This window comes from Thunnus thynnus, chromosome 9 (assembly GCF_963924715.1).
Source record: "Thunnus thynnus chromosome 9, fThuThy2.1, whole genome shotgun sequence".
Taxonomy (NCBI): domain Eukaryota; kingdom Metazoa; phylum Chordata; class Actinopteri; order Scombriformes; family Scombridae; genus Thunnus; species Thunnus thynnus.
The window spans coordinates 24,469,356-24,531,781 of NC_089525.1; the positions used below are offsets into that span (position 1 = coordinate 24,469,356).

At 38.4% G+C, this 62,426-nt stretch overlaps 7 protein-coding genes across 7 annotated transcripts; 3 read left to right on the forward strand and 4 right to left on the reverse strand.

Moving 5' to 3' along the window:
• Positions 1 to 8,175: 8,175 nt before the first annotated feature.
• Positions 8,176 to 16,587, forward strand: LOC137189761 (uncharacterized). Its single transcript, XM_067599819.1, has 6 exons — positions 8,176 to 8,394; positions 8,553 to 8,891; positions 9,012 to 9,359; positions 10,083 to 10,214; positions 15,799 to 15,863; positions 16,456 to 16,587. The coding sequence occupies exons 1-6, from the start codon at positions 8,352 to 8,354 to the stop codon at positions 16,531 to 16,533; spliced, it is 1,005 nt and encodes a 334-aa protein (XP_067455920.1). The 5' UTR covers positions 8,176 to 8,351; the 3' UTR covers positions 16,534 to 16,587.
• Positions 16,393 to 19,203, reverse strand: LOC137189760 (signal-regulatory protein beta-2-like). Its single transcript, XM_067599818.1, has 6 exons — positions 19,150 to 19,203; positions 18,676 to 19,005; positions 18,101 to 18,457; positions 17,773 to 17,904; positions 17,592 to 17,650; positions 16,393 to 17,485 (listed from the first exon to the last, which is right to left on the reverse strand). Exons 1-6 carry the CDS (start codon positions 19,190 to 19,192, stop codon positions 17,351 to 17,353), a joined length of 1,056 nt encoding a protein of 351 aa, XP_067455919.1. The 5' UTR covers positions 19,193 to 19,203; the 3' UTR covers positions 16,393 to 17,350.
• A 5,726-nt stretch (positions 19,204 to 24,929) lies between these two features.
• Positions 24,930 to 26,025, reverse strand: LOC137188695 (signal-regulatory protein beta-2-like; the record flags this gene model as incomplete). Its single annotated transcript, XM_067598320.1, is given in 3 exon segments — positions 24,930 to 25,279; positions 25,499 to 25,831; positions 25,972 to 26,025. Coding segments are annotated over 3 exon segments (726 nt in total), but the record flags the coding sequence as incomplete, so codon positions are not given.
• A 5,916-nt stretch (positions 26,026 to 31,941) lies between these two features.
• LOC137188696 (uncharacterized) lies at positions 31,942 to 36,092 on the forward strand. Its single transcript, XM_067598321.1, has 4 exons — positions 31,942 to 32,146; positions 32,309 to 32,647; positions 32,765 to 33,106; positions 36,070 to 36,092. Exons 1-4 carry the CDS (start codon positions 32,104 to 32,106, stop codon positions 36,090 to 36,092), a joined length of 747 nt encoding a protein of 248 aa, XP_067454422.1. The 5' UTR covers positions 31,942 to 32,103.
• Positions 36,093 to 40,546: 4,454 nt separating this feature from the next.
• On the reverse strand, positions 40,547 to 43,860 carry LOC137189763 (signal-regulatory protein beta-2-like). The gene is made up of 6 exons (XM_067599820.1): positions 43,792 to 43,860; positions 43,319 to 43,651; positions 42,743 to 43,099; positions 42,415 to 42,546; positions 42,240 to 42,298; positions 40,547 to 42,133 (listed from the first exon to the last, which is right to left on the reverse strand). Exons 1-6 carry the CDS (start codon positions 43,832 to 43,834, stop codon positions 41,999 to 42,001), a joined length of 1,059 nt encoding a protein of 352 aa, XP_067455921.1. The 5' UTR covers positions 43,835 to 43,860; the 3' UTR covers positions 40,547 to 41,998.
• A 6,634-nt stretch (positions 43,861 to 50,494) lies between these two features.
• Positions 50,495 to 58,523, forward strand: LOC137189764 (uncharacterized). The gene is made up of 6 exons (XM_067599821.1): positions 50,495 to 50,851; positions 51,011 to 51,352; positions 51,470 to 51,811; positions 53,300 to 53,416; positions 57,696 to 57,760; positions 58,356 to 58,523. The coding sequence occupies exons 1-6, from the start codon at positions 50,809 to 50,811 to the stop codon at positions 58,503 to 58,505; spliced, it is 1,059 nt and encodes a 352-aa protein (XP_067455922.1). The 5' UTR covers positions 50,495 to 50,808; the 3' UTR covers positions 58,506 to 58,523.
• A 52-nt stretch (positions 58,524 to 58,575) lies between these two features.
• LOC137189765 (uncharacterized) lies at positions 58,576 to 60,710 on the reverse strand. The gene is made up of 5 exons (XM_067599822.1): positions 60,533 to 60,710; positions 59,957 to 60,313; positions 59,650 to 59,781; positions 59,463 to 59,521; positions 58,576 to 59,356 (listed from the first exon to the last, which is right to left on the reverse strand). The coding sequence occupies exons 1-5, from the start codon at positions 60,567 to 60,569 to the stop codon at positions 59,222 to 59,224; spliced, it is 720 nt and encodes a 239-aa protein (XP_067455923.1). The 5' UTR covers positions 60,570 to 60,710; the 3' UTR covers positions 58,576 to 59,221.
• Between the last annotated feature and the right edge of the window lie 1,716 nt (positions 60,711 to 62,426).

Here is a 62,426-nt window from a genome sequence, read left to right on the forward strand (position 1 = left end):
TAGTTGCTAAGAGAAGTTGGATCTGGGTGAGACCAGTGTTGGGCATCAACCCTGGGGTCAGACAAAGTCAGGCCTACATGTAAACTCTGAAGTCTGACCACTAGGCCACCTTTGTACTTTAACCTCTGAAACAAAAGAGCTGTGCCAATATGCTGCTCTCACAGACTATATCTCCCAGCCTGCTTTTGCAGTTTGCACCTTGGTGTGAAATCTGGGAAACCCCAAACTCTCATCTCCCATTGGCAGAGACTCACTAACACCACTGTGAGTCATAGTAATGCAACCGTGACCTCACTGCAGCTTTAATAAGTGACTAAACAAATTTGACATTGCCTTTCCATTGTAACCGGAAGCTTTGCTTTTTTACTTAAGGATGTAACCCCATGCACCTGTAATTTTCCTCGCCGAGTTTGAAGAGCCTCCTCTCACTGGACGAGCTGGGACTTTGCCCCGTGTTCACCCGAACGCAATCACTGTATCCGGGAGACAGACCACTGCTGCAACTCAGCGCTCTCGATTTGCCTGCAAAAGGGAGAAAGGATTTCTTCACAGAGATGAAGGACTGCCTCATCTTTAACTGAGTCGACTCTGCTGTTTTGTCCGCAATGCTCGCCGAGGATCAGCTGTGGTCAAACTCGCCATCAGAGTGGGAGGACGGCCCCGTCAGCATCCAAGCAGAGGAACCAAGTCGGACTGGGCTTTCTAAAGCGACCAAGAGGTGTCTGGGCAGAGACAGTGTTAAATTGTGTATTCTTAGCTTTTAGCTTTTTAAGCTTTATTGCTTGTGCTATTATTGCGTGAATTGACGGACTGCCGAGTCTGTTTGCCTGCTATACTCTGAAGAGTAGTTAAAGTTTGCTGCCTGAGTAGTCTTGTGTAGTCTTCACCACACTAGACTGCCTTGTTTGTGCCACCTGGGTCTGCTGTTGTGCTACCATAAAAAGTAAGTTGCTTTGTCAGTTAACAAACCAGACAACGTTCGTACAGACTACCGTTCATACGTGTGCTTTCTGTGGATAAGGCAAAGCGCTGCTCTCCCCTCACCGTCGCGGAACTCCACTGATAGTCAGCTTTCCCCCTTTCTTTTTTCTCTTGCTACTAACCCACACACACGCGCAAACACATACACAATACACGCACCTCTCTTACACATCTGATGGTCAGATAACATGGGACACAGCGCCGCTCTGCCCCTTGTCACCTACCATCAGACACGTGTGTTTGATACATTGAATTGAGTGCAGAGATGCTGACCCCCGGGCGGCACCATCTTTCTATTGTCTAACCAAAACACTGCGGTCACATCCGTTATTTGGTCCTTGTGTGACGTGACTTCCTCCTATAGTCACGTCCACCATCTAAACTCTTGCATGACGTTATCACACCAGATCACGTCCACCATCTTGCCAGCTACACACACACACACACACACACACACACACACACACACACACACACACCTGTGTTTTACCATGTACAGCTGTTGTTTTATGTATGTTTGCTTAGGTAGAATTAGATTTTAGGATAGTGATTTATTGATCAAAGCATCGGCTAAAGGTTGTTAACTTTGCTATTGTTTAATAAACACTGTTATACATTTCAAGAGAAGTCTTCTGTGATTATTGTGCTCATTTATGAGCTAATTGAGAGAGTCAGAGCTCGAACTCAAACCTTCTTTGTTCACCTATAAATGTTGATATCCCTCAGATATTGACATTCTAGATTAACTCATTTATGAAACTACCTCACTGTCTGTTATTGGTTCCGGTATCCAGGTGGTGCCCTGTTATTATTAATTAATATTAATATTTTTATTAATTTTAATAATTAATAATTATCTGTGATAATTATTAATAATTATCTGTGATAATTATTAATTATTGCTAAAAAACAGCTATGCTCCTCCCAGCTCCAACACCAGTGACCATCATTCTTTTGAAAGGGACCACTGTGAGGGTGCTGATGCAAGTGATCTGGCAAAAAAGGTTGTTGCTCCAGACTCAGCTTTCTGGCGGGTACATGTCAGAGTCACATCATCACCAACAGTGTTTGTCATAAAGATCTGATTGTCTGCACATCCTAAATAAATAAAAAAAAAAACACAAAGCAATAATAAACAACATAGATTCATGTATACCTTTTTCTAAATTGCTGCAAGAAGATGACAATATAATTGAAATATATCCAGAGTGAAGATGCCTTTTTATACTTACGCCCAACTCTGAGCATGAGCAGGATATAAAATACAAACAGCATTTTCTTGTTAATTCACGTAAGACAGCAGTTAATTTAAACAGGATCAGAAGATGATCCGCCTTCATGTAATCATATGAAATGGGAGGGAACAATTTCAGAACAATCTGATTGGTTGCTCGTTATGTTGGCATTTCAGTGTACTACCACAGTGGAAATAATATCAAACATCTTTCCAACCTAAACACATGAAACAACACCAACAGCAAGCTTTTGTTTCATGTTTCATGGTGTGTTTCTATTACTGACACTGAGAGTAAACACAAGAGATGATTTCATTCAATCTTGACGTGAACTACAATAACCTGAAACACTCTTGTTCATAACATTTTGTCTAGATTTCTACGATATTTGGATGGACTTTTCAGCTGATAGTTATGGTCAAGTTGTTTAGGACACCCACAAAAATCACCATAAATTGGATTTAATTTTATCCTGATGGGGTCATGCATCAAGAAACATTTGGATGATTTGCCAGATTTTCATTTGTGGGAAGAAGTGACACTTTTAGAGCATTGTTGTCATTACTACCATATTTATTGGCCAGTAACCTGATATCCAGAATCCCTAAAAAACATAGCAGGTGCTTTTTTTTGTGATTGATGGGGTAATATATTGTCCATTTCCAGAATGATTTATCTCAGTGTTTTTTCTATACTAACCCTATAAACTCGAAATCAAACCAAAAGATGTTCAGAGACATCTTTCCAAACAAAACCTTGATGTTGAGTAAGTCTGCAAACCCAAGATTATGTTTAATGGTGGAGATTTCAAGTGTTCAATGTCTTTTATTTTATTTTTTACTGCAACTTAAAGTCCCCCTCCACTCAAAAATGCTTTTTGCTTCTTGTTCCTTCAGTTGGATGGTCGGCCTTCACTGTGCAGAATGATGTGCAGAGTCTGACACTAGAAGGCTGTCTTCACGTTTATCTACTGAAGAGGGAAAGTTTCTCTGTGCCTGTTTAAGAGGTGGGCCTATGTGCATGATTTGTGACATCACAAAGATGGAGGGGCCATCTTGAATATTGTAGGAGGCAGCCAATCCAGATGTTCCACATCATCAATGATGACCCACCCACTGCGCCTGTCAGTCACATCAGCAGGAAGAGCTGACGACTCCAGTCAGGGGGCTGGTGAAAGGAGAGCAGAGCACAACGCTGTCACAGAAACTAATTCAGCTGCATGCAGTTTAGAATTCTGACTCAACTAACCTGCATGTTTTGATCTGAGGAAGGGGACTTGTGTGAAAAGGGGAGAAAAATCACAAATAAAATAACATCAAGATTTGAACCCAAGACCTTGTTGAGAGGCAGCATGTTAATCATTGAGAGACTTTCCCAAAAGGGTGTTTTTTGTAGTAAAAGGAAGTTTTGCACATGCAGTAAAAGAGTAAAAATTCCACCTTGCTACCACATGAACAGTGGTGGACACATTCATAATAACAAAACAGAACCAGCTGACACTATAATGCAGTCAAGTGCAACACCACAGGCTCTGGTATCAAAAAAAAGACAAACGTGGAGGTTTCTAACGCTCTACTTCCTTCACCTACTTGTATGTAGGTGTACTTGTATAGAGAATGAAACTAGATAGACTGATAATGTAAAGGGTCAAAACTGCAGCAACACTTGTCTGCATTTCTGTTTGTGGTTAAGTCTGACGGTCTGACAAAAAATTGTTCTTACTACTACAAGTGTTGAACGGCATATCAAAATGACTATACTGTACACAATGCTGTGTAATAAAATAAATAAATAAATAAAATAATCCAGCAGAGATTTGAACCCAAGACCTTGTTGTTGTGAGCCAGCATGTTAATCACTGAGAGACAAAAGGGTGTTTTTTGTAATAAAAGGAAGTTTTTCACATGCAGTAAAACAGTAAAAATACCACCTTACTACCCCATGAACAGTGGTGGACACATTCACAATAACAGAACCAGTTGACATGATAATGCAGTCAAGTGCAACACCACAGGCTCTGGTATCAAAAGAATACAACAGTGGAGGTTTCTGACACTCTACTTCCTTCACCTACTTATATGTAGGTGAAGGTATATCAAGAATAACATTAGATAAATTGCTAATGTAAAGGGTCAAAACTGCAGCAAAACTTGCCTGAAGATGCTTTCTGTTTGTGGTTAAGTCTGACAGTCTGAGTACTACAAGTGTTGAACAACAAGTGTTGAATGAACAAAATTATCGTACTGTACAGATAAACCAGTGGTTCCCTGACACAGTGGTGTGTCCAGCAAGGTGGATACAGGAACAGTAACAACTGCAGTAAATACTTTCATGTACTTTGTGTCCTGCTTTGTACTTTCTGCTTTTTCTTTTTGTGCACAGTACTGCTTGCAACCACAAAACAAACAGACACAGATAAACACGTATTCACAGTCAACACTGGCCAACAAATGATGCATGGAAAGTTAGGCGTTATTGTGGTTGGGTTTTCAATGTAAGGTGTTATTTTCATTGGTAGTTGCTGTGAGAGAGGGAGTGCTCATTCACTGGTCCCACCCCAGTCGATTTCAACCATGATCTGAAAGTTAAGTTTGCCTGATTATTATTTGACCTCCTTGTTAAAGTCTCTTCATGTGTCTATGGTTGTACCTTTAAAAACAATTTGTATTTACAGACATTATTTGTCCTTAAAATGAGCATTTCAAACAATAATTTCAATTTGTTCAATAAAAATGAGACTGCCGAAACCTCTTGCAGCTTGTCTGTCCTGCTTTAACCTCACCACCTACAGTATATCCTGTTGCAGCTCACAGTCAGGTCTGTTCTGAGTAAACAGCCTCAGTTGTTGGTCAAAGGGCGGAGAAATGGCCCACCACAGCTTTTGTCATTCAGTGTAGCTGTAACATGTGGCTTTGCTCGCCTGTTCTCAAGACAGACGTGCAGAATGTATTTACAAAGTGCTATGAGACAAGAAAGATGGAGGTGTTTATTCCTTTGAGTAGCTGTCTCCTTACATTTTTATGCTGCATATTTTTAGTAAACATTTTCTTTAACAAAGAAACATCAACTTACCCGTGAGTCCTCCACATCTCTTGACTTTCTGTGTAGGTTTGGCCACGTTTCCTCAGGCTTACCCCTGCAACTGCCCCTCAGACCAGCAGGCTACCACTGATGCTGTAGTTAATATTATTTCAAATGTCTTGTTTCCTCCTCTTAAACCTGATTTGAACATCCAAATTCTACCGAATACAGGTTTGGAATTAAACTAGTAATGTCCTCATTAGGCTATTCATCTGCTTTAGTGGAGATTACACAAACTGCAGGTTCAGGATGACATTAGCTTAACTTAATGCAAACACTGAAGCACTCTGTGTGATGCACCAAAAACGCTCAGCAGTATAGTAAACATCATGGGACAACGCAGGTCCTGGAAGTGCTTGTAACAATAAATTTGTAATAACAGTCATATCAATATCACTTATCAGGCAGCAGTTCACTAATGTTTTTCACCTTTCTGGTTTACTTCACTACCTGCGGAGATCTTGTGATTCCCGTTCCCACTGGAGCAGAGGGAAACCCTGAAAACCCTCTGCATGTAAATGGGAATATTAGTGGAATATTCATTCTCATTAGCTATGTAAACAGCTTATTAGGAAAATTGCCAAAAACTGTGTACCCAAAATTATTGGGGTTTTGTCTTTACTCTGTGGACAGGATCATAGGCGCCTGGTTATGTTTTAAAATGGGGAAGCAAACTTGGAAAGATAACTAATTGTTTGGGGGGGGGGGTTGGGAGAGTTATTCTCAGTAGCACCATTAGCTGATGTAGTTGTAGTTATAGTTGGCTCTATAAATGGGCATGTAAACACAGTGGCTCAGAGCGAGCAACACAACACAACTCCAGCCAATCAGCATGCTCATGCACCGGACAGGGGGAAGTCAGAGCAGTTGTCTGTGTGAGGACATGATAGTCTCCCGTCTTCAGCAATTCAATATAGAAAGCATTTTCTCATGGAACAAATATGCTTCCATTTTATTAAATGTATCGATCCACGCTGAATGGAGACTCATGGAGGCTCATGGAGACCCCCCGCGTTTTTTTACGCTCTGAGTCTGTCTCTGTTGCATTTAATGAAGTATAATCTGAGCAGGCAGCTGCTTAAATTACACAAATGTCGTGCTATATATATGTTTTCAACTTATTAACTGTATCAATTTATCAATAAATACAAACTCTGTCAATTTCCTCCTGTGGAGTCGACATGCAAACTATTTTGGTTCAGTAAACTTCTGTTGTCAGTCAGCCTGGTGAATGCAATTTGTCCTCTCGGCTCCCTGGGAGCTGTAGCTGACAAACGGCTGCTTCTGTGGACAGAGATGCTAAACGCAGGTTAAGTGAGAAGTGGGGAGGCCGCAGAGAGGTGGAGAGTGTGGATGGACTGCTGTGTTCCTCTCACATGGACTGTGAGAGGAGCAGAAGTGAGTATACAGGGGATGCATCGCCTTGTATTCCATCATATTTCTCTTTCGGTTGTTGCCATGGTAATGCGCGTCCATGAATTTTGAGGGTGGAGCTTCTGAAGGAGCGCAAAGGGAGGGGTGTTTTTGTTTGGGTGTTTAGTTCAAATGTCAACAGTCTTTTTCCAGAATGACTGACTATACCTTTACCTCTTTTTCGCTAATCTTTTTTTAAAATGAGTCGGGAAGCCAACAGAAAAGTGTAACTTAACTTTTAACATTATATAACTTATATAACGTCTTTGGCCATGAGGACCATGGCAGCGTTTACAGCTCTGATCAGTCTGATCTCATCACACCTCTGACTCCGGAACACTGGCATGCTATGTAAAAGCACACATAGGCTTTAAGACGGCTTTTTGTGGATCAGTGTAAAAAAATCAAATGCAGCTCAAAGGCGGATCCTCTTTATGGCTACAATGCGGGTTCTCCATATAAAAGAGGCTTCTCTCTTCAGGTTGGACTGAACCAACTCAAAGGGTGGTCCAAAATTGTGTGTTTTTTTATTACTTGTTTTTGTCAATTGCTGAAAATAGTAAAATGATCATTGATATAGGCTGCTTAAATATAATCACCTGATTGCGGGGACTGTGTGATGATACGTTTATTTTTAAAAAGACAAAAAGTGGGGTAGCAAAACCATAACTTTGCTCCCCCTAATTGAATAATGGGGATGCATTTTCTCCACTTGCTCCACTGTTGAGGTGCCTATGGACATGATGATATTGTTACATTCAGCCATCGGGCCCAGTTGTTGTGGGTCAGTAAATATCTCCAATGTGTAAGCTAACTTCCCATTAAAAGCCCTGCACACCCATGGTACACCCACACAGGGTCAACCTGAGCAGATGCGTAATCAGCCAAAATAACTGAAAGCACCTGTGTGCGTGTCAATAATTTCAAGCAGTATTACAGTATTGTGTTTGCTATTTCTAGCTCCATTACAGGCACCCCTACAAACTTGTGCCAACAGTTTCACACTATTCTACACTCTGTGGTGGTAATGTGGCTAGAAACACGGCATTGCTACAGGAAGCGGAAGACTGTTAGCTAGGAAACATAGCTGTAAATAATGCAGGTTTGAAAGTATGAAGTAAATGTTTTTTCAAATGTTTTGTGAGCAAAGAGTTACAGTATGTCTCAAGGAAGCAAAAAATGTGTTCTGGTAAGAAACAAGGAAAATATAACTCTTTGTTTAAAAGAAAATTACAGTCATCTTCGTGCCTGTGCTGTGTACGTGTGTTGGTAGGTGGCGATATCCAAACATAAAGGTAAAAAAATTGCGTCTTAGCTCCATCTTTAAATACACTCACACAGTTGTACACACAGTACACAAAACACAGAAACAGGAATTACAGACACAAAGAAATTGAACTTAATTATACTTCAAGTGGTCAGAATATAGAGAATGCTTTGAAAACAATACAAACACAACAATTATGTGCATGTACATCTTGTGTCAATGGAAAATAGATCACTGGTTTGTCTAAGGGGAAGTTCATGTTCTGCATTTCAGCCAATCACTATGATTTCCACTACGTAAACCTTGATCACCTTGTGACCAAACGTTCCATCTGGTGAGAAGACATCAGTTGTGAAGACGAGTGCTGTACCACAATGATCCGACATCTGGCTGCTTTGATTCTTCTTACTGCAGTGTGTAAGTACAATTCTCATTAGATGTGGGAAACCATTTAGTCTGAGCAGTCTGTGATAGTAATGTATATGAGACAAGGCCTTGTAAATAAATTTGAAATGAAAAAAAATTTTCATTGTTTTTGTGCTGTTGTCTAATAAGTCTTTTTTGTTTTTCTTCAGCTGTGATTCAGACTGCAGAGGTTCCTCAGCTGATCTCTTTGACTTTGGTTGAACCTGGTGACAATGTTACTTTTCATTGTACAGTCTCTGACAACAACAAATTTACCTGGTATAAGCAGTCTCTTGGACATATGGGCCAAACAGTTGCTTCTGGACTCGCTGGCAAAATAACAGTCAGTGAACAATTCAAAGAGTCTCGTTTCACTGTCGCAAAAGAGGATGCTCAGTATTCTCTCATCATCAGAAATGTAACTAAAGAGGATGAAGCAACATATTTCTGTCAGAAAACAACGTTGTTTTCTCCGACTTTCGTCAATGGCACATTCTTGGCTGTGAATGGTAAAAATAATTTGTGCTTTATTTCAACAATCATTTACATTTTTAAGTCATTCAAATAATTTAGATTGTGAATTCAACTTTGTTACTTTTTTTTTAATGTTGTTTTACTGAATCACACAGACAACAATCAGCAGAAATCAGTCTATGTGAAACAAAGTCCGGAGACAGCATCAGTCCAGCTGGGAGACGTACTGACTCTCCAATGTTCACTGCTCTCCAAGAACACGACAGAAAACACAGATCAGTGTCCAGGTGTACGCAGTGTGTACTGGTTCAGAGCTGGATCAGGAGGATTTCATCCAGGCATTGTTTACACTCACAGGAACAGGAGTGATGAACGTGTGGAAAGAAGATGTGTCTACCGTCTGTCCAAAACTATACAGAACTCCTCTGATACTGGGATTTACTACTGTGCTGTGGTCACATGTGGAGAAATCCTGTTTGGTGAAGGAACTAAAGTGGACACAAGTATGTATTTACAGTTGTATTTAAATCATAAATAGATTTTGCATAAATGTATTTAGCCTGGTTAAAATATATTAGATTTCAGCTTTTTAAAAATGTATTATTAGTTTGTTGCTTTCTCCAAAGTTTTAAGCCACCAAGTGCAAAAAGGCTGGGTGAAGGTGAATAAAGATCAGTTGGTATGATGATTATTAAATACTCTCTCAGCCAGTCACATTCATGGTCTCAGCTCAGAAAAAGCTGTGCCAATCACAGTTAAGGATGATAATGACTGATGAACAATGGGAAAGCTTTTCTTTAGGAAATGTCTGCACCAAACCATGAACACACATCACCACAAATCTGCAGTCAAAGATAGATGGTATAGAATTTTTCATCAGTTAGTTAGGCTACTATAACAATGTTAAAATAAAAAAAATAGAAAAACTTAATTTGGTGAAGCCGTTTATATGATTGCATTGGACTGACACTATTTCAGCCATAATTATCATTTACAAATCAAATTTTGTTTATTAGCATTTGTCAAATCCAAAAGAAGAGGATACTTTTGACTAAATATTATACATACTCTATGTATAGAAAGTAAAAGTAAAAAGAGTAAAATACTTAACATCATTCCAACACTAAGTTAACAGTTATTTAGATTGTTGACAAAATGTAATTAATGCCAGCAAATGATGACTCCTGACAGTCCATTAATAAATAATGTTTAATGTCTCTTTGGAGATTATGTGGTTCCAGGATCAGAGTTGGATCCAGTTGTCATTCTACTTGGAGCGCTGTTGGCCTGCTGTGTGACTGTGATTGCCGTCCTCATTTTCTACATTAATGGGAGGAGAGTTTTTGAACATTGCAATGGTAGGTTCACCATATCTTACTTTTTGTTTCAGTTGAATCAAATAAAATCAAATCAACTTTATTTATATAGCACTTAACACACAACACAGTTGATCCAAAGTGCTTCCTAGTACACAGAGAGGAAGACAAAACAAAACAAAATTAATGCTGCAAGCAGCGCTGGTCAGGACCTCGCACTCTGGCCTGTTGGGATCAGATCATTTTGCTTTTTAAAAATGAGAGATATTTCTTACAAGTGTGGTGTGCTTTTATTTTGAAAGTTTGATTGACAGGATGAGAATATTCTGCAGGGTGAGACATGTCTGTCTTGACTGTGTCATCAAAATTATGCAAGTTTTGGGCCCATTCACTTGAATTTCAATTAGTAAATTAAAAACTCTTGATGAGTTTGTGTGTAAAACAAATTATTTTCCTAATTTTCATCAAGTCTATTTTTAGAAAAGGAGACTTTCAACCCACATGACCTGGTCAAAGTTTGATTGAAATGTGTACTGTCAGGTGTGTAGAGACAATAAGTAACTGCAGCTGGACACAGAAAAATACTCATATATTTGAATGGAGAGTGTGAGCGAACCCACACCTTTTTGAACATTTACTGCCTCCACATAGTTTTAGATACAAACTCATCTTTCTTCAAAACTTTAAATGAGTCACAAGACTTTGACCCACAAATCTTGAATTTACATGTTTTCTATCTTTTATTGTTTTTGAGTGTGAGGTTGTTTTTTTTTGAGTCTTTTCTTGCTCCTCCTGTGATTTTATAATGAGTGTGTATTGTGGAGTGTTTCACAGCACTGAGGGAGTGACATCACCAGGAGCAGTTGGAGAGGAGGATTTTAAAGTACACTTTTTGTGAAATCTCCTCATAAATCCCATGACTTTGTCCAAATCTTACATTAACAATCATATTTTTAGAGGAAATTTCATTGCGAATCAATTGATACAGGTTTTGAAAGTGGTCAGACTTATAGTTTAGACATCAGAAGCCTCTGTTTGACGCAAAGTTCATGCCCATAGATTGCCTCCCCATTGTTTTACATTGTAATGTGTGATGTGGCACTGCAACTTTCAGGGCTTATAAAATCCAAACCGTTCGAGTTATTGCAAAGTTTTTAACAACTTTTTTTCAGCATAGTGTCATAAGTCACCTATTAAAGTTTGAAGCCGATACCATTAATGCCTGCGGAGGAGATAGCGTTTGTTCAGGGGCCAAAATTGGGGCAAATTCTTATTTTGAAAGGCTAATTGCGGACTTCCTGTTGGACTTAGGTCAGGGGTGTCAGGTGTATGATTTGTAGGTCTTGATGAGACGAATAATTGAGTTTTGGTTTGATCCCTCTACGACATTCCTACGGGCCATGGCGGCCATTTTAGTTGCATAGGTGGAGCTAGATAGCACATTTTGGCACTTAAGGGGTTAATTTTTTCATTTTATCAAATTTTTCACCAGACCCGATGTGCGTGCCAATGTGGTGTGTTTTTGAGCATGTTTAGGGGGTCAAATTTAGGTGTGATGTCCCATAATAATAAAGAAAGACAGAAAGAAAGAAAGAAAGAAACACATGAAAAACAATAGGGTCCTTGCCCTTACCTCGCTCTGTTTTACAGTAGTCCTCTGCCTTTTGGGCTCGGTCCCTAATAACAGAGAAAAGAGAGAAAGAAGAGACTTACAGAGACTTCAGGAAGAATATCTGACTTGGATTAAGTTAGTCGCGGTTAAAGGCGAATGAATATAAGTATGATTTAACATGACACTTAGTGGGGGAGAATCAGATGGTGAGAGGAAGAGAATTCCATAATTTTGGGGCAGTAATAAACTAAGCCCTGTCCCCATAACACTTTGCCCTGGATCTTGGGACAGACAGAAGTCTTTGGTCAGATGATTTCATTCTCTGACAGTGTGCTATGGGTATAGGAGTTCTGTAAGAGAGGGCAAATACATTTAACACCTTGTAAACAAACAACAGAATTTTAAAATCAATTCTTTAGCTAACAACCTGATTAATTTGTCAAAATTCAATCCTAAATCAAAAATGACTGAAATTTTTTGCATTTGATTTAACAGATGGAACCAATGGGCCAAGAGGAGGAGAAATAATGTTGGTTGAATTCTGTGGTCCAAATAAAATAACTTTTTTATTCTCATTGAGGTGGAGAAAGTTTGCAGCCATCAAGGATTTGATGTCTTGAAGACAGTTATTGAGGTCGTTTAGTTTGTTGTAGTTATTGGGCTCTAGGTGGAGGTAGATCTGTGTGTCATCCACATAACAGTGAAAAGAAATGTGCTTTTGAATAATATAACCTAGTGGAAGCAAATAGATGGACAACAGGATTGAACCAAGAATGGAGACTTGAGGGACACCACAGGACAAGGGGGCAGAAGAAGAAGATAAGTTGCTAATAGAGACACTGAAGGATCTGTTGGGCAAATATGAAGAAAACCAGTTTAATGCGGGGCCATAGATCCCCGCCCACTGGCTTAACCTGTGAATGAGAATGGAATGATCTACAGTGTCAAAGGCTGCAGTTAGGTCTAAGAGCAAAAGGACAGAGCAGTTACTTGAGTCACCAGCAAGAAGGAGGTCATTGGTTATTCTCAGTAGTGCAGATTCTGTACTGTGCAGGGGTGTGAAGCCAGATTGGAATCTTTCAAAGATGCTGTTTTTGAGCCAAGTGGGACAACAGTTGATTAAAATCTACAGTGTCAAGGATTTTAGAAAGGTAGGGGAGTTTGCAGATTGGCCTGTAATTATTGAGGACTGTAGGGTCTAGATTCTATTTTATTAAAAGTGGCTTGACACTGGCTGGTTTCCAGGAATCTATTGATAATTGAAAGAATGCTGGGGCCAATGGTGCCAATAACGTCTTTGAAGAGTTTAGTTGGAATAATGTCAAGAGAGCAGGTGGAGGTTTTCATAGAAGAGGTGATATGATGAAGTTCTGGTAGAGTGATGGAGTTAAGGGAATTTAGAACTGCGGTGTTCTCAGAGGAGATGGACAGGCTATTTATAAATGGAATGATACTAGCTCTGATGCTAAGTATTTTGTCTTTAAAGAACTGTAGGAATCCTCACATTTAGAGACAGATGCCTCTAAATATGAGGTGGGAGTGGAGGAGGTGACAGACTTTAATACACTAAAAAGTACCCTGAGATTATATTTTTGTCAATGAGATTAGAAAAATGTTGAGCCCTAGCATTTTTGACAGCCAGCTGGTATTTCTCCAACAGATCCTTCAGAGTTTGAAATGAGATCTGCATTTTATCCCGCTTCCACCTTCGCTCTTCCTTTCTGCATGCTCTCCTTATTTCTCCAATATTATTGTTATTGAGCCATGGTAAGGTTGGAGGCTTTCGTGTTTTAGTTCTGACTGGTGCAACAGAGTCAGTGGTGGCTGAAACAGTACTGTTAAAAAGTGAGACAAATTCTTCTGTGCTCACATGAGATGGTGCAGTCTCAATACTGGTGGTGATGGGAACCTCTCTATAGGCGTCTGCAAACCTAGTGGCAGTGGAAGAATTTAGCATGCGGGAACGAAGAAGTGCAGGGTGGACATGAGAAGCATGTGGCAAATTGAGATAATAACTAATAGCCCTGTGATCAGAATGGTTAAAATCTTCTCTCACAGTGTTGTAGATACAGAGACTTGAGGAGAGAACTATGTCTTGGATGTGTCCTTTAACATGGATTGTTTACAGATCACTGGAGACCAAAGGATTCAAATAAATTTATAAAATCACGGGTCATGGCTTCAGAGGGACAGCAAATGTGAATGTTGAAATCTTCGAGAATGAGAATATTGTCATATTTCGGAGCAATGTGGGAGAGGAGATCAGAGAATTCACTGATAAAGTTAATACTGGGCTTAGGGGGTCTGTATAGTAGTAGGCAGAAGACTGGTGAGACGCCATCTATCACAAAAGCCAAAGGTTCAAAAGATGAAACGGGCCCTATGGAGATAATGGAGCACTTGAGGGCATTTTTGTGAATTACGGCAACCCCACCACTTCGTGCATGTGACCTGGATTGATGAAAATGAGAGTAGCCTGGAGGAGTGGCTTCAATGAGAGGGGAGGGGTCATCAGGGGTAAGCCATGTCTCAGTGATGAAAAAACAGTTTTGGGACATAATGACATCTTGACAGATAAATGATTTGTTAGACAGCGATCTCACATTCAGCAGACCAAATTTGGAGGGAGGGAGGGAGGGAGTGTGTGGCGAGGATGGAACTATAGTGTGTGTAATAGTAATAAGATTGTCATAATTTACTGAATGGGATATGGTGTCTGAGTGTTAGGTGGATTGGGATGTGATTAACAGGTAGTTCAGCTGAATGTGAGTTTGACGGTCCATGCCCCATGAGTGGTAGGTGTAGATTTGGCCAGTTGAAATTTCACTCGTAACACGGACAGTAGATTTACGGTGGCAGTAAACATTATTTTGATTATTTTGGCCGTGAACATTATTTTGATCGTGTGTGGATTACCTCATGGTGGCATGGACTGTCTCAGATCGTCTGACAGGCATTCTGAAGGTTAACCAATGCATAGTCAATTTTCCCAAAGAACAATCTTTCCCCGTGTAGGTTGGATGGAGTCCGTTGGGTCTGTGCAGTTGGCTGTGGCATGTCCACGTTCATTCGTGCTGCACTGGATTCTTGTTTCAGCTAGGTGTGCAGTGACAGCAAATGGGAAAACTAACCATAGCCCTGCCCAAGGGATGGGATCGGACCAGATATGAGGATGCGTTTCCCAGTGTCTTGAAGGGCAGAGATGAGCAGTTGGATGTCAGCATGGAGGATTTCTGACTGTTGTTGGCTGACGTCATTTGATCCCACATGAATAACCAGGTTGGAGCAGTCTGGATGACATTCAAGGACAGAAGGCAGTTTATCACAAATGTCTCAAACATGGGCTCCAGGAAAGCAGAACACGTGGGCACCTTTGGCTCTGATGTTCCTTACCATGGAGCTTCCGATAATCAGTGTTGAGGGGCGAGGCGGAGAAGGATATTGTGGCTGTGGTGGTGGCAGATCAGACCGGGAATGTACCTCGGTGCTCCAATTATTTTGCCTAGAGAGGCGAGAATGGGAAAAGTGGGATAGCCTAGCTAATCTTCACTTGGATGTTAGACCTTCACTGTGCAGAATGATGTATATTTAGCGTTTGACATTCAAACACTGGTTTCACATTAATCTGCTGAAGTGGGAGAGTTTCTCTGTGCTCACTTTGAGTTTGAGTTGAGTTTAAAGGACATGGCTGGCCATTTTGTATATTTGTCTCATTGTCAACAAATCCCAGGTGCAGAGACCAAACCAACAGTGAATTAATCCCACTTACAAGTATTGTCTATAGTTTCCAATGAGCAAAGCACTTCACCAGTGACTGTTCAGTGCTCAGGGGCCAGCAAGGGACTGAAGCTGGGCACATCACAAGTGTGTAACTTTAAAACCACGACGTTATCAATGTGATCATAGTCTTGTTTAATTCATTTCTGTCTTTTAATGAGACACAAACACACTGATATGACATCAGGAAACATATTCCCACTGTGAACACACTCAAGTTTTTGCTTTTATTAACAGGAGCAGCAAGAGCTTCTCATGATCTTGGACATGAAAAATCAACTGTGGAACAATCAAACGACCTGGTAATTATGCTTCTGGTAAATATGTGGTGTATTTCCCTGCTTTCACTGGCTAGGTGTAGAGATCTTGATGTCGGAGTGGATATGTATATTTTGCCTACTCTTTCCCTTTTCCTTAAGTAAAGCAAAGTGAGTTCACTGTTAAGTAACAATGTTTGTTCCTATGAGATAAACATGGATAAAGTCAAGAGTTATAAATACAAAATAGATCACTAAGAAATATGATAGAAATATTTTAAAATAGGTGTGTTAAGCTCTCTAAGACAATATAAATAATCAGATATGTCACTATGGAAATATTATAGGAACATTATAAAGTGCAAGAAATAATAAAATAAATGAACAAGTGCACCGAATGATGAAGTCGGTACTTGTTGATGTTGTTTCCACCTGCATACTGCTCACATTTTCAATGCAGTTTTGTTCAATAATATAACACATCTGCGGAATGAATGATCAATAACACATTTTACATTTAGGCTAATGGCACTGATTAAATAAGCCACCTAAGAAAGTAACTTTATTGTTTAGTTAATTATGTTCCAGTCAAATCTCTAAATTATTTAATTACACACAAATATTATATTTCTTGCAGGATGGTGAAGCAAAGGCAGTGAATTATGCAGCGCTGGATTTCTCCACAATGAAAGTGAGAAGAGGGAATGAAATGTAAAGAGAGAACACAAAGTGTGTTTACTCTGATGTTAGATTAGATTACCACACCCAGCAACACCTCTCTCTATAGGCAGAGCAGGACCTTTACACTGCTCCCCAACTCTCTGCAGAGGTCTGTAGCTTAGCTCGCTTTAGAGTTACAGTATATTATGTGCACAGACAGCGATAGGAGGACGTTTAGCATCAGTCAGAATGTGTGTTTTCTGAAAAGTGTTGCACCCAGCAGATTTCCAGACAGACTGCTCTCAAAAGTTGAGAAAGATTTAGTTCTTGAGATAAACAAATAATCTCAACTGCTTTTCATTTCAAAATATAAATTTCATGATGCATATTTGTTTATTTAAAACTAAAGTAAAACATGTACACAAACATCAGTTTCATGGCATTGATAGATAAGCGTCATATGAGATGTTCAAGCCTTAAAAATGCAGATCAGATAAAAAAGGCAAATAGGAAACTTTCCTCATGGCTAATTCATTTCAAACCAACTCTTTCAAGATGAATCTTTTAAAAAGCCAGCTTGGGTGTCATCACAAGCTTGAGACAATAAACAAAATATAAAAGATATGGTATGCTAAAGACTATTCTAAATGTTTAACTATTAGATGTTATTTTTGCAGCACGATGATTAATTTTCTTTTCTGAAATAATGATAAAAACAGAATGATACACAAAACATCTTTTATCCAAAATTGAAAAATCATCATGTTACAGAGTTCAGAGGTGAAAGGCATGTGCTAGAACAGCTTAAACACTATTTTCACAGATAATGTGACAACGAAAAACTTAATATTAGAAACAATCTGGTGTGTGAATTAATCTGATCCCTGAACCCTGACAGTAGTGTAGACACAATTTTCTTCTGCTGCTTTTGCATTCCTTCTCCCTGCTTTGCCAGCTTTCTTCTTGGTGAAGGTTGGTGCAGAATAAACCAATGAGGTCTCACATCTCTGAGGAAATAAATCCCAAAATATTGTGAGATGGTAAGTCAATGTAAGGACGTGCAAACAGATAAAAAATGCTTTTCAAGTTACATATTATCTTTAAATTCCTTACCTGCTGACTTTGTTGACCACCACTGGCTGTTTCAGCATTTGTTTGCAAAGCAACAGCAACTGTATTATAAAATAATAATAATAATAACATGACTTATTCACAGCACTGTTATGAATCTAAAGATGTTATAGCTGTTACTAAATACTTTTTGATAGATTAATGTTTGAGTAATTTCTCTTACCGTTCCAACAATCACAAGATTTTCTCTTGATGCAATATATGAGGAAGATTGTTACAACCAGACTTATAGCCAAAGCAGCACACAGCAGGTAGATAATTGTGTTGGCCTTCTGTAAATTCCACCTGCTGACAACTAAAGCGTCATGAAAATAATAAAATAAAATAAATAATTTGATGTTACAAAGTAGCAATAACTAATTTATAGTATGTGAAAAGATGAAATGAAGAGGAATAAATGTTTTTTGATAGTTGATCTAAATGGATTGTACTTGACTCCTAATAAAACACATAGATAGGATAATTTCACCATTATATAGAAATTAATTTACCTTCAATGTCCAGTTTAGTTCCATTTCCAAATAATATCTCCCCACATGTGGCCACAGCACAGTAGTAAGTCCCAGCATCAGAGGAGCTGACGTTCTTAGAGAAGCTGTAGAAACATTTCTGTGGAGAGCGAGTCTCAGGACTCTTTTCACATTCATCACCACTGTTTCCATGAGCGTAAATAAAACTGGGATGAGATTCATCTGATCCAGCTCTGAACCAGTACACTCTGTGTTCTTCTGGACACTTTTTATTCTCAGAGTCAGAGAGCACTGAACACTGGAGAGTCACAGAGTCTCCTGGATGGACTGGATCAGATGGAAAGTCTTGAGTGATGGCAGTGATATCAGGTTCTGGTCCTGGGGAAGTGAAAATACAAATTATGAACATGTTTTACTCACTTTAATGAAAACAATTACACACATTCATTCATATACGAAGAACACTTTCTTATAAACTATGGAAACATTAAAATGTAAATATGTAAACTGCTGTTATAAATGGTGTTGAATGTAAGCAGATAAACTGATGATTACATTAGGGAATATTAAATCTTTGCTTGCTGACTTTTATTTACCTTCAATCCTCAGAAATGTTCCTTTCAATAATGTCATGTTAAGTTTGTCTACTTTTATACAGTAATAAAGTCCAGCATCGCTTAGCTTAGCTTTATTTATATGCAGGACAAATGTCCCAGGCTCTTGTTTTGTTGTAATGTGAGTAATCTTATTAACACGATTGTAATCAAAGGCAAATGTGCCTCCCAAGAATTCAGGTACGTTTCCAGAAACAAGCCTGATCCAGAACAAGGTTGCTTCGTACTCAGCTTTCTGGCGAGTACATGTCAGAGTCACATTATCTCCATCACCAACAGTCTTTGTCACAAAAATCTGATTGTCTACGCATCCTAAAAAAAAACAAAAAACAAAAAAAACACTGAGGAGCAAGAAACAACAGATATGGCTTCATATATGCTTTCTGCTAAATTGCTGCAAGAAGATGACAATATAATAGAAATATATCTGGAGTAAAGCTGACTTTATATACTTACGCCCAACTCTGAGCATGAGCAGGATATAAAATCCAAACAGCATTTTCTTGTTAATTCAGGTAAGACAGCAGTTAATTTAAACAGTATCAGAGGATGATCCGCCTTCATGTAATCATATGAAATGGGAGGGAACAATTTCAGAACAGTCTGATTGGCTGCTTGTTATGTTGACGTTTCCATGTAGTACCACAGTGGAAATAATATCAGACATCTTTCCAACCTAAACACATGAAACAACAGCAACAGCAAGCCTTTGTTTCATGTTTCATGGTGTGTTTCTATTACTGACACTGAGAGTAAACACAAGAGATGATTTCATTCAATCTTGATGTGAACTACAATAATCTCAAACACTTGTTCATAACATTTTATCTAGATTTCTACAATATTTGGATGGACTTTTCAGCTGATAGCTATGGTCAAGTTGTTTAGGACAGACACAAAAATCACCATAAATTGGATTTAATTTTATCTTGTTGGGGTCATGTATCAATAAAGGATGATTTGTCAGATTTTCATCAGTGAGAAGAAGTGACGTTTTTAGAGCATTGTTGTCATTACTACCATATTTATTGGCCAGTAGCCTGGTTTCAAGAATCCCTAAAAAATATAGCAGGTGCTTTTTTTGTGATTGATGGGGTGATATATTGTCCATTTTCAGCATGATTTATCTCAGTCTTTTGTCTATACTAACCCTATAAACTCAAAATCAAACCAAAAGATGTTCAGAGATATCTTTCCAAACAAAACTTTGATGTTGAGAAATTCTGCAAAACCAAGTTTATGTTTAATGGTTGAGATTTCAATTGCTCAAGATTTATATTACAGCAACTTACAATACTTACAATTTGTTTTTTGCTTCTTGTTCCTTCAGTTGGATGTTTGGCCTTCACTGTGCAAACAGAGTTTTACACTGGAAGGCTGTTTTCACATTCATCCACTAAAGAGGAAAAGTTTGTCTGTGCTTGTTGAAAATCTGAGTTTAAGGGGTTGGCCTACAAGCATGATTTGTGACATCACAAGTCTTTTGTAAGCTAATGTAGTCCAGTTTATACAAGTGTGATGTGGACACTTGAAGCCTCCAGTGCACATGCACAGAGAATCGACTTTCTGTGAAGTAGGACACATCTTGTTTCCAGCAGTTAAAATTTTGAAATGAACAATATTTACATATTCATAGATTTTTCAATGAGGGAGAAGGAGGAGATGTTATTTTAAGCATTTTAATGAGGTAATTGGACTTTTTTTGTGGTAAAACAAATTAAATACACATTATTATTACATGCAGAGCATTCTTTATATATCTTACAACATGCCCGGAGGGAATCTTTAAGCAAAACTACTTGTTTAATGTTAGGGAAAGATGATGATAACAACAAATAAACCACAGTATGATGACAGACATACTATGACAAATGTCTGGCAGATGACAGACACAATGCTTCATGAACAGCACACTACTTCCTGCACTGGAACTGAACATTAGCACTGGATGTTAATTTCAGTACCTACTGCAGAAACGTCTACATAATACTTAGTACTTATTGCCATGTTCAAGATGTGCATTTAAGAATGGTAGGATTCATATAAAAATGACAATATTGCCTTTCAATAAGCATTAAACATAAAATAATGATGTCTTTATGTCTTTTAGTTATCAAATAGTTTTGTGCTGCAGCATGGCACTACCACTTCAAGAGATGCAGTTAGATTGGATTTGATCAAAACATATGAAAATTGCTCTTTCTGTACATCACTGCAGTCTTTTAGTGAAAGTCAGATGACTCAATAAACAGAAGACAACATTTGCAATAACCTTTTCAGCTAAATGTTAATGTTAAATGAAGTACTGATGCCACTAGCATATCAATATAAACATCACACATAATATATCTGTAAATATAGAGGCCTATGTCTCCTGATCTGACATAAAATTCTGCAACAATGTCTGTAGCATTCAGTTAAATATGATTTATTGATCTCTTTGATTTGTGTACAATTTAAAAAATGCATATAGCCATTTACCTCACTGACGGAAAAAAGATAGAGGGGCTGTCTTGAATGTTGTGGGAGGCAGCCAATCCAGATGTTCCACATCATCAATGATGACCCGCCCACTTTGTCTGTCACTCACATCAGCAGGAAGAGCTGATGATTCTAGTCAGGGGGCTGGTGAAAGGAGAGCAGAGCACAACTCTATCGCAGTGCTATCACAGAAACTAATTCAGCTACAGATCGTTCTGACTCAACTAACCTGCATGTTTTGATGTGAGGAAGGGGACTCGTGTGAAAAGGGGAGAAAATCATAAATAACCCTGCTGAGATTTGAACCCAAGACCTTGTTGTTGTGAGGCAGCATGTTCATCACTGAGCGATTATCCAAAAACTGCAGTAAGATTGTAAAATGCCACCTTGCTACCCCATGAACAGTGGTGGACACATTCACAATAACAAGGACAAAACCACCTGAAACTATAATGCAGTCAAGTGCAACACCACAAGCTCTGGTATCAAAAAAATACAAAAGTGGAGGTTTCTAACACTCTACTTCCTTCACCTACTTTTGTATTTATGTATTCATTGGGGCCATATACAGTGTTAAACATAAATGTTACAATTTGATGTACTATACCAGAGTTAGCTTATAGCTAATTTTCATCTGCAGTCCTGTAGGCAGGTCACAATTAAAACATATAACAGCACAATAACAAACAGTACAAAGCAAAGAACACACAGGACACATAATACAAAATACAAATCTACACACAATAGGACATCACATACACCCAAAATGTCGACTAGAAATTAATAATGTAAGCTTGTCAAATTAAAGGAAGATTGTTTGTATTTACGAGAAGACCATGAGATGAAATTCAGAGTCAGTGATAACAGAGCTGAGTAGTTTTTAGCAGATTTTTGAATTTGGTTTTAAACGTACTGATGGAACTGCAGCTCCTCATATCATCAGGTCAGACGTTCCACTGAGTTGTGACTTTCACAGAGAAAGCTGATTGCCCAAGTCACACGGTGAAGGAGGGGCCAAACCATTTAAAATTTTCATAAAATAGGCACAAATTTGAGAATAATTTAAAATTATTTTTCCAGTACCCTACAATGATGGAAATGCATTGGCTTTTTGTACAGAGTTTTTAAAGTTTGTTTGTATGAGGACTCAAGAGGTCTTATGGCTTTTTCTCCAGCCTGCCCCCAACATGTGATGCAATAAGACATATGGGAAAGAATCATAGCATGCATAAATATCTTGGCTGTGTCCAAAGAGAGACAGTTTCTAATATGTCTAAAATTTGCTAAATGGTACTTTATGGTTTTAATTATTTTTTTAAACATGTTTCTTAAAGTTCAAATTTGGATCCAGTGTCACACCAAGATATATAAAATCGGTGACTATGTCAATCCTTTCACGTTTGATGAGAATATCAGTGTTAGGAGGTTGAACCATGGTTTTAGAGAAAAACATATCTTCTGTCTTGTTTACATTTAGACTCAGACATGATTGATCAAGCCAATGTGTGATCCTTTCCAATGCCATTGTTAGTTTAGCAGCAGCTAACTCAACTGTTTTTGCATGCATGTACACAACAGTGTCATCTGCATACAGTTGCAGTTCTACATCATGACACTATTGAGAGAGATCATTCATTTATAGGCTAAATAATAGGGGACCTAACACTGACCCTTGTGGAACACCTATTGTGCACTTCATGTTACTGGACAGTGTGTCACAAACTTTAACACATTGTATCCTATTAGATAATGATGAGGACCTCCGTGCCAGTGCTCTAGATGAGAAGTTAAATTTAGAGAGTTTCGACATTAAAACATCATGATCGACTGTATTGAACGCTTTACTCAGATCTAAAAACACAGCACCAACTACTCCTCCTTTATCAAGTCTTGATTTAATTTACTCTATTAAGTGCAAGGTAGCAGTTTCAGTGGAATGATTTGCTCTAAAGCCAAATTGCATACGATGTAGACCAAAATTGCTTGTATTAAGAAATTTTGTCTGTTGTTCAATAACAACTTTCTCAGCAACCTTTGATAGTACTGGCAGTATACTTATTGGTCTGTAGTTACTGGCTTCAAGGTGGTCTCCAGATTTAAAAATAGGCGTGACAATGGCACATTTCTAGTCATCAGGAAGGGAGCTGTATTTAAAAGACAAGCTAATTAAATGAGCAGTGGGTGGAGTTAAAATATCACTGTGTACTTTAACAAACGTGGTGTCAAATTGGAAAGCATCTCTACATTTGGAGCTTTTTAAGGAGCTGATGATTTTGTTTACCTGTAACTCATCAGTCTCTACTGGCTTGAAAACCTCAGGACTCAAGAAATAATACAAAAACATATTATTTTTTGCAGGATGGTCAAGCAAAGGCAGTGAAATATGCAGTGCTGGATTTCTCCACAAGGAAATTGAAAAGAGGGAATAAAATGGGGAGAGAGTACACACAGGAGTGTGACTCAAATTTCATGATGCATATTTGTTTAATTAAAGCTAAAGTAAAACATGCACACAAACATCATTTCAGGGCACTGATAATAGATGAGCATCATATGAAATGTTCAAGCCATAAAAATGTAGATCAGATAAAAGAGGCAAATAGGAAACTCTCCTCATGGCTAATTAAATTCAAACCAACTCTTTTAAGATGAATCTTTTAAAGCCAGTTTGGGTGTCATCACAAACTTGAAACATTAAACAACATTTAAAACATATGATATGCTAAAGGCTATTCTAAATGTTTAACTATTAAATGTTGTTATTTTTGCATCATGATGATTAATTTTCTTTTCTGAAATGATAAGATTCAAAGATATTAAACAATGATACAAACAGAATGATACACAAAATATCTTTCATCCAAAATAATTAAAAAAAATCATTATGTTACAGAGTTCAGAGGTGAAAGGCATGTGCTAGAGCACCTTAAACACTATTTTCACAGACAATGTGACAGAGAAAAACTTAATATTACAATCAATTAGCAAATCTGAATTAATCTAACCCCTAAGCCCTGACAGTATCATAGACGCAATCTTTTTCCACTGCTTTTGTATTCCTTCTCCCTGCTTTGCCAGCGTTCTCCTTGGTGAAGGTTGGTGCAGAATAAACCAATGAGGTCTTACATCTCTGAGGAAATAAATCCCAAAATATTGTGAGATGGCAAGTCAATGTAAGGATGTGAAAACAGATAAAACATGTTTTTCAAGTTACATATTATCTTTAAATTCCTTACCTGCTGACCTTGTTGACCACCACTGGCTGTTTCAGCATTTGTTTGCAGAGCAACGGCAGCTGTATTGTAAAATAATAATAATAATAACATGACCTATTCACAGCACTGATGTGAATCTAAAGATGTTGTAGCTGTTACTAAATACTGTTTGATAGATTAATGTTTGAGTAATTTCTCTTACCATTGCAACAATCACAAGATTTTCTCTTGATGCAATATATGAGGAAGATTGTTACAACCAGACTTATAGCCAAAGCAGCACACAGCAGGTAGATAATTGTGTTGGCCTTCTGTAAATTCCACCTGCTGACAACTAAAGCGTCATGAAAATAGATGAATAAATAAAGAAACAATTTAAGATTAAGAAATAGCAATAAATAATTTATGGTATGTGATAAGATGAAATGAAGAAGAACAAATGTTTTTTGATAGTTGATCTAAACGGATTGTACTTGACTCCTAATAAAACACATAGATAGGGTAATTTCACCATTATATAGAAATGAATTTACCTTCAATGTCCAGTTTAGTTCCATTTCAAAATAATATCTCCCCGCATGTGGCCACAGCACAGTAGTAAGTCCCAGCATCAGAGGAGCTGACGTTCTTAGAGAAGCTGTAGAAACATTTCTGTGGAGAGCGAGTCTCAGGACTCTTTTCACATTCATCACCACTGTTTCCATGAGCGTAAATAAAACTGGGATGAGATTCATCTGATCCAGCTCTGAACCAGTACACTCTGTGTTCTTCTGGACACTTTTTATTCTCAGAGTCAGAGAGCACTGAACACTGGAGAGTCACAGAGTCTCCTGGATGGACTGGATCAGATGGAAAGTCTTGAGTGATGGCAGTGATATCAGGTTCTGGTCCTGGGGAAGTGAAAATACAAATTATGAACATGTTTTACTCACTTTAATGAAAACAGTTACACACATTCATTCTTATACGAAGAACACTTTCTTATAAACTATGGAAACATTAAAATGTAAATATGTAAACTGCTGTTATAAATGGTGTTGAATGTAAGCAGATAAACTGATGATTACATTTAAGGAACGTGAAATCTTTGCTTGCTGACTTTTATTTACCTTCAATCCTCAGAAATGTTCCTTTCAATAATGTCATGTTAAGTAGGTCTACTTTTATACAGTAATAAAGTCCAGTATCGCTTAGCTTAGCTTTATTTATATGCAGGACAAATGTCCCAGGCTCTTGTTTTGTTGTAATGCGAGTAGTCTTATCAACACCATCGTAATCAAAGGCAAATGTTCCTCCCAAGAATTCAGGTACGTTTCCAGAAACAAGCCTGATCCAGAACAAGGTTGTTGCTCCAGACTCAGCTTTCTGGCGGATACATGTCAGAGTCACATCATCTCCAACATCAACAGTCTTTGTCACAAAGATCTGATCATCTGCACATCCTGAAAAAAAGATAAAAAATAAACACAGAGCAATAATAAACAACAGATATGGCTTCATATATGCTTTCTGCTAAATTGCTGCAAGAAGATGACAATGTAATTGAAATAAATCTAGAGTAAAGCTGACTTTATATACTTACGCCCAACTCTGAGCATGAGCAAGATATAAAATACAAACAGCATTTTCTTGTTAATTAAGGTAAGACAGCAGTTAATTTAAACAGGATCAGAAGATGGTCCGCCTTAATGTAATCATATGAAATGGGAGGGAACAATGTCTGCTGATTGGCTGCTTGTTATGTTGACGTTTCCATGTAGTACCACAGTGGAAATAATATCAGACATCTTTCCAACCTAAACACATGAAACAACAGCAACAGCAAGCTTTTGTTTCATGTTTCATGGTGGGTTTTTATTACTGACACTGAGAGTAAACACAAGAGATGATTTCATTCAATCTTGAAGTGAACTACAATAATCTCAAACACTCATGTTTTTTTTCTAGATTTCCACAATATTTGGATGGACTTTTCAGCTGATAGTTATGGTCAAGTTGTTTAGGACACCCACAAAAATCACCATAAATTGGATTTAATTTTATCCTGATGGGGTCATGCATCAAGGAACATTTGGATGATTTGTCAGATTTTCATTTGTGGGAAGAAGTGACACTTTTAGAGCATTGTTGTCATTACTACCATATTTATTGGCCAGTAGCCTGATATCCAGAATCCCTAAAAAACATAGCAGGTGCTTTTTTTTTGTGATTGATGGGGTGATATATTGTCCATTTCCAGAATGATTTATCTCAGTGTTTTGTCTATACTAACCCTATCAAACTCAAAATCAAACTAAAAGATGCTCAGAGACATCTCTCCAAACAAAACTTTGATGTTGAGTAATTCTGCAAACCCAAGATTATATTTAATGGTGGAGATTTCAAGTGTTCAATGTCTTTTATTTTATTTTTTACTGCAACTTAAAGTCCCCCTCCACTCAAAAATGCTTTTTGCTTCTTGTTCCTTCAGTTGGATGGTCGGCCTTCACTGTGCAGAATGATGTGCAGAGTCTGACACTAGAAGGCTGTCTTCTTTTTTATCTACTAAACAGGGAAAGTTTCTCTGTGCCTGTTTAAGAGGTGGGCCTATGTGCATGATTTGTGACATCACAAAGATGGAGGGGCCATCTTGAATATTGTAGGAGGCAGCCAATCCAGATGTTCCACATCATCAATGATGACCCGCCCACTGTGCCTGTCAGTCACATCAGCAGGAAGAGCTGACGACTCCAGTCAGGGGGCTGGTGAAAGGAGAGCAGAGCACAACGCTGTCACAGAAACTAATTCAGCTGCATGCAGTTTAGAATTCTGACTCAACTAACCTGCATGTTTTGATCTGAGGAAGGGGACTTGTGTGAAAAGGGGAGAAAAATCACAAATAAAATAACATCAAGATTTGAACGCAAGACCTTGTTGTTGAGAGGCAGCATGTTAATCATTGAGAGACTTTCCCAAAAGGGTGTTTTTTGTAGTAAAAGGAAGTTTTGCACATGCAGTAAAACAATAAAAATGCCACCTTGCTACCACATGAACAGTGGTGGACACATTCATAATAACAAAACAGAACCAGGTGACACTATAATGCAGTCAAGTGCAACACCACAGGCTCTGGTATAAAAAAAAAGACAAACGTGGAGGTTTCTAACGCTCTACTTCCTTCACCTACTTGCATGTAGGTGTACTTGTATAGAGAATGAAACTAGATAGACTGTTAATGTAAAGGGTCAAAACTGTAGCAACACTTGTCTGCATTTCTGTTTGTGGTTAAGTCTGACGGTCTGACAAAAAATTGTTCTTACTACTACAAGTGTTGAACGGCACATCAAAATGACTATACTGTACACAATGCTGTGTAATAAAATAAATAAATAAATAAAATAATCCAGCAGAGATTTGAACCCAAGACCTTGTTGTTGTGAGCCAGCATGTTAATCACTGAGAGACAAAAGGGTGTTTTTTGTAATAAAAGGAAGTTTTCACATGCAGTAAAACAGTAAAAAAGCCACCTTACTACCCCATGAACAGTGGTGGACACATTCACAATAACAGAACCAGTTGATATGATAATGCAGTCAAGTGCAACACCACAGGCTCTGGTATCAAAAGAATACAACAGTGGAGGTTTCTGACACTCTACTTCCTTCAACTACTTATATGTAAGTGTAGGTGTATAGAGAATAACGTTAGATAAATTGTTAATGTAAAGGGTCAACACTGCAGCAAAACTTGCCTGAAGATGCTTTCTGTTTGTGGTTAAGTCTGACAGTCTGAGTACTACAAGTGTTGAACAACACATCAAAATTATCGTACTGTACAGATAAACCAGTGGTTCCCTGACACAGTGGTGTGTCCAGCAAGGTGGATACAGGAACAGTAACAACTGCAGTAAATACTTTCATGTACTTTGTGCCCTGCTTTGTACTTTCTGCTTTTTCTTTTTGTGCACAGTACTGCTTGCAACCACAACACAAACAGACACAGATAAACACGTATTCACAGTCAACACTGGCCAACAAATGATGCATGGAAAGTTAGGCGTTATTGTGGTTGGGCTTTCAATGTAAGGTGTTGTTTTCATTGGTAGTTGCTGTGAGAGAGGGAGTGCTATTCATTCACTGGTCCCACCCCAGTTGCTTTCAACCATGATCTTAAAGTTAAGTTTGCCCGATTATTATTTGTCCACCTTGCTAAAGTCTGTTCATGTGTCTATGGTTGTACCTTTAAAAACACAATTTATAGACATTATTTGTCCTTTAAATGAGCATTTCAAACCATAATTTCAATTTGTTCAATACAAATGAGACTGCTGAAACCTCTTGCAGCTTGTCTGTCCTGTTTTAACCTCACCACCTACAGTATATCCTGTTGAAGCTCACAGTCAGGTCTGTTCTGAGTAAACAGCATCAGTTGTTGGTCAAAGGGCGGAGAAATGGCCCACCACAGCTTTTGTCTCAGTATAGCTGTAACATGTGGCTTTGCTCGCCTGTTCTCAAGATAGACGTGCAGAATGTATTTACAAAGTGCTGTGAAAGATGGAGGTGTTTATTAATTTCAGTAGCTGTCTCCTTACATTTTTATGGTGCATATTTTTAGTAAACATTTTCTTTAACAAAGAAACATCAACTTACCTGTGAGTTCTCCACATCTCTTGACTTTCTGTGTAGGTTTGGCCACGTTTCCTCAGGCTTTCCCCTGCAACTGCCCCTCAGACCAGCAGACTACCACTTATGCTGTAGTTAATATTATTTCAAATGTCTTGTTTCCTCCTCTTAAACCTGATTTGAACATCCAAATTCTACCAAATACAGGTTTGGAATTAAATTAGTAATGTCCTCATTAGGCTATTCATCTACTTTAGTGGAGATTACACAAACTGCAGGTTCAGGATGACATTAGCTTAACTTAATGCAAACACTGAAGCACTCTGTGTGATGCACCAAAAACACTCAGCAGTATAGTAAACATCATGGTACAATGTAGGTACTGGATGTGCCTGTAACTATAAATTTGTAATAACAGTCATATCAATATCACTTATCAGGCAGCAGCTCACTAATGTTTTTCACCTTTCTGGTTTACTTCACTGCCTGCGGAGATCTTGTGATTCCCGTTCCCACTGGAGCAGAGGGAAACCCTGAAAACCCTCTGCATGTAAATGGGAATATTAGTGGAATATTCATTCTCATTAGCTATGTAAACAGCTTATTAGGAAAATTGCCAAAAACTGTGTACCCAAAATTATTGGGGTTTTGTCTTTACTCTGTGGACAGGATCATAGGCGCCTGGTTATGTTTTAAAATGGGGAAGCAAACTTGGAAAGATAACTAATTGTTTGGGGGGGGGTTGGGAGAGTTATTCTCAGTAGCACCATTAGCTGATGTAGTTGTAGTTATAGTTGGCTCTATAAATGGGCATGTAAACACAGTGACTCAGAGCGAGCAACACAACACAACTCCAGCCAATCAGCATGCTCATGCACCGGACAGGGGGAAGTCATCAGAGCAGTTGTTTGTGTGAGGACATGATAGTCTCCCGTCTTCAGCAATTCAATATAGAAAGCATTTTCTCATGGAACAAATATGCTTCCATTTTATTAAATGTATCGATCCACGCTGAATGGAGACTCATGGAGGCTCATGGAGACCCCCCGCGTTTTTTTACGCTCTGAGTCTGTCTCTGTTGCGTTTAATGAAGTATAATCTGAGCAGGCAGCTGCTTAAATTACACAAATGTCGTGCTATATATATGTTTTCAACTTATTAACTGTATCAATTTATCAATAAATACAAACTCTGTCAATTTCCTCCTGTGGAGTCGACATGCAAACTATTTTGGTTCAGTAAATTTCTGTTGTCAGTCAGCCTGGTGAATGCAATTTGCCCTCTCAGCTCCCTGGGAGCTGTAGCTGACAAACGGCTGCTTCTGTGGACAGAGACGCTAAATGCAGGTTAAGTGAGAAGTGGGGAGGCTGCAGAGAGGTGGAGAGTGTGGATGGACTGTTGTGCTCACATGAGAATTTTTTTCCCGCTTGAGATAAACTGTGAGAGGAGCAGAAGTGACTCTACAGTGGATACATCGCCTTGTATTCCACCATATTTCTCTTTTGGTTGTTGCCATGGTAATGCGTGTCCATGAATTTTGAGGGTGGAGCTTCTGAAGGAGCACGAAGGGAGGGGTGTTTTTGTTTGAGTGTTTAGTTCAAATGTCAACAGTCTTTTTCCAGAATGACTGACTATACCTTCACCTCTTTTTCTCTAATCTTTTTTTAAAATGAGTCGGGAAGCCAACAGAAAAGTATAACTTAACTTTTAACATTATATAACTTATATAACGTCTTTGGCCATGAGGACCATGGCAGAGTTTACAGCTCTGATCAGTCTGATCTCATCACACCTCTGACTCTGGAACACTGGCATGCTATGTAAAAGCACACATAGAGATGGCTTTAAGACGGCTTTTTGTGGATCAGTGTAAAAAAATCAAATGCAGCTCAAAGGCGGATCCTCTCTATGGCTACAATGTGGGTTCTCCATATAAAAGAGGCTTCTCTCTTCAGGTTGGACTGAACCAACTCAAAGGGTGGTCCAAAATTGTGTGTTTTTTTATTACTTATTTTTGTCAATTGCTGAAAATAGTAAAATGATCATTGATATAGGCTGCTTAAATATAATCACCTGATTGCGGGGACTGTATGATGATACGTTTATTTTTAAAAAGACAAAAAATGAGGTAGCAAAACCATAACTTTGCTCCCCCTAATTGAATAATGGGGATGCATTTTCTCCACTTGCTCCACTGTTGAGGTGCCTATGGACATGATGATATTGTTACATTCAGCCATCGGGCCCAGTTGTTGTGGGTCAGTAAATAGCTCCAATGTGTAAGCTAACTTCCCATTAAAAGCCCTGCACACCCATGGTACACCCACACAGGGTCAACCTGAGCAGATGCGTAATCAGCCAAAATAACTGAAAGCACCTGTGTGCGTGTCAATAATTTCAAGCAGTATTACAGTATTGTGTTTGCTATTTCTAGCTCCATTATAGGCACCCCTACACACTTGTGCCAACAGTTTCACACTATTCTACACTCTGTGGTGGTAATGTGGCTAGAAACACAGCATTGCTACAGGAAGCGGAAGACTGTTAGCTAGGAAACATAGCTGTAAATAATGCAGGTTTGAAAGTATGAAGTAAATGTTTTTTCAAATGTTTTGTGAGCAAAGAGTTACAGTATGTCTCAAGGAAGCAAAAAATGTGTTCTGGTAAGAAACAAGGAAAATATAACTTTGTTCAAAAGAAAATTACAGTCATCTTTGTGCCTGTGTTGTGTACGTGTGTTGGTAGGTGGCGATATCCAAACATAAAGGTAAAAAAATTGCGTCTTAGCTCCATCTTTAAATACACTCACACAGTTGTACACACAGTACACAAAACACAGAAACAGGAATTACAGACACAAAGAAATTGAACTTAATTATACTTCAAGTGGTCAGAATATAGAGAATGCTTTGAAAACAATACAAACACAACAATTATGTGCATGTACATCTTGTGTCAATGGAAAATAGATCACTGGTTTGTCTAAGGGGAAGTTCATGTTCTGCATTTCAGCCAATCACTATGATTTCCACTACGTAAACCTTGATCACCTTGTGACCAAACGTTCCATCTGGTGAGAAGACATCAGTTGTGAAGACGAGTGCTGTACCACAATGATCCGACGTCTGGCTGCTTTGATTCTTCTTACTGCAGTGTGTAAGTACAATTCTCATTAGATGTGGGAAACCATTTAGTCTGAGCAGTCTATGATAGTAATGTATATGAGACAAGGCCTTGTAAATAAATTTGAAATGAAAAAAAATTTTCATTGTTTTTGTGCTGTTGTCTAATAATAATGTCTTTTTTGTTTTTCTTCAGCTCTGATTCAAACTGCAGAGGTTCCTCAGCTGATCTCTTTGACTTTGGTTGAACCTGGTGACAATGTTACTTTTCATTGTACAGTCTCTGACAACAACAAATTTACCTGGTATAAGCAGTCTCTTGGACATATGGGCCAAACAGTCGCTTCTGAACTCGCTGGCAAAATAACAGTCAGCGAACAATTTAGAGAGTCACGTTTCACAGTCGCAAAAGGGGATGCTCAGTATTCTCTTACCATCAGAAATGTAACCAAAGAGGATGAAGCAACATATTTCTGTCAGAAAGGAGCGTCGTTTTCTCAGACTTTCGTCAATGGCACATTCTTGGCTGTGAACGGTAAAAATAATTTGTGGCTTATTTCAATGATCATTTACATTTTTAAGTCATTCAAATAATTTAGATTGTGAATTCCTTTTGTTGTGTTTTTTAATGTTGTTTTACTGAATCACACAGACAACAATCAGCAGAAATCAGTCTATGTGAAACAAAGTCCGGAGACAGCATCTGTCCAGCTGGGAGATGCACTGACTCTCCAATGTTCACTGCTCTCCAAGAACATAACAGAAAACACAGATGAGTGTCCAGGTGTACGCAGTGTGTACTGGTTCAGAGCTGGATCAGGAGGATTTCATCCAGGCATCATTTACACTCACAGGAGTGATGAACGTGTGGAAAGGAGCTGTGTCTACAGTCTGTCCAAAACTATACAGGACTCCTCTGATACTGGGACTTACTTCTGTGCTGTGGTCACATGTGGAGAAATCCTGTTTGGTGAAGGAACTAAAGTGGACACAAGTATGTATTTACAGTTGTATTTAAATCATAAATAGATTTTGCATAAATGTATTTAGCCTGCTTAAAATATATTAGATTTCGGCTTTTTCTTTTTAAAAATGTATTATTAGTTTGTTGCTTTCTCCAAAGTTTTAAGCCCCCATGTATGTGCACTGCACATACAAGTGCAAAAGGCACTTGTATGTGCAGCAGCACCAAGTGCAAAAAGGCTGGGTGAAGGTGAATAAAGATCAGTTGGTGTGATGATTATTAAATACTCTTTTAGTCAGTCACATTCATGGTCTCAGCTCAGAAACAGCTGTGCCAATCAAAGTTAAGCATGATAATGAGAGATGAACAATGGGAAAGCTTTTCTTTAGGAAATGTCTGCACCAAACCATGAACACACATCACCACAAATCTGCAGTCAAAGACGGATGGTATAGAAATTTTCATCAGTTAGTTAGGCTACTATAACAATGTTAAAATAAAAAAAAAAAAATAGAAAAATTTAATTTGGTGAAGCCGTTTATATGATTGCATTGGACTGACACTATTTCAGCTATAATTATCATTTATAAATCAAATTTTGTTTATTAGCATTTGTCAAATCCAAAACTCAAATGAAAGAAGAGGATACTTTTGACTAAATATTATACATACTCTATGTATAGAAAGTAAAAGTAAAAAGAGTAAAATACTTAACATCATTCCAACACTAATTTAACAGTTATTTAGATTGTTGACAAAATGTAATTAATGCCAGCAAATGATGACTTCTGACAGTCCATTAATAAATAATGTTTAATGTCTCTTTGGAGATTATTTGGTTCCAGGATCAGGGTTGGATCCAGTTGTCATTCTACTTGGAGCACTGTTGGCCTGCTGTGTGGCTGTGATTGCCGTCCTCATTTTCTACATTAATGGAAGGAGAGTTTTTGAACATTGCAATGGTAGGTTCACCATATCTTACTTTTTGTTTCAGTTGAATCAAATAAAATCAAATCAACTTTATTTATATAGCAACGTCCAACGTGCTTCCTTGTACACAGAGAGGAAGACAAAACAAAACAAAATTAATGCTGCAAGCAGCGTTGGTCAGGACCTTGCACTCTGGCCTGTTGGGATCAGATCATTTTGCTTTTTAAAAATGAGAGATATTTCTTACAAGTGTGGTGTGCTTTTATTTTGAAAGTTTGATTGACAGGATGAGAATTTTCTGCAGGGTGAGACATGTCTGTCTTGCTCACCCCTGTGTCATCAAAATTATGCAAGTTTTGGGCCCATTCACTTGAATTTCAATTAGTAAATTGAAAACTCTTGATGAGTTTGTGTGTAAAACAAATTATTTTCCTAATTTTCATCAAGTCTATTTTTAGAAAAGGAAAGACTTTTAACCCACATGACCTGGTCAACGTTTGATTGAAATGTGTACTGTCAGGTGTGTAGAGACAATAAGTAATTGCAGCTGGACACAGAAAAATACTCATATATTTGAATGGAGAGTGTGAGCGAACCCACACCTTTCACCCAAAGTCACAAGACTTTGACCTACAAATCTTGAATTTACATGTTTTCTATCTTGTATTGTTTTTGAGATATTAGAGTGTGAGGGGTTTTTTTGAGTCTTTTCTTGCTCCTCCTGTGATTTTATAATGAGTGTGTATTGTGGAGTGTTTCACAGCACTGAGGGAGTGACATAACCAGGAGCAGTTGGAGAGGAGGATTTTAAAATACGCTTTTGTGAAATTTCCTCATAAATCCCATGACTTTGTCTAAATCTTACATTCAAAATCATATTTTTTAGAGGATATTTCATTGTGAATCAATTGATACAGGTTTGAAAGTGGTCAGACGTATACTTTAGACGTCAGAAGCCTCTGTTTGACACAAAGTTCATGCCCATAGATTGCCTTCCCATTGTTTTACATTGTAAGGTGTGATGTGGCACCGCAACTTTCAGGGCTTATAAAATCCAAACCGTTCGAGTTATTACAAAGCTTTTAACAACTTTTTTTCAGCATAGTGTCATAAGTCACCTATTAAAGTTTGAAGCCGATACCATTAATGCCTGCGGAGGAGATAGTGTTTGTTCAGGGGCCAAAATTGGGGCAAATTATTTTGAAAGGCTAATTTAGGACTTCCTGTTGGATATAGGTCAGGGGTGTCAGTGTATGATTTGTAGGTCTTGATGAGACAAATAATTGAGTTTTGGTTTGATCTCTCTACGACATTCCTACGGGCCATGGCGGCCATTTTAGTTACATAGGTGGAGCTAGAGAGCACATTTTGGCACTTTAGGGGTTATTTTTTACATTTTATCAAATTTTTCACCAGACCTGATGTGCGTGCCAAATTTGGTGAGTTTTTGAGCATGTTTAGGGGGTCAAATTTAGGTGTGATGTCCCATAATAATAAAGAAAGAAAGAAAGAAAGAAAGAAAGAAAGAAAGAAAGAAAAGAAAGAAAGAAACACATGAAAAACAATAGGGTCCTTGCCCTTACCTCGCTCTGTTTTACAGTAGTCCTCTGCCTTTTGGGCTCGGTCCCTAATAACAGAGAAAAGAGAGAAAGAAGAGACTTGCAGAGACTTCAGGAAGAATATCTGACTTGGATTATGTTAGTCACAGTTAAAGGCTAATGAATTTAAGTATGATTTCACATGACACTTAGTGGGGGAGAATCAGATGGTGGGAAGAAGAGAATTCCATAATTTTGGGGCAGTAATAGACTAAGCCCTGTCCCCATAACACTTTGCCCTGGATCTTGGGACAGACAGAAGTCTTTGGTCAGATGATTTCGTTCTCTGACAGTGTGCTATGGGTATAGGAGTTCTGTAAGAGAGGGCAAATACATTTAACACCTTGTAAACAAACAACAGAATTTCAAAATCAATTCTTTAGCTAACAACCTGATTAATTTGTCAAAATTCAATCCTAAATCAAAAATGACATGAAATGAATTTTTTTGCATTTGATTTAACAGATGGAACCAATGGGCCAAGATGAGGAGAAATAATGTTGGTTGAATTCTGTGGTCCAAATAAAAAATTTTTTTTATTCTCATTGAGGTGGAGAAAGTTTGCAGCCATCAAGGATTTGATGTCTTGAAGACAGTTATTGAGGTTGTTTAGTTTGTTGTAGTTATTGGGCTCTAGGTGGAGGTAGATCTGTGTGTCATCCACATAACAGTGAAAAGAAATGAGCTTTTGAATAATATGACCTAGCAAATAGATGGAGAACAGGATTGAACCAAGAATGGAGACTTGAGGGACACCACAGGACAAGGGGGCAGAGGAAGAAGATAAGTTGCTAATAGAGACACTGAAGGATCTGTTGGGCAAATATGAAGAAAACCAGTTTAATGCAGGGCCAGAAACCCCCGCCCACTGGCTTAACCTGTGAATGAGAATGGAATGATCTACAGTGTCAAAGGCTGCAGTTAGGTCTAAGAGCAAAAGGACAGAGCAGTTACTTGAGTCACCAGCAAGAAGGAGGTCATTGGTTATTCTCAGTAGTGCAGATTCTGTACTGTGCAGGGGTGTGAAGCCAGATTGGAATCTTTCAAAGATGCCGTTTTTGAGCCAAGTGGGACAACAGTTGATTAAAATCTACAGTGTCAAGGATTTTAGAAAGATAGGGGAGTTTGTAGATTGTCCTGTAATTATTGAGGACTGTAGGGTCTAGATTCTATTTTGTTAAAAGTGGCTTGACACTGGCTGGTTTCCAGGAAGCTACTGATAATTGAAAGAATGCTGGGACCAATGGCGCAAATAACGTCTTTGAAGAGTTTAGTTGGAATAATGTCAAGAGAGCAGGTGGAGGTTTTCATAGAAGAGATGATATGATGAAGTTCTGGTAGAGTGATGGAGTTAAGGGAATTTAGAACTGCGGTGTTCTCAGAGGAGATGGACAGGTCATTTACAAATGAAATGATACTAGCTCTGATGCTAAGTACTTTGTCTTTAAAGAATTGTAGGAATCATCAAATTTAGAGACAGATGCTTCTGAGTATGATGTGGGAGTGGAGGAGGTGACAGACTTTAATACACTAAAAAGTACCCTGGGATTATGACAGTTTTTGTCAATGAGATCAGAAAAATGTTGAGCCTAGCATTTTTGACAGCCAGCTGGTATTTCTCTCTATAGGCGTCTGCAAACCTAGTGGCAGTGGAAGAATTTAGCATGCAGGAACGAAGAAGTGCAGGGTGGACATGAGAAGCATGTGGCAAATTGAGATAATAAATGATAGCCCTGTGATCAGAATGGTTAAAATCTTCTCTCACAGGGTTGTAGATAGAGAGACTTGAGGAGAGAACTATGTCTAGGATGTGTCCTTTAACATGGATTGTTTACAGATCACTGCAGACCAAAGGATTCAAATAAATTTATAAAATTATGGGTCATGGCTTCAGAGGGACAACAAATGTGAATGTTGAAATATCCGAGAACGAGAATATTGTCATATTTCGGAGCAATGTGGGAGAGGAGATCAGAGAATTCACTGATAAAGTCCATATTGGGCTTAGGGGTCTGTACAGTAGTAGGCAGAAGACTGGTGAGATGCCATCTATCACAAAAGCCAAAGGTTCAAAAGATGAAAAGGGCCCTATGGAGATAATGGAGCACTTGAGGTCACTTTTGTGAATTACGGCAACCCCACCACCTCGTGCATGTGACCTGGACTGATGAAAGTGAGAGTAACCTGGAGGATTGGCTTCAGTGAGGGGGGGGGGGGGGTCATCGGGGTAAGCCATGATTCAGTGATGAAAAAACAGTTTTAGGACATAATGACATCTTGACAGATAAATGATTTGTTAGACAGCGATCTCACATTCAGCAGACCAAATTTGGAGGGAGGGAGGGAGGGAGTGTGTGGTGAGGATGGAATTATAGTGTGTGTTATAGTAATAAGATTGTCATAATTTACTGAACGGGATATGGTGTCTGAGTGTTAGGCAGATTGGGATGTGATTTACAGGTAGTTCAGCTGAATGTGAGTTTGACGGTCCATGCCCCATGAGTGGTAGGGGTAGATTTGGCCAGATTTTGTTGAAATTTCATTTGTAACAGGGACCCTGCCAGTGGATTTACAGTGGCAGTGAACATTATTTTGATTATTTTGGCAGTGAACATTATTTTGATTGTGTGTGTGGATTACCTCATGGTTGAATGGACTGTCTTAAAGGCATTCTGCAGGTCAACCAAAGCATAGTCAATGTTTGCAGAGAGCAAATTTGCCCCGTGTAGGTTTGGATGGAGCCTGTCAGGTCTGTGCAGTTGGCTGCGGTTCCAGAACAGGTCGAAATTATCAATATAGTCCACGTTCATTCGTGCTGCACTGGATTCTTGTTTCAGCCAAGTGTGCAGTGACAGCAAACAGGGAAACCGACCACAGCCCCACCCAAGGGACAGGATCGGACCAGATATGAAGATGCGTTTCCCAGTGTCTTTAAGCGCAGAGATGAGTAGTTGGAAGTCAGCATGGAGGATTTCAGACTGCTGTTGGCTGACGTCATTTGATCCCACATGAATAACCAGGTTGGAGCAGTCTGGATGACATTCAAGGACAGAAGGCAGTTTATCACAAATGTCTCAAACGTGGGCTCCAGGAAAGCAGTGCATGTGGGCACCTTTGGCTCTGATGTTCCTTACCATGGACCTTCCGATAATCAGTGTTTAAAGGCGAGGCAGAGAAGGGGTTTGTGGCTGTGGTGGTCGCAGATCTGATCGGGGATGTACCTCGGCGCTCCAATTATTTTGCCAAGGTAGGCAAGACTAGGAATTCCCAGGCCGTGATCTGACAGAGGAGCCAGTGGAGGTGACCACAGGAGAATCAGCGGTGACAGGATGTGAGACGGCCGCTGTAGCAGAGCTGGTGGTGGACTGGGCGGGGGGACAGGCAGCCGAGGGCACAGATCTTCCAGACCTCGAGCCAGCAGCAGAGCACAGGTTGGCAGCTGCATCCACGGAGAGATCCACTGGGTGTATCGCCACTTTGTTCTGAAGAATCGTGAAGCGATTTGAAAGATTGAGGGTAGGTGATCTGCCTGGTGACCACTCTTCTTGTGGCCCCTGACCACTACCTCAGACCAGGTAGCTGGGTGAGTGGGAGTTGAGCAGGAGGAAGGTTGCGGACATGTTACTGGATCCCACAGAATGGTGTCGGATATAGCAGAGCTCATAGCTGATATCATTTTAGCCTGGGCAGAGGCGATGTCAATGAAGCTGGATAGGAGGCTTTCTTTTTCAGCTAATCAGAGAATCTATGGATGTCCTCTTTGAGGTTAGTTATGTTTCTGTTTGCCTTCTGGAGCAGCTGTCAGTCTTCACAGGGCATTGTAGCTCCAGATACAATCAGACTGTTGTGAGGGAGACGGATGTTAGCCTCACAAGTGGGAGACCACGACCGAGTTAAAGTTCCCCTCCACTCAAAAATGTGTTTTGCTTTTTCTTATTTCACTTGGATGTTGGACCTTCACTGAGCAGAATGATGTATGTTTAGTGTTTGACTCAAACACTGGTTTCACATTAATCTGCTTAAATGGGAGAATTTCTCTGTGCTCACTTTAAATCTGAGTTTAAAGGACATGGCTGGCCATTTTCTATATTTGTCTCATTGTCAACAAATTGCATGTGGAGATACCAAACCAACAATGAATAAATCTCACTTACAGGTATTGTCTGTGTATCTGAATGCTATTCTTCTGTGCCATAGACCTCCATAGTTATCCAAAAACTATTAAAAACATGTCAATGAGCCACACTGTTGCACTGGATGACATGTTTATTCATTATGAAGAGTTTGGGCACGGTAGTCTGTTCAGAAATTGCTCTAAACACTAATAACAGCATCTTCAGTGAGTGGTTAGATGTTCATTTTTCATTTTGTGTCACTATTACAATTAAAAAGTGTCAAAATTGTAGTTTTACAATATTGTGAACGTTGAAGAAGTGAACCATTTTATGAGGTCACTATAGAGTATTTATATTATTGTCAAATTACATTAATTTCCCAAACTAACTTGTAACTTCCATTGTCTGATGAATGTTCATCATGAGAATGATGATTCAATACTTTTATATATGTGTAATGAACATATAATTCCACATGTTATATGACATTACAGTGTAGTTTCCAATGTAAAAGCACTTCAACAATGACTGCTCAGTGCTCAGGGGCCAGCAAGGGACTGAAGCTGGGCACATCATGTGTGTGTAACTGTAACACCAAGACCTTATCAATGTGCTCAAAGTCTTGTTTTGTTCATTTCTGTCTTTTAATGAGACACAAACACACTGATATGACATCAGGAAACATATTCCCACTGTGAACACACTCAAGGTTTTGCTTTTATTAACAGGAGCAGCAAGAGCTTCTCATAATCTTGGACATGACAAGTCAACAGTGGATCAATCAAACGACCTGGTAATTATGCTTCTGGTAAATATGTGGTGGCGTGTTGTCCTGCTTTCACTGGCTAGGTGAAGAGATCTTGAAGTGGGAGTGTGATAAATATTTTGCCTACTTTTTCCTTTTTCCTTAAGTAAAGTAAAGTGAGTTCACTGTTAAGTAACATAATGTTTGTTCCTATGTAATAAACATGGATAGAGTCAAGAGTTATAAATACAAAATAGATCACTTAGAAATATCATAGAAATATTTTAAAATAAGTGTATGTATCTAAGACGATGTAAAATAATCAGATATGTCATTATAGACATATTATAGGAACATTATAAAGTGCATGAAATAAAGTAAATGAACAAGTGCACCAAATGATTTTAAGTCGGTACTTGTTGATATTGCTCACATTTTTAATACAGTCCTGTTCAATAATATAACACATCTGCTACTTTCATGACAGAGGAATGAATAATCAATAACACATTTCACATTTAGGCTAATGACACTTATTAAATAAGCCACCTAAGAAAGTAACTTCATTGTTTAGTTAATGATGTTTACAGTCGTAATCTCTAAGTTTTTTATAAAAACACAAATATTATATTTATTGCAGGATGGTGAAACAACAGCAGTGAACTATACAGCGCTGGATTTCTCCACACAGAAAGTGAAAAGAAGGAATAAAATGAGGAGAGAGAACACACAGGAGTGTGTACGACGATGTTAGATCAGATTATCACACCCAGCAACACCCCTCTCTATAGGCAGAGCAGGACCTTTACACTGCTCCCCAACTTTCTGCAGAGGTCTGTAGCTTAGCTCGCTTTAAAGTTACAGTATATTATGTGCACAGACAGTGATAGGAGGAAGTTGAATATCAGTCAGAATGTGTTTTCTGAAAAGTGTTGCACCCAGCAGATTTCCAGACAGACTGCTCTCAAAAGTTGAGAAAGATTTAGTTCTTGAGAAAAATAAACAATCTCAACTGCTTTTCATTTCAAAATATAAATTTCATGATGCATATTTGCTTATTTAAAACTAAAGTAAAACATGTACACAAACATCAGTTTCATGGAATTGATAGATAAGCGTCATATGAGATTTTCAAACCTTAAAAATGCAGATCAGATAAAAAAGGCAAATAGGAAACTCTCCTCATAGCTCATTAATTTCAAACCAACTCTTTCAAGATGAATCTTTTAAAAAGCCAGTTTGGGTGTCATCACAAGCTTGAGACAGTAAACAAGATATAGAAGATATGGTATGCTAAAGACTATTCTAAATGTTTAACTATTAGATGTTATTTTTGCAGCATGATGATTAATTTTCTTTTTTGAAATAATGATATAAACAGAATGATACACCAAACATCTTTTATCCAAAATTGAAAAATCATCATGTTACAGAGTTCAGAGGTGAAAGGCATGTGCTAGAACAGCTTAAACACTATTTTCACAGATAACGTGACAGAGAAAAACTTAATATTAGAAACAATCTGGTGTGTGAATTAATCTGAACCCTGAACCCTGGCAGTAGTGTAGACACAATTTTCTTCTGCTGCTTTTGCATTCCTTCTCCCTGCTTTGCCAGCTTTCTTCTTGGTAAAGGTTACTGCAGAATAAACCAATGACTTCTCATATCTCTGAGGAAATAAATCCCAAAATATTGTGAGATGGGAAGTCAATGTAAGGATGTGCAAACAGATAAAAAATGCTTTTCAAGTTACATATTATCTTTAAATTCCTTACCTGCTGACTTTGTTGACCACCACTGGCTGTTTCAGTATTTGTTTGCAGAGCAACAGCAGCTGTATTATAAAATAATAATAACATGACTTATACGCAGCACTGATGTGAATCTAAAGATGTTATAACTGTTACTGAATACTGTTTGATAGATTAATGTTTGAGTAATTTTTCTTACCGTTAAAACAATCACAAGATTTTCTCTTGATGCCACATATGAGGAAGGTTGTTACAACTAGACTTATAGCAAAAGCAGCACACAGCAGGTAGATAATTGTGTTGGCCTTCTGTAAATTCCACCTGCTGACAACTGAAGCATCGTGAAAATAATAAAATAAAATAAATAATTTGATGTTACAAAGTAGCAATAACTAATTTATGGTATGTGAAAAGATAAAATGAAGAAGAATAAATGTTTTTTGATAGTTGATCTAAATGGATTGTACTTGACTCCTAATAAAACACATAGATAGGATAATTTCACCATTATATAGAAATTAATTTACCTTCAATTTCCAGTTTTGTTCCATTTCCAAATAATATCTCCCCACATGTAGCCACAGCACAGTAGTAAGTCCCAGCATCAGAGGAGCTGATATTCTTAGAGAAATTGTAGACACATTTCTGTGGAGAGCGAGTCTCAGGACTCTTTTCACATTCATCGCTGCTGTTTCCATGAGCGTAAATAAAACTGGGATGAGATTCATCTGATCCAGCTCTGAACCAGTACACTCTGTGTTCTTCTGGACACTTTTTATTCTCAGAGTCAGAGAGCACTGAACACTGGAGAGTCACAGAGTCTCCTGGATGGACTGGATCAGGTGGAAAGTCTTGAGTGATGGCAGTGATATCAGGTTCTGGTCCTGGGGAAGTGAAAATACAAATTATGAACATGTTTTACTCACTTTAATGAAAACAATTACACACGTTCATTCATATATGAAGAACACTTTCTTATAAACTATGGAAACATTAAAATGTAAATATGTAAACTGCTGTTATAAATAGTTTTGAATGTAAGCAGATAAACTGATGATTACATTTAAGGAACGTGAAATCTTTGCTTGCTGACTTTTATTTACCTTTAATCCTCAGAAATGTTCCTTTTAATAATGTCATGTTAAGTAGGTGTACTTTTATACAGTAATAAAGTCCAGTATCGCTTAGCTTAGCTTTATTTATATGCAGGACAAATGTCCCAGGCTCTTGTTTTGTTGTAATGTGAGTAATCTTATTAACACGATCATGATCAAAGGCATATGTTCCTCCCAAGAATTCAGGTACGTTTCCAGAAACAAGCCTGATCCAGAACAAGGTGGTTGCTGCAGACACAGCTTTCTGGCGGATACATGTCAGAGTCACATCATCTCCAACATTAAAAGTCTTTGTCACAAAGATCTGATCGTCTGCACATCCTGAAAAAAAGATAAAAAATAAACACAGAGCAATAATAAACAACAGATATGGCGTCATATATGCTTTCTGCTAAATTGCTGCAAGAAGATGACAATGTAATTGAAATAAATCTAGAGTAAAGCTGACTTTATATACTTACGCCCAACTCTGAGCATGAGCAAGATATAAAATCCAAACAGCATTTTCTTGTTAATTCAGGTAAGACAGCAGTTAATTTAAACAGGATCAGAAGATGATCTGCCTTAATGTAATCATATGAAATGGGAGGGAACTATTTCAGAACAATCTGATTGGCTGCTCGTTATGTTGGCGTTTCATTGTACTACCACAGTGGAAATAATATCAAACATCTTTCCAACCTAAACACATGAAACAACACCAACAGCAAGCTTTTGTTTCATGTTTCATGGTGTGTTTCTATTACTGACACTGAGAGTAAACACAAGAGATGATTTCATTCAATCTTGACGTGAACTACAATAATCTCAAACACTCTTGTTCATAAGATTTCTTCTGGATTTCCACAATATTTGGAGGGACTTTTCAGCTGATAGTTATGGTAAAGTTGTTTAGGACACACACAAAAATCACCATAAATTGGAATTAACTTTATCCTGACGGGGTCATGTATCAAGAAATGTTTGGATGACTTGTCAGATTTTAATTTGTGGGAAGAAGTGACACTTTTAGAGCATTGTTGTCATTACTATGATATTTGTTGGCCAGTAGCCAGTTTCCAGAATCCCTAAAAAAAAAAAGGGGTGATATATTGTCCATTTCTAGCACGATTTATCTCAGTGTTTTGTCTATACTAACCCTATCAAACTCAAAATCAAACTAAAAGATGTTCAGAGACATCTCTCCAAACAAAACCTTGATGTTGAGTAATTCTGCAAACCAAGATTATGTTTAATGGTGAAGATTTCAATTGCTCAAGATTTCGATTACAGCAACTTAAAGTCCCCCTCCACTCAAAAATGTGTTTTGCTTCTTGTTCCTTCAGTTGGATGTTTGGCCTTCACTGTGCAAACAGAGTTTTACACTGGAAGGCTGTTTTCACATTCATCCACTAAAGAGGGAAAGTTTCTCTGTGCTTGTTGAAAATCTGAGTTTAAGGGCTGGGCCTACGAGCATGATTTGTGACATCACAAGTCTTTTGTAAGCTAATGTAGTCCAATTTATACAAGTGTGATGTGGACACTTGAAGCCTCCAGTGCACATACACAGAGAATCGACTTTCTGTGAAGAAGGACACATCTTGTTTCCAGCAGTTAAAATTTTGAAATGAACAATATTTACATAAGACATTGAGCAAGTGTTCAATGTCTTTTATTTTATTTTTTACTGCAACTTATAGTCCCCCTCCACTCAAAAATGTGTTTTGCTTCTTGTTCCTTCAGTTGGATGGTCGGCCTTCACTGTGCAGAATGATGTGCAGAGTTTGACACCAGAAGGCTGTTTTCACGTTTATCTACTGAAGAGGGAAAGTTTTTCTGTGCTTGTTTAAGAGGTGGGCCTATGTGCATGATTTGTGACATCACAAAGATGGAGGGGCCATCTTGAATATTGTAGGAGGCAGCCAATCCAGCTGTTCCACATCATCAGTGATGACCCGCCCACTGTGCCTGTCAGTCACATCAGCAGGAAGAGCTGACGACTCTTGTCAGGGGGCTGGTGAAAGGAGAGCAGAGCACAACGCTGTCACAGAAACTAATTCAGCTGCATGCAGTTTAGAATTCTGACTCAACTAACCTGCATGTTTTGATCTGAGGAAGGGGACTTGTGTGAAGGGGAGAAAAATCACAAATAAAATAACATCAAGATTTGAACCCAAGACCTTGTTGTTGAGAGGCAGTATGTTAATCATTGAGAGACTTTCCCAAAAGGGTGTTTTTGTAGTAAAAGGAAGCTTTTCACATGCAGTAAAACAGTAAAAATGCCACCTTACTACCCCATGAACAGTGGTGGACACATTCACAATAACAAGACAGAACCAGTTGACATGATAATGCAGTCAAGTGCAACACCGCAGGCTCTGGTATCAAAAGAATACAACAGTGGAGGTTTCTGACACTCTACTTCCTTCACCTACTTATATGTAGGTGTAATTGTATAGAGAATGAAACTAGATAAATTGTTAATGTAAAGGGTCAAAACTGCAGCAAAACTTGTCTGAAGATGCATTTCTATTTGTGGTTGAGTCTGACAGTCTGACTACTACAAGTGTTGAACAACACATCAAAATTGTGGTGGTTCCCTGACACAGTGGTGTGTCCAGCAAGGTGGATACAGGAACAGTAGCAACTGCAGTAAATACTTTCATGTACTTTGTGCCCTGCTTTGTACTTTCTGCTTTTTCTTTTTGTGTACAGTACTGCTGGCAACCGACACACAAACAGACACAGATAAACACACATTCACAATCAACACTAGCCAACAAATGACGCATGGAAAGTTAGGTGTTATTGTGGTTGGGCTTTCAGTGTAAGGTGTTATTTTCATTGGTAGTTGCTGTGAGAGAGGGAGTGCTCATTCACTGGTCCCACCCCAGTCGATTTCAACCATGATCTGAAAGTTAAGTTTGTCCGATTATTATTTGACCTCCTTACTAAAGTTTGTTCATGTGTCTATGGATGTACCTTTAAAAACACAATTTATAGACATTATTTGTCCTTTAAATGAGCATTTCAAACAATAATTTCAATTTGTTCAATAAAAATGAGACTACCGAAACCTCTTGCAGCTTGTCTGTCCTGCTTTAACCTCACCACCTACAATATATATCCTGTTGAAGCTCACAGTCAGGTCTGTTCTGAGTAAACAGCCTCAGTTGTTGGTCAAAGGGCGGAGAAATGGCCCACCACAGCTTTTCTCTGTCAGTGTAGCTGTTGCATGTGGCTTTGCTCGCCTGTTCTCAAGGCAGACGTGCAGAATGTATTTACAAAGTGCTATGAGACAAGAAAGATGGAGGGGTTTATTCCTTTGAGTAGCTGTCTCCTTACATTTTTATGCTGCATATTTTTAGTAAACATTTTCTTCAACAAAGAAACTTCAACTTACCTGTGAGTTCTCCACATCTCTTGACTGTCTGTGTAGGTTTGGCCACGTTTCCTCAGGCTTTCCCCTGCAACTGCCCCTCAGACCAGCAGACTACCACTTATGCTATAGTTAATATTATTTCAAATGTCCCATTTCCTCCTCTTATCCTGATTTGAACATCCAAATTCTATGAAATATAGGTTTGGAATTAAATTAGTAATGTTCTCGTTAGGCTATTCATCTACTTTAGTGTAGATTACACAAACAAATCAACACAAACTGCAGGTTCAGGATGAGCGCTCTGTGTGATGCACCAAAAACACTCAGCAGTGTAGTAAACATCATGGGACAACGTAGGTCCTGGATGTGCTTATAACTATAAATTTATAATATCAGTCATATCAATATCACTTATAAATATCAGACAGTTGCTCACTAATGTTTTTCACCTTTCTGGTTTATTTCACTGCCTGTGGAGATCTTGTGATTCCCGTTCCCACTGGAGCAGAGGCAAACCCTGAAAACCCTCTGCATGTAAATGGAAATATTAGTGTAATATTCATTTTCATTAGCCATGTAAACAGCTTATTGGGAAAATTGCCTTTTTTCTGAATAAGGGCAAAAACTTTGTACTGAAAATCATTTGGGTTTTGTCTTTACTCTGGGGACAGGATTATGGGTGCCTGGTTATGTTTTAAAATAGGGAAGCAAACTTATTGTTGGGGGGCGGGTCTGGTGGAGCTATTCTCAGTAGCACTACTAGCTGATGTAGTTGTAACATTATACAGGAATGAATAATCATAACTTCAAAAGCATTTTAACTTACATTATCTCAAATCAAGGACTATTTTAATGCACAACTCAGAAGGTGATTTTTGCTCCTCAAGACTTAAAAGGGCCATTTTAGTTGAGGACTAGACCTTACTGCCAAACCACCCCTGAGAGTAAACTTGCACCTCTCATTTACCCTGTATGAGAAAATGAGAGAATAATTGTAATAATGACAGCACATCACAGAGCGGCCAGATAAAAGCAGAGATCATTACATGGAGCAATAATTCCATCCAAAGTCTGACTAAAACTGAAACATAAAGATATAGTCAGCGATTCTAATCCAATACACTTTTTGTCAAATTCAGTGAATATCTTCTCACGGTCCGCTAGCTGTCTGTTCTGTGTGAGCATCGAGAAAAAAATCCAGTGTCCATTCACAACACTGGCTCTGTAAATGGGCACAACATTACTCTGGCCAATCAGCAGGGGGCGTTCATGCTCGTGCACAGGACAGGGGGAAGTCATCAGAGCAGCTGTCTGTGTGAGGACATGATAGTCTCCCGTCTCCAGCACCCGACTGGTGAGGGAGGGCTGACGAACTGGAGAGAGAGAGGCCGTGGCCAATTCATATGGAAAGCATTTTCTCACAACAGATACGCTCCATTTTATTAAATGTATCAATCCACACTGAATCCGAGACATTCTCATGGAGACCCCCTGCGTTTTTTTATGCTCCAAGTCTGTTTCTGTTATGTTTAGTGAAGCATAATCTGAGCAGACAGCAGTTTAAATCACACAAATATTGTGCTATATATGTGTTTTGAACTCATTAACTGATCAATGAATCAATAAATACAAACTGTCGATTTCTTCCTGTGGAGCGGATATGCAAACTTTTTTGGTTCAGTAAATTTCTGTAATTCAGTTGGCCGCTTCTGTGGACAGAGACACCGAACCCAGGTCGAGTGAGAAGCAAGGAGGCGGAGAGTGTGGATGGACTGTTGTGCTCACATGAGATGATTTTTTTCCCCGCTCGTGATAAAGTGTGAGAGGAATAGAAGTGACTCTACAGCTGACGCATCGCTTTGTACTTGCCATATTTCTCTTTTGGTTGTTGCCATGGTAATGCGTGTCCATGAATTTGGAGGGCAGAGCTTCTGAGGGAGCACGAAAGGAGTGGTGTTTTTGTTTGGGTGTTTAGTTCAAATATCAACAGTCTTTCTCCAGAATGACTGACTTTACCTTTAAACAAAGCAGTATGTAGAAGTCAAAATAAGTCACTTTCCATCGAACATTTGACTGTTTGTTAATTCAGACACTTTCGCGCTGTAGGGAAAAGCTCCGCTCTCTCTCTAGCCCCATTTACTCATCCCATTCAAGGTGGGAATACTGCCTGTAATCCGCCTCACTGTTCTGGTACAGATACGGAGTGGAGGGGGAAGAGTTGCTCCGCCAATAAGCTGGCTATAGAGGTAGTCACAGAACCGGATTGACTGTGTGTGTAAAACAGACAGCTGGCACAGCGGGACAGGAGACTGACGCTTGTGTTAGCCCATATTCAGACCAAATCAGGCGGTGTGGTGTGCAGCTGCAGGGTTGAACAGAGGTGTTGAGGTGTTTGTGCTTTAGAACGTAACCGCTGTGAAACAATCAGAAAATAACGTTTTATTGTTCTGATTCACTGGCTTTCTCACTACCAGTGCTCCTTCTCTTCTTTCACTCTCTAGGTCACTCGACCACAGCTGTCATCCCTCTCTCACTAGTGCTCTCAGCTCTCTCTCTCTCTTTTTCTCACGTCTTTTTAAAAATGAGTTGAGAAGCCGACAGAAAAGTCTAACTTAACTTTTAATGTTATATAATTTATGTAACGTCTGGAACGCTGGCATGCTATGTAAAAGCACACACAGAGATGGCTTTAGGCTGGCTTTGTGTGGATCAATGTAAAGAAATCAAATGCAGCTCAAATGCGGATCATCTTTACGGCTATAATGCGGGTTCTCTGTATAAAAGAGGCTTTTCTCTTCGGGGACTGAACCAACTCAAAGGGTGGTCCAAAATTGTGTGTTTTTTATTACTTGTTTTTGTCAATTGCTGAAAATAGTAAAATGATCATTGATATAGGCTGCTTAAATATAATCACCTGATTGCGGGGACTGTGTGATGATACGTTTATTTTTAAAAAGACAAAAAGTGGGGTAGCAAAACCATAACTTTGCTCCCCCTAATTGAATAATGGGGATGCCTTTGCTGCACTTGCTCCATTGCTCAGGCACCTATGGACATGCTGATATTGTTGCATCAGGCCCAGTTGTTGTGGGTTAGTAAATAGCTCCAATGTGTAAACTAATTTCCCATTAAAAGCCCTGCACACCAACGGCACACCCACACAGGTGATTTCACTTATTCTGGCTGATTCTCAGATCTGTGTGGGTGTCTACAGGGTGTTTGATTGACATCTACATGACTCTATTGTTGGTGTTGTTGCATCTGTTACACCTTTATCATTGTTATTATTTCGAGTAATCCAGTGACCTCATCTAGACCCCAGTATAGTTTTAACCTTGCCCGGGTGAACCTGACAGAAGCCTAATCAGCCAAAATAACTGAAAGCACCTGTGTGCGTGTGAATAATTTCAAGCTAAGATATTGCGTTTGCTATTTCTAGCTCCATTACAGGCACCCCTACACATTTGTGCCGACAGTTTCACGCTATTTTACACTCTGTGGTGGTAATGTGGCTAGAAACATAGCATTGCTACAGGAAGAGGAAAAGACTGCTAGCTAACAAACATGGCTGTAAATAATGCAGGTTTGAAAGTATAAAGTAAATGTTTTTTCAAATGTTTTATGAGGAAAGAGTTACAGTATGTCTCAAGGAAGCACACAATGTGTTCTGGTAAGAAACAATGAAAATATAACTCTTTGTTCAAAAGAAAATTACAGTCATCTTTGTGCCTGTGCCGTGTGTATGTGTTGGTAGGTGGCACTATACAAACATAAAGGTAAAAACATCCATCTTTAAACACATGGACATAGTTGTTAGACAAAGGCATCTGTGATTGTGCTAATCTAAGCTAAACACAAGAACAGGAAATTGAATTTGATGATACTTCAAGCGGTCAGAATAAAGAAAATGCTTTGGAAACAATACAAACACAACAATTATGTGCATGTACATCTCTTATCAATGGAAAATAGATCACTGGTTTGTCTAAGAGGAAGTTCATGCTCTGCGTTTCAGCCAATCACCATGATTTCCATTTTGTAAACCTTGATCACCTTGTAACCAAACCTTCCATCTGGGTGAGAAGACATCAGTTGTGAAGACGAGAGCTGTACCACAATGATCCGACGACTGGCTGCTTTGATTCTTCTTTCTGCAGTGTGTAAGTACAATTCTCATCAGATGTGAAAAACCATTTAGTCTGAGTAGTCTATGATATGATTCATAAGATAAGATGCATATGAGACAAGGCCTTGTAAAAACTTACATTTTTCATTGTTTTAGTGCTGTTGTCTAGTAAGTCTCTTCTGTTTTTCTTCAGCTCTGATTCAAACTGCAGAGGTTCCTCAGCTGATCTCTTTGACTTTGGTTGAACCTGGTGATAATGTTACTTTTCATTGTACAGTCTCTGAGAACGACAAACTCTTTCTCTGGTATAAGCAGACTCTTGGACATATGGGCCAAAGAGTCGCTTCTGGACTCGTTGGCAAAGTAATAGTCAGTGACCAATTCAAAGAGTCTCGTTTCACTGTCGCAAAAGATGGTGCTCAGTATTCTCTCATCATCAGAAATGTAAGCAAAGAAGATGAAGCAACATATTTTTGTCAAAGTGGACCAGCATATTCACAGACGTTCATCAATGGCACATTCTTGGCTGTGAATGGTAAAAATAATGTGTGCCTTATTTCAATGATCATTTACATTTTTAAGTCATTCAAATAATTTAGATTGTGAATTCCTTTTATTGTGTTTTTTAATGTTGTTTTACTGAATCACACAGACAACAATCAGCAGAAATCAGTCCATGTGAAACAAAGTCCGGAGACAGCATCAGTCCAGCTGGGAGACGCACTGACTCTCCAATGTTCACTGCTCTCCAAGAACACAACAGAAAACACAGATCAGTGTCCAGGTGTACACAGTGTGTACTGGTTCAGAGCTGGATCAGGAGGATTTCATCCAGGCATCATTTACACTCACAGGAGTGATGAACGTGTGGAAAGGAGCTGTGTCTACAGTCTGTCCAAAACTATACGGGACTCCTCTGATACTGGAACTTACTACTGTGCTGTGGTCACATGTGGAGAGATCCTGCTTGGTGAAGGAACTAAAGTGGACACAAGTATGTATTTCCAGTTGTATTTAAATCATTAATAGATTTTGCATAAATGCATCTAGCCTGGTTAAAATATATTAGATTTTGGCTTTTTAAAAATGTATCATTAATTTGTTGCTTTCTCCAAAGTTTAAATTCCCCCTCCGCTCAAAAATATGTTCTTCTTCCTGCTACTTCAGTTGGATGTTTGAACATTAGCAGAAATTTGCAGAATGATGTATGTGCATACTTCTTGTAACATTACAACTAGTTTGGAAGCCAATTCTGGTCTAGTTTGTACTAGTTCTTACTCAAGTGTGATGTGGGAACTTGAAGCCTTGAGTGCACATACACTGAGAATTGACTCTTTGGTGAAGTTGGAAACATCTTGTGTCCAGCAGTTGAACTTTTGAAATGAACAATATTTACATATTCATAGATTATGGATTTTTAATAAGGGAGAAGGTGTAGATACATTTTCAAGAATTTTAATGAGGTATTTTTTATATTTCTTAAAATATGTCTTGAGGGGATTTTTAAGAAGGTTTCATAGAGCCCTATTTTAACCACACAAGTGCAACAACAAGTGCAGTGTGGTAGGTCTTTGGGTGCACTGACTGTGTGGGTGTCTTCATGCACACGTGCTATTTTGGTTTATGTATGTGCAGCAGCACCAAGTGCAAAAAGGCTGGGTGAAGGTGAATGAAGATCAGTTGGTGTGATGATTATTAAATACTCTTTTAGTCAGTCACATTCCTGATCTCAGCTCAGAAACAGCTGTGCCAATCAAAGTTAAGCATGATAATGAGAGATGAACAAAGGGAAAGCTTTTCTTCAGGAAATGTCTGTGCCACACCATGAACACTCATCACCACGAATCCAAAGACAGATGGTGTAGGGTTTTTCATCAGTTTTATTTTTATTCATTTATTAGTTTATTTGTCAGGGACGATGCAAAAAATATTGTAACAGGTTAAAATAACATGAAACAGATGTATTGCATATAAGATTTATAGCCAAGGCTAATTTGCAACCCATGTCCCTGGTTAGGCTTTTCTACTTAAAATAGTCATAACGTATCCCTACCAGAAATACATTAATTAAATAAAGTTCATAATAAATAGTGAGTAATAGTTGGTTAGGCTACTATAATAACATTAAAATAAAAAAATAAAAAAATTTAATTTGATGATGTTTATATGATTGCATTGGACTCACACTATTTCATCCATAATTATTATTTATAAATCAAATTGTGTTTATCAGCATTTGTGAAGTCCAAAAATCAAATGAAAGAAGAGGATACTTTTGACTAAACTATACACATACTCTACGTATAGAAAGTAAAAGTAAAAAGTAAAATACTTAACACTTATTCCAACACCAACTCAACAGTTATTTAGATTGTTGACAAAATGTAATTAATGCCACTCAATTTCTATTAGCAAATGATTACTCCTGACAGTCCATTAATAAATAATGTTTAATGTCTCTTTGGAAATTTTTTGGTTCCAGGATCAGGGTTGGATCCAGTTGTCGTTCTACTTGGAGCGCTGTTGGCCTGCTGTGTGACTGTGATTGCTGTCCTTATTTTCTACATTAATGGGAGGAGAGGTTTTGAACATTGCAATGGTAGGTTCACCATATCTTACTTTTTGTTTCAATTAAATCAAGTCAAATCAACTTTATTTATATAGCACTTTACACACAACACAGTTGATCCTAAGTGCTTCCCAGCACACAGAGAGGAAGACAAAACAAAACAGAAAAGAGAGAAAGAAGACTCAGACTTACAGAGACTTTAGGAAAAACATCTGGGCTGGATTAAGTTAGTCACAGTTAAAGGCTTATGAATAGAAGTATGTCTTAAGATGACACTTGAAAATCTCAATAGTGGGGGAGAATTGGATGGTGGGAGGAAGAGAATTCCATAATTGTGGGGCAGTAATAGACTAAGCCCTGTCCCCATAGCACTTTGTCCTGGACCTCAGGATAGACAGTAGTCTTTGGTCAGATGATCTCAGTTCTCTGACAGTGTGATAAGGGTATAGGAGTTCTGTAATGTAAGAGGGGGCAAATCCATTAAACACTTTGTAAACAAACAGCATTTTAAAATCAGTTCTTTAGCTAACAGGCAGCCAGTGTAAAGAGGCAAGAATGGGTGTGATATGTTCCCTCTTTTTTGACCTTGTCAAATCTCGTGCTGCTACATTTTGAACTAGTTGGAATCGTGATAAACAAGATTGTGTGATACCAAAATATAACAAGTTGCAGTAATAAAGGTGTGAAGATATGAAGGCATGGATGACTTTCTCCAGGTCAGTGGTACAGAGAACTGATCTGAGTTTGGAGATGACACGGAGCTGCATGAAACTTAACTTTACAACCTGATTTATTTGTTTGTCAAACTTCAATCTTGAATCAAAAATGCATGTGATTTAACAGAAGGCACCAAGATGAGGAGAAATAATTTTGGTTGAATTCTGTGGTCCAAATAAAATAACTTTTTATTCTCATTGAGGTGGAGAAAATTTGCAGCCATCCAGGATTTGATGTCTTGAAGACAGTTATTGAGGTTGTTTAGTTTGTTGTAGTTATTGGGCTTTAGGTGGAGGTAGATCTGTGTGTCATCCGCATAATCTGCAGTGAAAGAAATGTACATTTGATTAATGTGACCTAGTGGAAGCAAATAGAAGGAGAACAGGATTGGACCAAGAATAGAGCCTTGGGGGACACCACAGGACAAGAGGGCAGAAGAAGAAGATAAGTTGCTAATAGAGACACTGAAGGATCTGTTGGACAAATATGAAGAGAACCAGTTTAATGCAGGGCCAGAAACCCCTGCCCACTGATTTAACCTGTGAATTAGAATGGAATGATCTACAGTGTCAAAGGCTGCAGTTAGGTCTAAGAGCAAAAGGACAGAGCAGTTACTTGAGTCAGCAGATAAAAGGAGGTCATTTATTATTCTCAGTAATGTAGATTCTCTATCATGAAAAGGTCTGAAGCCGGATTGGAATTTTTCAAAGATGCCCTTTCGAGCCAGGTGGGACAACAGTTGATTAAAATCTACAGTGTGGATTTTAGAAAGATAGAGTTTGGAGATTGGCCTGTAATTACTGAGGACTGTAGGGTCTAGATTCTGTTTTGTTAAAAGTGGCTTGACACTGACTGGTTTCCAGGAAGCTACTGATAATTGAAAGAATGCTGGGGCCAATGGTGCCAATAATGTCTTTGAGGAGTTTAGTTGGAATAATGTCAAGAGAGCAGGTGGAGGTTTTCACAGAAGAGATGATATGATGAAGTTCTGGTAGAGTGATGGAGTTAAGGGAATTTAGAACTGCGGTGTTCTCAGAGGAGATGGACAGGTCATTTACAAATGGAATGATACTAGCTCTGATGCTAAGTACTTTGTCTTTAAAGAACTGTAGGAATCATCAAATTTAGAGACAGATGCTTCATAATATGAGGTGGGATTGGAGGAGGTGACAGACTTTAATACGCTAAAAAGTACCCTGGGATTATGACAGTTTTTGTCAATGAGATTAGAAAAATGTTGAGCCCTAGCATTTTTGACAGCCAGCTGGTATTTCTCCAACAGATCCTTCAGAGTTTGAAATGAGATCTGCATTTTATCCCGCTTCCACCTCCGCTCTTCCTTTCTGCATGCTCTCCTTATTTCTCTAATATTACTGTTATTAAGCCACGGTAAGGCCAGAGGCTTTCGTATTTTAGTTCTGACTGGTGCAACAGAGTCAGTGGTGGCCGAAACATTACTGTTAAAAAGTGAGACAAATTGTCCTGTGCTCACATGAGATGGTGCAGTCTCAATACTGGTGGTGACGGGAACCCCTCTATAGGATTCAAATAAATTGATAAGATCATGGGTCATGGCTTCAGAGGGACAGCAAATGTGAATGTTGAAATATCCGAGAATGAGAATATTTCGTAGCAATGTGGGAGAGGAGATCAGAGAATTCATTGATAAAGTCCATATTGGGCTTAGGAGGTCTGTACAGTGGTAGGCAGAAGACTGGTGAGACGCCATCTATCACAAAAGCCAAAGGTTCAAAAGGTGAAATGGGCCCTATGGAGATAATGGAGCACTTGAGGGCATTTTCGTGAATTACGGCAACCCCACCACCTTGTGTGACCTGGATTGATGAAAATGAGAGTAGCCTGGAGGAGTGGCTTCAATGAGAGGGGAGGGTTCATCAGGGGTAAGCCATGTCTCAGTGATGAAAAAGAGTTTTGGGACATAATGACATCTTGACAGATAAATGATTTGTTAGACAGCGATCTCACATTCAACAGACCAAATTTGGAGGGAGGGAGGGAGTGTGTGTAATTTACTAAACAGGATACTGTGGGAACAGAATTATGGTGTCTGAGTGTTAGGCAGATTGGGATGTGATTAACAGGTAGTTCAGCTGAATGTGAGTTTGACAGTCCATGCCCCATAAGTGGTAGGGGTAGATTTGGCCAGTTGAAATTTCACTCATAACAGGGACCCTGCCAGTAGATTTATGGTGGCAGTGAACATTATTTTGATTATTTTGGCAGTGAACATTATTTTGATCATGTGTGTGGATTACCTCATGGCGGCATGGACTGTCTCAGACCGTCTGACAGGCATTCTGAAGGTTAATCAATGCATAGTCAATTTTTCCAGAGAGCAATCTTGCCCCGTGTAGGTTGGATGGAGTCCGTTTGGTCTGTACAGTTGGCTGTGGTTCTAGAACAGCTCAAAATTATCAATCATGTCCACGTTCATTTGTGCTGCACTGGATTCTCATTTCAGCTAGGTGTGCAGTGACAGCAAACGGGAAAACCAGCCATAGCCCTGCCCAAGGGACGGGCTCAGACCAGATATGAGGATGCGTTTCCCAGTGTCTTGAAGGGCAGAGATGAGTAGTTGGAAGTCAGCACGGAGGAATTCTTACTGTTGTTGGCTGACGTCATTTGATCCTACATGAATAACCAGGTTGGAGCAGTCTGGATGACATTCAAGGACAGAAGGCAGTTTATCACAAATGTCTCAAACGCAGGCTCCAGGAAAGCAGAACATGTGGGCACCTTTGGCTCTGATGTTCCTTACCATGGAGCTTCCGATAATCAGTGTTGAGGGGCGAGGCAGAGAAGGATATTGTGGCTGTAGTGGTGGCAGATCAGACTGGGGATGTACCTTGGTGCTCCAATTATTTTGCCTAGGGAATTCCCAGGCCTAGGCTATCTTTCTCTTACACCTAATCCGAGAGTCTATGGATGTCCTACTTGAGGTTAGTTATGTTTCTGTTCGCCTTCTGGAGCAGCTGGCAGTCTTCACAGGGCATTGTAGCTCCAGATACAATCAGACTGTTGTGAGGGAGAAGGATGTTAGCCTCACAAGTGGTAGACCACGACCGAGTTAAAATCCCCCTCACTTCAAAAATGTGTGTTTCTTTTTCTTATTTCACTTGGACGTTGGACCTTCACTGTGCAGAATGATGTGTGTTTAGAGTTTGACATTCAAATTCATTCACATTAATCTGCTGAAATTGGAGAGTTTCTCCGTGCTCACTTTAAATCTGAGTTTAAAGGACATGGCTGGCCATTTTCTATATTTGTCTCATTGTCAACAAATCCCATGTGCAGAGACCAAACCAACAGTGAATTAATCCCACTTACAAGTATTGTCTGTAGTTTCCAATGAGCAAAGCACTTCACCAGTGACTGTTCAGTGCTCAGGGGCCACAAAGGAATGAAGCTGGGCACATCACAAGTGTGTAACTTTAAAACCAAGACCTTATCAATGTGATCATAGTCTTGTTTAGTTCATTTCTGTCTTTTAATGAGACACAAACACACTGATATGACATCAGGAAACATATTCCCACTGTGAACACACTCAAGGTTTTGCTTTTATTAACAGGAGCAGCAAGAGCTTCTCATGATCTTGGACATGAAAAAACAACTGTGGAACAATCAAACAACCTGGTAATTATGCTTCTGGTAAATATGTGGTGGTGTATTTCCCTGCTTTCACTGACTAGGTGTAGTGATCTTGAAGTGGGAGCGTGATGAATATTTTGCCCACTTTTTCCCTTTTCCTTAAGTAAAGTAAAGTGAGTTTACTGTTAAGTAACGTAACGTATGTTCCTATATGATAAACATGGATAAAGTCAAGAGTTATAAATACAAAATAGGTCACTGAGAAATGTCATAGAAATATTTTAAAATAAGTGTGTTAAACTCTCTAAGACGATGTAAAATAATCAGATATGTCACTATAGAAATATTATAGGAACATTATAAAGTGCATGAAATAAAGTAAATGAACAAGTGCACCAAATGATTTTAAGTCAGTACTTGTTGATATTGCTCACATTTTTAATACAGTCCTGTTCAATAATATAAGACATCTGCTGCTTTCATGACAGAGGAATGAATAATCAATAACACATTTCACATTTAGGCTAATGACACTTATCAAATAAGTCACATAAGAAAGTAACTTTATTGTTTAGTTAATTATGTTACAGTCCTGATCTCTAAATTATTTATTAAAACACAAATATCATATTTTTTGCAGGATGGTGAAGCAAAGGCAGTGAATTATGCAGCGCTGGATTTCTCCAACATGAAAGTGAAAAGAGGGAATAAAATGAGGAGAGAGAACACAAAGTGTGTTTACTCTGATGTTAGATTAGATTACCACACCCAGCAACACCCCTCTCTATAGGCAGAGCAGGACCTTTACACTGCTCCCCAACTTTCTGCAGAGGTCTATAGCTTAGCTTGTTTTAGAGTTACAGTATATTATGTGCACAGACAGCGATAGGAGGAAGTGTTGCACCCAGCAGATTTCCAGGCAGAGTGATCTCAAAAGTTGAGAAAGATTTAGTTCTTGAGAAAAACAAACAATCTCAACTGCTTTTCTTTTCAAAATTCAAATTTCATGATGCATATTTGTTTATTTAAAACTAAAGTAAAACATGTACACAAACATCAGTTTCATGGCATTGATACTAGATGAGCACCATATGAGATGTTCAAGCCTTAAAAATGCAGATCAGATAAAAGAGGCAAATAGGAAACTCTCCTCATAGCTCATTAATTTCAAACCAACTCTTTCAAGATGAATCTTTTAAAAAGCCAGTTTGGGTGTCATCACAAGCCTGGGACAGTAAACAAGATATAGAAGATATGGTATGCTAAAGACTATTCTAAATGTTTAACTATTAAATGTTGTTATTTTTGCAGCATGATGATTCATTTTCTTTTCTGAAGTAATGATAAAAACAGAATGATACACAAAACATCTTTTATCCAAAATTGAAAAATCATCATGTTACAGAGTTCAGAGGTGAAAGGCATGTGCTGGAGCAGCTTAAACACTATTTTCACAGATAATGTGACAGAGAAAAACTTAATATTAGAAACAATCTGGTGTGTGAATTAATCTGAACCCTGAACCCTGACAGTCGTGTAGACACAATTTTCTTCTGCTGCTTTTGCATTCCTTCTCCCTGCTTTGCCAGCTTTCTTCTTGGTGAAGGTTGGTGCAGAATAAACCAATGAGTCTTGATATCTCTGAGAAAATAAATCCCAAAATATTGTGAGATGGGAAGTCAATGTAAGGATGTGCAAACAGATAAAACATGCTTTTCAAATTACATATTATCTTAAAATTCCTTACCTGCTGACTTTGTTGACCACCACTGGCTGTTTCAGCATTTGTTTGCAGAGCAACAGCAGCTGTATTATAAAATAATAATAATAATAACATGACTTATTCACAGCACTGATGTGAATCTAAAGATGTTATAGCTGTTATTAAATACTGTTTGATAGATTAATGTTGAGTAATGAGTAATATTTCTTACTGTTACAACAATCACAAGATTTTCTCTTGATGCGATATATGAGGAAGGCTGTTACAATCAGACTTATAGCCAAAGCAGCACACAGCAGGTAGATAACTGTGTTGGCCTTCTGTAAATTCCACCTGCTGACAACTAAAGCATCATGAAAAAAAAATGAATAAAAGAAAAATTTATGGTTAAGAGAAAGGAATAAATAATTTATGGTATTTGATAAGATGATATGAAGAACAACAAATGTTTTTTGATAGTTGATCTAAATGTATTGTAATTTACTCCCAAGAAAACACATACAAAGATGATCATTTACCTTCGATGTTGAGTTTTGTCGCATTTCCAAATAATATCTGTCCACATGTGGCCACAGCACAGTAGTAAGTCCCAGCATCAGACGAGCTGACCTCCTTAGAGAAGCTGTAGAAACATTTCTGTGGAGAGCGAGTCTCAGGACTCTTTTCACATTCATCACCACTGTTTCCATGAGCGTAAATAAAACTGGGATGAGATTCATCTGATCCAGCTCTGAACCAGTACACTCTGTGTTCTTCTGGACACCTTTTATTCTCAGAGTCAGGGAGCATTGAACACTGGAGAGTCACAGAGTCTCCTGGATGGACTGGATCAGATGGAAAGTTTTGAGTTATGACAGTGATATCAGGTTCTGGTCCTGGGGAAGTGAAAATACAAATTATGAACATGTTTTACTCACTTTAATGAAAAAAGTTACACACATTCATTCATATATGAAGAACACTTTCTTATAAACTACGGAAACATTAAAATGTAAATATGTAAACTGCTGTTATAAATGGTGTTGAATGTAAGCAGACAAGCTGATGATTACATTTAAGGAACGTGAAATCTTTGCTTGCTAACTTTTATTTACCTTTAATCCTCAGAAATGCTCCTTTTAATAATGTCATGTTAAGTCGGTCTACTTTTATACAGTAATAAAGTCCAGCATCGCTTAGCTTAGCTTTATTAATATGCAGGACAAATGTTCCAGGTTCTTGTTTTGTTGCAATGCGAGTAGTCTTATTAACATCAACGTAATCAAAATCATATGTTCCTCCCAAGAATTCAGGTATATTTCCTGCAACAAGCCTGATCCAGAACAAGGTTGTTGCTTTTAACTCAGATGTCTGGCGGATACATGTCAGGGTCACATTATCTCCAACATCAACATCTGCGCATCCTGAAAAAAAGATAAAAATAAACACAGAACAATAATGAACAACAGACAGATAAAATCATATATGCTTTCTGCTAAATTGCTCCAAGAAGATGACAATATAATTGAAATATCCAGAGTGAAGCTGACTTTTTATACTTACGCCCAACTCTGAGCACGAGCAAGATATAAAATCCAAACAGCATTTTCTTGTTAATTCACGTAAGAAAACAGTTAATTTAAACAGTGTCAGAAGATGATCCGCCTTAATGTAATCATATGAAATGGGAGGGAACAATGTCAGAACAATCTGATTGGCTGCTTGTTATGTTGGCGTTTCTGTGTACTACCACAGTGGAAATAATATCAAACATGTTTTCAACCTAAACACATGAAACAACACCAACAGCAAGCTTTTGTTTCATGTTTCATGGTGGGTTTCTATTACTGACACTGAGAGTAAACACAAGAGATGATTTCATTCAATCTTGATGTGAACTACAATAATCTTAAACACTGCTGTTCATAAAACTTTTTTTGTGATTGTTGGGGTGATTTCCAGCACAATTTATCCCATTTTTTGGTCCATACTAACCCTATCAAACAGGACATCAACAGGAGTTCAGTGACAACAACTTTGATGTTGAGTAATTCTGCAAACCCAAGATTATGTTTAATGTTGGAGTTTTCAATTGTTCAGTATATATAAATACATATGTTTATTACAGCAACTTAAAGTCCTCCTCCACTCAAAAATGTGTTTTGCTTCTTGTTCCTTCAGTCAGATGTTCAGCCTTCACGGTGTAGAATGATATATGTGCAGAGTTTGATACTAGAAGGCTCTTTTCACATTTATCTACTTTTGAAATGAATAATAATGGCATATTCAAAGATTTTTCAATGAGGGAGAAGGTCATTTTAAGGATTTTAACTAGAAAATTGGACTTTTTTATTTTTGGAAAAAACATATTAGACACATTATTATTCTCAGCAGAGTATTCTTTATATATCTTACAACATGTCTGGAGGGGATTTTAAGTAAAACGACTTTGTTATTGTTCGGGAAAGATCATTGCAATGGCAATAAACCACAGTATAATGACAGACTATGACAGACACCATACTTCATGAACTGCACACTACTTCCTGCACTGGAACTGAACATTAGCACCGGATGTTAATGTCAGTACCCACTGTAGAAAAGTCTATATAATACTTACTACTTACCTTAGAAACAGTTGTAAAGCCTGATATATATTGAGACTGTCTTTCTCCAGTTGACCTTCCTGAAGTTCAACAATGTCTTCATCTAAACCATCACCCTGTCTCTTAGACCCCATCCCAACTATGCTGCTTAAGGAAGTCTTACCCTTAGTTAGCAGTTCTTTACTAGATATGATCAATCTGTCTTTAGTAACAGGCTATGAACCACAGTCCTTTAAAGTAGCTGTAATTAAACCTCTTCTTAAGAAGCCTACTCTTGATTCAGGCATTTTAGCCCGCTATAGACCCATATCTAATCTTTCTCTCTAAGATCCTCGAGAAAGCAGTTGCCAGTCAGTTGTGTGACTTTCTACATAACAATAGTTTATTTGAGAATTTTCAGTCA

Bases quoted from the DNA above. Each gene is read 5' to 3' on its own strand.
- LOC137189761 (XM_067599819.1), top strand. From the start codon at position 8,352: ATGATCCGACATCTGGCTGCTTTGATTCTTCTTACTGCAGTGT. The intron at 8,892-9,011 runs GTAAAAATAATT...TGAATCACACAG, and splicing joins CACATTCTTGGCTGTGAATG to ACAACAATCAGCAGAAATCA. The intron at 15,864-16,455 runs GTAATTATGCTT...TATTTCTTGCAG, and splicing joins TGGAACAATCAAACGACCTG to GATGGTGAAGCAAAGGCAGT.
- LOC137189760 (XM_067599818.1), bottom strand. From the start codon at position 19,192: ATGCTGTTTGGATTTTATATCCTGCTCATGCTCAGAGTTGGGC. The intron at 19,006-19,149 runs GTAAGTATATAA...GTTTTTTTTTAG, and splicing joins GCTCATGCTCAGAGTTGGGC to GATGCGTAGACAATCAGATT. The intron at 18,458-18,675 runs GTAAATAAAAGT...TCACTTCCCCAG, and splicing joins AACATTTCTGAGGATTGAAG to GACCAGAACCTGATATCACT.
- LOC137188696 (XM_067598321.1), top strand. From the start codon at position 32,104: ATGATCCGACGTCTGGCTGCTTTGATTCTTCTTACTGCAGTGT. The intron at 32,648-32,764 runs GTAAAAATAATT...TGAATCACACAG, and splicing joins CACATTCTTGGCTGTGAACG to ACAACAATCAGCAGAAATCA. The intron at 33,107-36,069 runs GTATGTATTTAC...TTGATTTAACAG, and splicing joins AGGAACTAAAGTGGACACAA to ATGGAACCAATGGGCCAAGA.
- LOC137189763 (XM_067599820.1), bottom strand. From the start codon at position 43,834: ATGCTGTTTGGATTTTATATCTTGCTCATGCTCAGAGTTGGGC. The intron at 43,100-43,318 runs GTAAATAAAAGT...TCACTTCCCCAG, and splicing joins AACATTTCTGAGGATTAAAG to GACCAGAACCTGATATCACT. The intron at 42,299-42,414 runs GTAAGAAAAATT...TTTATAATACAG, and splicing joins ATCTTGTGATTGTTTTAACG to CTGCTGTTGCTCTGCAAACA.
- LOC137189764 (XM_067599821.1), top strand. From the start codon at position 50,809: ATGATCCGACGACTGGCTGCTTTGATTCTTCTTTCTGCAGTGT. The intron at 50,852-51,010 runs GTAAGTACAATT...GTTTTTCTTCAG, and splicing joins GATTCTTCTTTCTGCAGTGT to CTCTGATTCAAACTGCAGAG. The intron at 53,417-57,695 runs GTAGGTTCACCA...TTTTATTAACAG, and splicing joins AGGTTTTGAACATTGCAATG to GAGCAGCAAGAGCTTCTCAT.
- LOC137189765 (XM_067599822.1), bottom strand. From the start codon at position 60,569: ATGACATTATTAAAAGGAGCATTTCTGAGGATTAAAG. The intron at 60,314-60,532 runs GTAAATAAAAGT...TCACTTCCCCAG, and splicing joins AGCATTTCTGAGGATTAAAG to GACCAGAACCTGATATCACT. The intron at 59,782-59,956 runs GTAAATGATCAT...ATGATGCTTTAG, and splicing joins GACAAAACTCAACATCGAAG to TTGTCAGCAGGTGGAATTTA.